Source organism: Dama dama, chromosome 20 (genome assembly GCF_033118175.1).
Source record: "Dama dama isolate Ldn47 chromosome 20, ASM3311817v1, whole genome shotgun sequence".
NCBI lineage: Eukaryota > Metazoa > Chordata > Mammalia > Artiodactyla > Cervidae > Dama > Dama dama.
Genome location: NC_083700.1, coordinates 34203086 through 34274100, shown reverse-complemented (window position 1 = coordinate 34274100; position 71015 = coordinate 34203086). Strand labels below are relative to the sequence as shown.

The window sequence follows — 71015 nt, the reverse complement described above, 5'->3', positions numbered from 1 at the left end:
AAACATGGTCTTTCTGCAGGATATTTCAAACTAGTCCTAGGGAGAGAAATCCTTTTACCTCTTGGGTCAGAAGTGAAAGATGGAAGTCTGCCAGTGTCTATTTCATGGTGAAAAGAACAGAGTTGAACTTCAGGGTAAACTGAGATGAGAGACAGAAAGGGACAGAAGGAGACAGAGAGAGAAAAAGAGCAACAGGCAGGGAAAAACCAGAGAGAGTGAAACAGATCTACAACATCTGCAGGAAACCACAATAGCCAAAACATGAAAAATAGTTGATGCCAGCATCTCTCAAAGACAGTTGGCCTTTTTTCTGATAGTCAGAAAGGGGATGTCAATTTTCTGGGAGGCACGAAGAAAACAAAAAATGAACAGCTGTCTCCTGAAACATAAGTCTATGTTTTAGCTGGCATTACCTTGAAGAATTTGCTGAAGACCAAGGCAGGTACGGGCCTTGGCTAGGCATTGTCTGATGATATGGTTCTTAACCAAGAGTGCATATCTGGTTTTTGGAGGAGTGCCTTAAAATTGCTGATAGCAGATTTATAGAGTCTTGTGGGGTGGGGTTGATTCTAGGCATCTTCATTTTTTAAAAGCTTCTCAGGTGATGCTGATAAAAGTGTCCTTGGTTAAGACCTACTGGTCTGAAGATGGACAGCTGTTGCTCACATGAATATCTCTTGATGAGATATTCAGCAGGTGCTTGATTAAAAATGATATCCCTGAAATCAGAAGTCAACCTGGGGGCCCTGGGATTAATAAGACCCTGAGGAAGCTTGGTCCAGAGGACTTCAATTTATTCACCTGGACTCCAGGTGGGTCAACTGTGTCCCATTAGGCAGAAATGGCCCAGAAACATCCTGAGACAGACCAGAGAATGAGACCAAGGAAAGTGGATCTTCCTCCAAAGGAAGCCTGGGTCCCAGTGAAGCTCAAAGGCACCTCAACACCTCCCTTCAAGAGGAGTGTGGGATTTGAACACCATACATTTAGGTGTTGAACTGCAACTTCTGAACCATGTATGGGTATTATTGGAATGACCACAGAGGTTTGAAGAAAAAAATAGTTAAAATGGCATTTCATCAGTTACTCTTGTGTCAACACTCCCTGCCTTAGTATAGAATAATTTCTTTTGTCTAGGAATAAAAACACGTTGTCCCTTGCAAGACTCTCAGGAAATAATGAGAGGAAGACATTGCAAGGGAGTGGTGATCCCACAATAGACACAATAAAACTACATACAAATGAAAGCAAGAAAAGATAAACAAGAGATTGAGCATCGTGGTTATCTTGAACAGGGAGAGTCACAAGGAGGGTGTGTGGGGGAGGTTATGGTTAGAGAGGCTTTTGTTTTGAGTGTTAAGTTTGTGGGTACTTAATCCATTATGGAAATAGCTAGGAAACCAACCAAATAAACAAATAGAAGTGACCTTGCCTGGAATAATGATAAGAGTGTGTCAGGAAACAAGGATTACAGTTAATACAATTATATGTACCTGAAGGCCAATTTAAAAATAACATGTTTATTTAGTATATGTGCTGCCGAAGAGAGCACAAAAAATAACATGTTTATTTAGAGGGGAAAAAGTCACCTGCAAATAATCCCACCACCCATAGCATAACCATTGTTAACATTTTCTTTCCCAAGCCTTTTCAGATATCTATTTTATTACACTATATTATAATAATAATTTATTGTATCCTCCTCTTTTATAAAACTTAATAGACAATGTTTTTAGAGCAGTTTTAAGTTCACAATAAAAGTGAGTAGAATGTATAGATATCTTTCTCTTTTTTCCTTTATGTTAGGGTATATACATATTTTCATTTCATTAAAAGCTTCTTAGGAACAAAAGTCTTTACTGTCAACATAATATTTCCTTATACAGATATAATATGGCTTACTTAGCCTTACCATCACCAGTCATTAGGGTTATTTCCCATGCTTTGGTGGTATAAATAAAGTAGTGATGAACATTTTAGTGCATAAGCTTCACACTGTCACATATACATATTTAGCATTATTTTTAAAAATATTTATTTATTTGGCTGCACTGGGTCTTAGTTGCAGCATGTGGAATCTTTAGTTGCAGCACACAGGATCTAGTCCCCCCAACAAGAATTGAATCCAGGCCCCCTGCATTGGGAGCTCAGAGTCTTAGACACTGGACCACCAAGGAAGTCCCTGGCATTATTTTTAAGGACAGATTATTAGAGCTACTTAATGAACAAATATGAATATCTGAAGGCCAGTTTACCAAATTATTTTCCAGAAATTTTTTGCAAATTCACACCTTGACCAGAAGAATTTGAGAGGATCTATTTACTGCCCTTTTTCAAGCCATGGTGGATAGACTAACAGCCTCTACCCCCACAAGAGATGAGGAACTTATGTAGAGTTTACCTTACATGGCAAAGGGGTATTAAGGCTGCTAATTGGCTGATCTTGGATTATCTGGATGGGTCCAAATATAATCACAAGGGTCTTTAAAAGTGGAAGAGGAAGACAGAAAAGAGAACCAGAAAGACATCTGCGTGAGAATGACCCAGCCCCAAGTTGTTGGATTTGAAGAAGGAGGAAGGGGCCATGAGCCAAGGAATGTGGGAGATGTCTAGAAGCTGGAAAAGGCAAGGAAAGAGATTCTCCCCTGGAACTTCTAGAAGAATTCTGCCAACAACTTGATCTTAGCCCAGTGTGAGACTTCTGACTACAGAACTGTAATAGAATACATTTGGGTTGTTTTAGGCCACTAAATTTACAGTCATTTGTTGCCACAGCAATAGAAAACTGCATTGGGTATCCTCATTTTGTTTCATTCTGATGGCATGTCATGGCTGTTTTAACTTGTATTTCTTTGATTTGGGGAATAGAGCACATCTTTGGTTCTGTCTACCCGGAAAAGACTCTTCTGGGAAGTGCTCTTACTCCTCCTTCTAAACATGTGGTCCAATGTTGGGTTGGATTCCTGAGCCAAGCTAAGTCGTTCAGAGCCTTTCTTTGTAATTAAAGAAATTCCATGATTTGAGAAAGTAAAGCCATCCTCTGCACTGGTGCTGAGCAGAGGTGAGTCACAGCTGCTCCCAGAGGCATGGCTCTGCCATCCACACAAAACCTGTCCAAGAGAACAATGCTGCCATGCAGAGGACAGCAAGAAAGCAGGGCAGGGAAAACGTCTCAGCAGTTTTGGTTGTTGAAGTCAACCTTTCTGGCACCTGGAACCAGCTTCATGGAAGACGATATTCGACAGTGGTGGAGAGGGGGAGATGGTTTCAGGATGATTCAAGTGCATTACATTTATTATGTACTTATTTTTATCATTATTATATCAGCTCCACCTCAGATCAACAGGTATTAGATTCCGGAGGTTGGGGACCCCTGATACATTCCTGCTTTTTTCCACCATGTGACGATTTCAATAGATGTCTCTTTTGCAGAAATCAGTTTGAATTGAGTTTCTGCTGTGTGCCAGCATGCTAAGTCGTTTCAGTCACGTCCAACTCTGTGCAACTCTGTGGACTGTGGCCCTCCAGGCTTCTCTGTCCATGGGGATTCTCCAGGCAAGAATACTGGAGCATAAAAGAATATGTAAAATGAAAAGAAAAGGAAAGAATACTGGAATGGGTTGCTATGTCCTCCTCCAGTGGATCTTCCCAACCCAGGGCTCAAAACTGCATCTCTTATATCTCCTGAATTGGCAGGGGGTTCTTTACCACTGTCCTAAAAAGACTTCCCTGGTGGTTCAGACGGTAAAGTGTCTGCCTACAATGTGGGAGACCCTGGTTCAATCCCTGGGTCGGGAAGATCTCCTGGAGAAGGAAATGGCAACCCACTCCAGTATTCTTGCTTGGAAAATCCCATGGACAGAGGAGCGTGGTGGGCTACAGTCCATGGGGTCGCAAAGAGTCGGACACGACTGAGCAACTTCACCTTCTTTACCACTAGCGCCACCTGGGAAGCCTGAGTTTCTGTTACTTACCACAAAAAGAATCTTGATACAGAAACTGGAACTTGAACGGGGATGTGGAAATTGAGGAGCCCCCAAATGGCTGAATCAAGATTGGTTGGGAGTTGGAGGGGGTGTGCTGTGAGCCTCCAAGATCCTAGGCTGGGAAAATGGCCTTCCCTATTTTTATGCTATCAAGGAAGTTGGTTAAACTCTTTTCCAGGGGCTTCTGGGACTCAGATGATGAGCCATTCAGACTTATACTTTGGGAGACTTGGTATGAGATAATAGAATATATTATCTCATATATTATATCAGTATAAGAGAATGTGTCATAATTTCTTGCAGCCTTAGATAGGGTGCTGGGAGAGAAAGAGAAGACCCAGAAGCAATCAGGGAGCCACTGGACAGACTGATACTGTTTTTCTTTCTTTCTTTTTTTTTTTTTATTGGAGTATAATTGCTTTACAATGTTGTATGAGTTTCTGCTGTATAACAAAGCTATATGTAGACACATATCCCCTCCCTCTTGAGCTCAGATACAACTTTAAGAGAGGTCTTTCCATTGGTAGACAGCAGTCCCAAGTAGCCAAGGTCACAGAGTCATACGCTTTGCTCAACTGCAAAAGCTGAATGCTCTGCCCCACACCAAAGTTTCTTCATGGATTAAGAAGCCATAGAATCCTGGAAATTGGAATAGTGATACCTGGGAAGGACTGCAACCAGCCAAGCACCTCATGCTGTGCACTCCCTGCCTCATGAGGAATTGCACCCTCTGCCTACCCCAGCCCAGTGTGACATGACAGAGCACGGACCACACTGAGGACAGGGTAGGCATGAACTTCCTCTGCACATTTCCCATTGAGCCCCGGGAGAGGGGCAGAGCCTCCTCTGCAGTAAGAGACTGAAATCATGTGAGCAGAGGCCAAAGCACCCTCCATGCCTGCCTTACAACTCTCTGGAATTGGAAATTGGCCAACAGAGATCTCCCTGAATGAACGTCATGGTCAAATGATTACAGTTTTCGATGTTGAAATGCTAAAAAAAGTCCACGTCTGCCAAACTGAGGTGTGTGATTGCTCAAGCACTAAGGCAGTAATTTTTTTAACTTTCCTGATGATAAGCATCACCTGAGATGATTGTTATTATTAAAAGGACAGATTCCAAGCCTCTCCCTCTGGAGAGTCAGTGGATCAGGGGTGTGACTGACAATTCTCATTAAATTCTCCAGGAGATTTCTATCATACAAAGGATTTGGGAAACTCTATCATGAAGTAATTCCCAGGTAGTGAGACCAATAGGACGTGTTTCGTAAGACAGTACAACCCAGAGTGGAGGAAACCTCTCCGCCATCCTGCTCACGAAGCGTATGGTGGATGTGGGCAAGGGCAATGCTCCCAACAGGCAAAACCTGGAGTCAGACTGGTGACCAGAGAACTCAGTCGTGGCCAAGATGCAGTGATACTCACTAGCCACAGCCCTGACCTCACCATCGCTGTCCGGCTGGATGTGGTTCAAATGCTGGGCCAGAGACCACGGTGTGTTGCCTTGTTATTGCCCATTTTCAACAGTAGCATTTATAACAGTTAGCCTGTTTCCCACCAGCATTGTACATGAGGTGTGTGGGAGGTGGTTGGTAGTAATCACGAAGCCAGTGAGGGCAAGACCATGGGGAGCAATGAGAAGTCTTGACCAAGAGGAATAGATACACTCAGGAATCCTGGGCTTGAACTTGCTGTCAAGTGACCCTCTAAGTTGATACTTCGAGCACCAATCCTATCCACATCTGGATACACTGCTTTTCTCTAAGTGTGTAGAAAAATATCTCAGTTCAGTTCAGTTCAGTCACTCAGTCATGTCTGACTCTTTGCGACCGCATGGATGCAAAGGCTTCCCTGTCCATCACCAACTCCCGGAGCTTGCTCAAACATGTGTTAAATACTCGATGTGTTCTAGGGACTGTCAAATCGCCTTATGAGCATCATCTCCCTCAAGCCTCCCCAAAACCCTGTTAGGTGGGTGTTATGATCTTTATCCTTTAGTTTACAGATAAGGTGAAGAAACCTGCCCCAAACTGTACTCAATGTATTAAGTCATGGGCCAAGGTCTGAACACAGGCAGTCTCTAGATCCTGAGCTCTTAACATCGCTCTACGCCACCTCTTCGGTGAAAGAGAAACATGTGAGAGAGAAGAAATAAAAGGACACAGTCACATTTCAAAAGAAGATAAACATGTCCACGGATCGGAAATAGAAAAGAAATAAAAAGACTAATGTGAAGAAAGGCTGCCAACAAAAACAATCAGCAGGAGATAAACTCCCTTCAGATGAGAAGAAAATTGTAGAACAAGAGGAAAGTTATTGTAAAATAAGCAAGCTGAGAATCCTCAAAAGATGAGGGGAAAAACGAATATGAGTAAGTGGATATGGAAAATGAACAGTTAGAAACCCTGGAAAAGGAAAATATCTAATTCTTAAAAACTGAATAGCTAGGGGGAAGTTCTGAACCGAATATACTTCAATAAATAATTAGTGCTTTGGAAGATGGAACTGAAGAATTTACCCAGAACTCAGCACAGAGGAGTTTTTAAAAACTGAAAATGATGAAAGGATAATTACGAGATAGGGCAAAGAATTTGAGAGGATCCATCAAAGAGAAGATTCAAAAGAAAGGATTAGAGAAAATGGTAGAGAAGACTGAGGTGATAACAGTGCAAACTTCCCCAGAATCCTCAGATAGAAGGTATCCTCTGATTGAATAGGATAAATAATGCTCAGGTGGCTGAGTGGTAAAGAATCTGCCTGCCAATGCAGGAGATGAGGGAGACATGAGTTCAATCCCTGAGTCAGGAAGATCCCCTGGAGGAGGAAATGGCTACCCACTTCAGTACTCTTGCTTGGAGAATCCCAGGGACAGAGGAGCCTGGTGGGCTACGGTCCATGGGATCGCAGAGTCAGACATGAATGAGCAACTGAGCATGCAGAATAAATACTAAATCCACACTTACACATGCTGATCTAAAGCTGTAAAACAATAAGAGTGAACAAGAAAATAAAAATTACCAGAGGAAAGAGGTCTTCCATTGTAGATTCTATCCTTGAAGTGAGAAGTAGTAGCTGAATGACTTTGAGTTATGTCTCACTGAGAAGAGGATGGTTGTATTAAGGTAAGAGAGGACACGCAGGGGCATTATTTGTATGGAAAGAGAATTATGTGGGTATGCTAGGAAGAAGACTCATTGTTTCACACTCCTGGAAGAGCATTCTTCTGAATAGCAGTCTGTCCTGTCTAGCCCTTTGGTTCACATGTGTATACTCCATCCTCTTCCAAATCCTGCTCCCAGAAACTTTGTTAGCCCAAGGAAGGGTACTTGAGCTAAGACAACTGCTCATAATAGCTCACCTCAAACCTCAGTTGAGGACCATGCTGGGTGAATAAGAGCCTTTCCTTGAGATTTTTGACCTTGAGACCAGATTCCAGTAGCAAAGATATGAGAGGTAAGTCATAGGCACCCTCAAAAGCCTGCTTCTTGCTGTGTGGGTAATGCCAGTCTGAGAGAGAATAAGGTTGATCTGCAGAGAAAAACAAAGATGAAAGGGAGAGAATCCTGTCAGTGTGTGCGAAAGATTGGGTCCTAGTTGTATCTCTGTTCTTCTGGGTTTTTAAAATGAACATTCCCTAGATTCTCCCCTTTAACTAAACTTACAAAACTTAAATGTCTACTATTTTTCAACCAAATGGATCTTAGTTAACAGAATGATAAGATGGGTACTTTGTTATTCTTTAACTATTTGCATGTTTTCTTTGGGGGAAAGGTCTTTATCTTCTGAGTCTCATGTGATTTTTTTGTTTCCTTTAAATATACAGTAAAGTGAAAGTTGCTTGGTCATGTCCAACTCTTTGCAACCCCATGGACTATACAGCCCATGGAATTCTCCAAGCCAGAATACTGGAGTGGGTAGCTGTTCCCTTCTACAGGGGATCTTCCCAACCCAGGGGTTGAACCCAGGCCTCCTACCTTGCAGGTGGATTCTTACCAGCTGAGCCACCAGAGAAGCCCAAGAAAACTGGAATGGGTAGCCTATCCCTTCTCCAGTGGATCTCCCTCACCCAAGAATCAAACTGAGGTCTCCTGCATTGCCAGCAGAGTCTATTCCCAACCCAAATTTCTATTTTGATCCCAATCCTCTTCCTTTCCTCCCTTTCTCCACCAAAGGCTTCCCCATCTCTATATACACTCAAGCCAAGGACTTCAGTATTATCATCATTCAGAATCAAGAGCTTCTGCTCTTGATTTCATCACCCCCAGTACCCAAGTAGCTATCAGAGTCCATCAATTCTACCTGTGGAAGTAGCTCTCAATTCCATCTCCTCACTTTAACAATGATTAACCCACTCATTGACAGGGCTCCAGAAAACACTCTCATTCACTGCTAAGTGTAATTTGGAACAACATTTCTGGAGGAAATTTGGAAACATCTTTCAATAATCTTTCAAATATTTCTGCTTTTGACCCAGCAATTGCACCTGATGTATAAGGGACAAAAACATGTTTTTAATATTTAATTTTATTGATTTATTTGGCTGTGCTGGGTCTTAGTTGCAGCATGTGGGATCTAGTTCCCCAACCAGGGGTTGAACCGAGGTCCCCCACATCGGGAGTGTGGTGTCTTAGCCACTGGGCCACCAAGGGAGTCCCAAGAACACTTTCAAAAAGCAAGAACATGTACATAACAATATGTTTTAAAATAATATTTAATAAGATGGAGTGCTGCTTAAGATACAACATTAAATAAGAGATGATATGAAACATTTGTACACAGTATGATTCTAATGTGTTAAAATAAATGTGAAATTCAGTGACCGTGCAAAATTTGATATGATCAAATGGACTTTCATTCTTTCCATTCTCAAATCACTCCCCACCATGGTCTTTTTTGAGTATGAGGTGGGTGCGGTTAGCAAGTGACAGCCTCAAGGTCATTTGTGGCTTTTCTAATTCGTGTATAGAATGCTGAGTGCAGGATAATTTTCAACATCCTCATACTCTACATTCTGTGACAATATAGACTCCCCTCCAATTGCTGTTTCCCATTACTTTCACCAGAATGCAAATTTTCACAAGCATGCAATCCACACTTAACACAATTTAACTTTTATCCCCACATATAATCCCATTTCGGTAGGATTTTAATACATTTTCGTATCTACATAGAAAAAAAATATGTAAAGGAAACACACCAAAATCTTAATAGTGCTTCGCTCTGCAGGATAGGAGTTTATTGATTTTAACATACTCCTGTATCTTTAAATATTTTTTAAAATGTAATTGTCAGTGGCTGCTTAGCATTCCAATGTGGATACACTCCAGCTTATTTAATCAAACCCCACTGCTGAACACTTAGAGAACTTGCTGTTCTCCACTATTGTAAACAGTGCTGCAGTGACTACCTTGGTACCTACATTTCTATGCCACCTGAGTCCTGTGAGAATTATACTAGCCTGAGCCAAAACAGCCCCTGTCTTCCAGGGCATTTCCCCTTTGCAGAGGAGAGCAGACACTTAGAGAAACAACTACAAAGTGAGACACAGTGTAGTTAGCACCTTTTCAGAGGAGAGGATTTAAATCTAGGTAGGGAGCAAGCTGCCTGGAGCAGGGGGCGTTTGAGCCAAGCCAACATCCTCAGACACAAAGCTGGAAAGAGGGAGCTGACCTTCCTAGTGGTCACAGGGAGTTGATCTCGGTGAGCTATTCCAGGAGACTTTGCCCCAGAGCCCAAGAATCTGGTCCCCCAACATCAGGGCCTTTCAGGAACATGGCAGCTCTCACTGGAAGACCAGGAATGTCCGCTCCCCGTTCTGAAGGCTGCTGGTTTCCCCATCCTCTTTTCAGACCTACAAAACCCACTCCACCATCAGTGCCCCTAGGTCCAGACAAGAGGAGGTGTCTCCACAGCCCTCCCCAGCCCCTCTCCCGCTGCCCCCCAGGGAGCAGGACAGAGGAGCTCTTCCCTGACAGCCCCGAGCCACGCCTGCAGGCTCCGGATCCTCCGCTCTCAGCACCTCCTGCCAAAAGCCAGCTCCTGGGGTCAAAGGAATGTTGAGCAATCTTCGGAATTTTTCAGTGAGAAACAAGTACTTTCGAATTCCGTTCTGGCCTCCTGAGCTGGGCACGCAGCCCATAGCCTGGAGCCCTGAGTCTTCCTGAGCAGGCATCTGGGAGCGCTGGGGGACTTTTCAGTGTTTGTTTTCTCCTCCTGCGGGCGGGGCTACAGGACACCATTACAGTGAGGTCATGGGGCCCTGCCCCGCCGCCTCCATGGATCGGTGGCCGAGCAACTGGGATCTTGCAGACGGTGCTAGCTGGACGTGCCAGGGGATGGGTGGGTCTGCAAGGACTGAGGGGCAAAGAGCCCAGGCTTCACCCCTCGACACCTCCCTGCCCCTTCACTGCCAGGTCGTGTGCCCTGCCCCTGAGGTCTGACTTCTGCCAAGGGCCTCAGGGTGACACTCTGTCCAGCTTCCAGGGGCCTGCAGGGACACATGGAGAGCCGTTTTGACTTGCCTAAAATATCCCACTGATGTCTTGCGACAAGTTCTTAGCTCAAGTAGAACTTTCAGGGAAACCCTCCTGATACCTCCACCACCACCATCAAGTGCACACAATCAGGTTTCCCATCATACACTTTCATGGCACCCTATTCTTCTCCTCCTGAGTTCTTTCATCTGTGGCTAATAATAATTATTTGTGTGTTTGCTCCACGTCTCTCTCACTGAGAGACAGCATGTCCTTTGGAGGGCGAGAGCCCTGTCTATCATATCACTGCTATATCCCCAGTACCTAGCATGGTGCTTAATACATAGTAGGTACTTTATGCATGTCATTACGCCAAGCAAAGTTTCCCGAGGAAGTATAAGAATTCTGCCCCCAAAGTTGGCCCTCCCAGAACATGAGCTCCCCTGGGATTCCCTTCAGATTTGATGGAACCTCAACTTGGCCCCACTTGGAACCTCAGTTTCCCTGGGTCCTGCCTCTTCCCCCCGGCCCACCCAAGACTGTCAGCCTCATCTACAGCCAGGGAGTCAGGAGACCAAAGGATCATTGTTTTATTGAAATTAAAGCTCCTTCGCCTGTGATCAGAATGCAAGTCTCCTGGCAAGAGTGACCTGACCTGTAAGGATGGCTTTTGCAGACACCAGCTGCGTCAACAGCCCCCACTGCCTCCTATTTCAGATTCATTAGTCTTCTTGCCTTTGGGAAAGCGCTGACACCTCCTAGTTACCCTAGGCTTTTGTAAGTTTCAAAAGTTCTCCAAGTCCATCATATTGCTATTTCATCTGTGCCTGCCAACACAACTTGAGGGCCAGAGCATGAGCCGTCCAGTTTTACAGAAGAGGAAACTGCCCCAGAGAAGTGACCTTCTCAAGACCATGACTGGGAAACAGTGGATTAGGTTTCTAGCTCCAGGGTCAGGAGGGAGAAGGAGAGAGGTGAGCGGAGTGTGGGCGATTAGGCCCCGGGAAGGAGGGAACCCAGACCAGGCACCTGAGGCAAGAATGCAGACATCTCAGAAGGAACCGGAAACATGAGCACACCTATACCCACTTCCTAAACCAGACCATTTTTATGATTCTTGTGTTTTCTGTGTTAATTTTCTCCCACGGTAGGAAATAGTAAAAACTCAAGTTCCAGTTGACCTCCACTGTGCAGAGAGTGTTAGTCACTTAGTTGTGTCTGACTCTCTGTGACCCCATGGACTGTAGCCCACCAAGCGCTCCTGTCCATGGGATTCTCCAGGCAAGAATACTGAAGTGGGTTGCTACTCCCTTCTCCAGGGGATCTTCCCAACCCAGGGATCAAACCTGGGTCTCCTGCATCGCAGGCAGATTCTTTACTGTGAGCCACCAGGGAAGCTTCCACTGTGCAGAGGGAAGCCAAGGGAATGAGTTTGTATCTCTGCTAGCATGTTGAAGGGGGACGCACCCCAGGGCAGTAGAATTAAAAAAGGGAGGAGGCCAAGGGCATAGGGGAGCCAGTTTTTCAGTCCTCCCTACCCTCACCCCAAGCACCTTCAGAAGATCAGAACTTAGCTGTAGAAAACCTGAATTTTTCTTGTGGTTAGAAGAAGTTGGTTGCTTCAACCATCTCATAATAATGAGATTCCATCATTCACATGACAAATATTCATTGAGTTCTAGGTGCCTGGGATACACCAGGGCACAAAACAAAGATTTTTGTCCTTCTGCAGTTTTTACTGTAATGAGAGAAGACAGAATACAGACATTAAAGAATAAATCAGTAAATTACATGGTACGCTAGAAGGTGTTGAGTACTGTAGGAGCAGGGTAAGAGGTGATTGGGTGCTGGGTGGGGTGGGTGGCGATGTCAAGGCAGGCCTCATAGGGCAGGGGAGATTGAGGAGCAGGGGTGTCAGGGCATGTGAACCCCAGGCAGGGGGAAACCATGCCTGAGTGCCGAGCAACAGGGGTGATTCAGGGAAAGTGAGGGACAGTGTGGTGGGAACAGAGGCCAGAGAGTTGAGGAGGTGAGTAGATCATGAGTTGCCTTTCTGGCCATGGCACGGACTTGGGTGAGTGAAACAGGGAGACAAGGATAGCTTTATCCCACTAACTACTGTGTTGAGAAAAGACTGGAGGGCCCAATGAGAGACAAGATGGGAAGCCAATGCAATAAGACAAGGGAGAGGCCATGGCAGTTTGGACCTGGGTACAGTGGTAGGAGGTAATGAGAAGAAGTGGGGTGCCAGATAAAGCAAGAGATGACAAGATTTGCTAAGAGTTTTGGTGGAAGATGTGAGAGAAAGAGGCATCAAGGATGATGCCACCGTTTTTGGCCTGAGCTCCTAGAAAGGTGGAGTTGCTGTTAACTGAGATCATGTGTGTTATTATAGCTAATGACCACCTTCTCTGGGCCGAGTCCGGGATCATCCACTTTGTACTCTGCTCCAAATAAATCCTTCAAACCCCATGAGGTAGGAATTAGTCCCCCTCAGCCCAGAGAGGGTACCTAACTGATCACGTCACTCAGTAGGTGGCAGACGCTGGATGCTTCAGGCTGGTCTGACCCTATGGGGTGAGTGTGCATATCCTGTCCCTGGGACATTAGTCCGCTTGGCTCGCCTGACCCTAGCTGGGCTTGCACTTTACCCACTCTTGCCCCGACATCAAGCTGCCTCAAAGCGACAGAGCTCCCAAGGCCCGATGCTTTCTGGGGACTTCTCTTGGACACACTTTAAAACTCCATATTTGGATATCTGAAATTAAATGGGGGGGGGGGGGGCAAAACTAGGATGTTTGGGAGCTTCCTCAGAGGCCTTGGGCTGACAGGTGGGCCATGAGTCAGGGAGGCAACAGGTGGGAGAGGGTACAAGGGACTCACTGGTTGTCTCAACAAAAATGTGGGATTCTTGTAAATACAGTCATCTCTGAAACAGCCCTCCCCACCATCACAGCGCCCACATGGGAGGGGCTGCTACCCCATCCTTCTAGATCACGGGGCTCACAGTTTACAGGAAGAGAGCTGACCCAGATTGCCCTCAGACACAGGGACCGTGTATGCATGCGTGCTTCTCTGTGTGTGTCCAGAGAAGGGGGACTGACTTGGGGGATGGAAGTCTACCAGCACGGGGTGATATCAGGAGTCTGAACACCACCGTCCTACCCCAGGCACATCCTGGACTCCCTTTCAAGGGTGACTTCAGGAAAGTCACAGAGCAGCTCCTCCTACATATCGGCTCCTCCTACATAACGAGTTCTGCTCCTTCGGGGCCTGGTTCTGGGTCAAAGCTTCAGCATGAGGCAGCTAAGAGCCAGCTTTGCCAGCAGCCCAGGCTAGTGGTTCCTGGATGCACTCAGGGATCCTTGCTAAAGTTGTGCTAGAAAGTTGATTATAAAACTCTGCCATCTGCCTGAGATATGAGGGAGGCTTTAAAAATGTATAAGCACTTATTCTATGCCAGGCACCTCCACACATGCACATGTGCACACATACACACACATGCACGCACCTGCTTTAATTTTCCTGACTATGGAATGGGGATCATTCCCACTTGAATGAAAGTGAAGCTCAGAGAGGTCGAGAGAGGTTCAGAGGTCACAAAACTGGAGTCCCTGATGGTACTCTCAGCTGTCTGACTTCAAAGTTGCTGAGGCTCAAGGTTTTGACATCTCCAGCACCCATTGCTAGGCCCTCCCTCAAATCCCCTTCCTTTCTGGGCCCACAAGTCTGCTGAGAAGTTCTGGGTCAACCTGGCTTTCTTACCAGAGGCCTTGCCCTCTCTGGAGACTCCCAGCCGGTCTGGGGATGATGGGGGTAAGACTGCAGGGATGGCCTAAGCCTTGGAAACGGGGAAGGAGAGGGTTGTGTCGACCCGTCTTTGGAGTTTTATGACTTGCTGTCCTTTGGGGCAGAGAGCAGATAAGGACTAAGCTTGTGGGCAAGGAAGAGACATCCTTCTCCTTAGGTGGAGGTCTCGGGCTCAATGGAGCAACTCTGTCCCCTCCTATATCCCATCTCACCTCCAACCCTCTGCTGCAAAGCAAGGCACCTGTCTCTCAGGGCTCTCTTTCAGCAAAGGAGAAACTGGATGTTTCTACTGGCCCCAGTGCTGAGACTCCTTCCCACTGCTCCTGAGCATCTCCCCTCTGGCCAGGCCCTTGGACCTACCCAGCATCTTAGGGTAGTTTCTCTTTTCATAGAAGATAGCACATTTTTCTTTGGTTATTGGGCCACCCTTCCCAAAGGTAGCTGCCTGCTTGATGAGGCATGAGATAGAAGGTGTTTATCCCAAAGGACGGAAGGGCTAGGATGAGGCTGTCTGACCTCACACAGGGATCCTCTGAACAGACCCTGACCCTTACCTTTGCCAAAACTCTGGGCAGATCTGATCTCCTGGACTAAGGGCTTTAGGACCTCAGAAGGTCAATTCAGAGGTAGTTGGGCCCCTAGATTCCCAGCACTGGTGGTGATAACCAGAGCCATCTCTGCACTTTGGCCCTGAGATTTGGGATGGGTGTGGTCAGAGTCAGGCCTCTGGGATGTGGCCAAACACCTCCCCTGCTTAACAAGTGGCGGACTCTCCCCAAGGCTGGGTGTACCCGCTTTCTATGCTTCCTCCTAAACTGCCACTGACCATTCCACGGGTCTGGACACTGCATCTGTGGAGAGCCGCTGTGAAGATCTAGGGAATTTGCACCAACTGGGCCCTGGTGGAGGCCAGAGATGGAGCCTGGGAGGGGGGCGGGGCAGGCACACAGACAGCCTCTGTTGGCCTGGGAGGCAGAGAACAGTGGCCAGCGCAAACACTGTTGTTTGCAAACAAACAACCTCAGGCTGGGGGGAACAGCTTGTCTTTGTCCTGGTTAGTGCTGGTGTGGGTCCTGCAGCTCTCACCCCTCGGTTCTCCTCTTCTTGCCTACTGCAGCCTTGAAATTGAGGTTGGGAGAGCAGGGGAGAAGTGAAGCCCCGGCCTGAGGCACCTGGTCTCCAGAAGAGGATGTGGTTCCGAAGTGTGACCCCTCTTACATAGTGGTCGTGGGAAGTCGTCTTTAGGGTCACAGGCTCCACTTTCATCCCTACTGGCCTTGGCCTCTGCCTCCACCTCTGCAAGTTCTCCAGGCCCTTCTCTTTGTCTAGCAACTGGGCTGCAGCTCTGCGCCACACACTCTCAGAATCCCAGAGTATCCGGTAGGTTTGGCGTGGGGATAAAGAACCCAAATCCAGAGAGGTTAAGTAACTAGCCCAGAAAAGTTAAGTGACTTGGCCAAAGTCACACAGATGGTGAACCGCCGAACTGGTTGGCTCTTGGAAGAATCCTCTTCCCATTTTTTTGTATGGGTCCCTCCCAGACCCCGGGCCACCCAGGGGAGCCCAGGCTGGGCCGGGGTGATCACTCTTCTGCACACATGTGGTGCTTATCAAGCAAGCATTGCCTCGCAGGGTTTCGCAATGAGCCTTGTGCTCTGGCCACCCCATTGGACATGGAGCTGCTGGAGGGCAGGAGTCTTCCCTGTTTCCAGACTGCTGCCTAGGTCACTCCCCGACCCAGGCCCAGAGTCAGGGCCCAGCAAGTCCTTGCTCAATGAGGGAGGGGATGTGCGGGGGCCTGGAGAAGAAACGGGCTCAGGATGTCAGGCTTATTCCCCACTCGGAAGGAAAAGAGCAACAATTTGTGCAGGAAGGCAGAGGAGATGATTGGAGGAACAGGGACTTGTAAAACAGGGAGGTGGCTGAATTCATTCAGATTGGCCTCGGAGCAGGCCCTGATCACAGAAACCAGCTGAAATATTCAGAACTCAAAGCCAGCGACGTCTCCCCAGAGAGGCCAAAGGGGACAGGACAGGCGGAACCGGCAGCGGCAGGCGGCAAGACGAGGTACACGAATCATGGAGCTGCAGAAGGTGCCAGGAGAGGTTTGTGGGCCCTCGGGGAACAGGCGGCAGGACTCTTCCTTCGAGGTAGGAGGTCTTCCTTCGAGGATTAATTAACCCTTACTGTTCTCCACTCAGCCAGTCAGTCAGCTTTCCCATGAGCCCCCTGTGGTGCTAGGAGCCTGGGAGGGGTGGGGAGGTAGAAGCCAGAAAGAGGAGCCAGTGTCTGCCTTCGAGGGGTCTGTGAAATAGTCGGGAAGAGCAAACAAGCACATACAAATCAGATCATGATTAGAATAGTTAAATAGCAAACCATGGGTGACCAAATACAATAGGAGACAGAGGGGGGAGGCTCCTCTCCGCTGTGCCTAAACATCAGGCATCTGGTCTTTTATTTCCTTTCTTTCCTTCTACCAGCCCCCCTATACACACACACACACACACACACACACACACACTCTCTCTCTCTCTCTCTACCAGCCACCCTACACACACACACACACACACACACACTCTACCATCCCCCCTACACATATATATACCACACATACAGACACACACTCTGCCATCCTCCTACACACACACACACACACACACACACACACACTCTCTCTCTCTCTCTCTACCAGCCACCCTACACACACACACACACACACACACACTCTACCATCCCCCCTACACATATATATACCACACATACAGACACACACTCTGCCATCCTCCTACACACACACACACACACACTCTCTCTCTCTCTCTCTACCAGCCACCCTACACACACACACACACACACACACACACACACTCTACCAGCCCCCCTACAAACACACACAAACACATACATACACGCTCTACCACCCTCCTACACACACACACAGCACATACACACCACACCATACCACACACACAGAGTCTAACATCTCCCCTACACACACACTCTACCATCCCCCCTACACACACACACACACACACACACACACACTCTACCATCCCCTCTAAACATATACACACACACATACAGCATCCCTATATAGGAAGGCCAACAGTGAAGACTAGAAAATAACTTCCCATAAATCATGACTCTATGAGGCCTTGGCCACATCCCAGCTCCAGTTCTGAATTTATAGCTCTCAGCGCGCTCACACTGCTGGCCACCAACCCCAGGGCACCACCAACATCTTAAATTTATTGACTGATGGACTGATTATCAGTGTGGGAGCAGCCAGCACACACAGCTAGGGGAGAGATGGCACACAGGCAGGAAAAAACAGACAGCAGCTTGGCAAAGCACAGACAGTTTCGTGTACATAGAAGGGAAAGGATGAGAACCTCTCTTCAGTGAGATTTCCCAGAGTGTATTGTTTGGTTCCCACTTTTGAACCTTCACACTTTCCTCACAGTTGGAACTTCCCCACCTCCTCTCCCCCAAAAAGGCCCTCCCCTATTTTGAAACTGATTTCTAGGGAAACAGTACCCAGATCCCTCATCTGACTCAGCCTGTCGTCTCTGCCTCTTCTTTGTATTCAGCTCAGGCACCGGACTGTCAGTCTGGAGGTGCCATGGTCCGACTGCCAGGTCTGTCCTACGTACAAGCAGTTTTCCTGCTCATTAAACTCTCCTGAGCATCTGTTCCAGGCTGGGCTCTGGGCTACACCAGCCAGAGACAAAGCAGGACCAGCTAGGCCTTGCTGCCCAGAAGCCCACACGTCTCATTACACACAAACCCACCAGGACAATCTTAACCTTGCAAAGCGGCCTGGGTTCAATATCAAATGAGCAGAAGAGTCATCATCTTTTTTGGCTTTGGTTTATTTATATATTAATTTTGTTTATAGCAGCACCATGGACCACCTTTAAAAACAAACCAAATGTTCCCCCAAAATCACTTTAAAAGGCCCAGAGGAGGAAAAGGTTTCTGAGGCCTGTAAGATCCCTCAGTTTCTTGAAGAATCTGGGTCTTGAAAGAATTTGGAGAGGTAGCAAAGAAGGGAAGGAACTCAGGAAGGGGGGATTGCTGGAGTCAAAGGGTGGAAGGGTGTAGATCAAATTTGGCGAACAGATGGCACCCGTGAGGACCACTCTGCTATGCTTGTCTGTGGACGACTTTGTTGATTGTAGCCCTGCCTCCCACCAACTCTGAATGCAGACTCCTTCTCAATGCTGCTCTCACCAACTGGTTAACGAGGAAATAAGTGTGTGGGCCTTTCTGGCCTGGAGTGTCCAGAGGCCTGAGGCTGAACCAGGATGCTGTGTGTGGACTGGAGAGGAAGGGCAGAATTGGAGTTGTAGAATGGCAGAGCTAGAACAGACTGGAGGAGCCAATTCCGGCACTCTCACTTACAGAATCTAAGGCTAGAGAAAAGAGTACTTGTTCAAGGTCTGGGAGTAACTGGTGAAGGCGTTGGTGCTCAAGCCTCCTGACCTCTGGGCCATAGGTTGGGTCCAGATGCTCAAAAGGGCCTTGGCTGCCCAGCTGCTGAACTTGTACTTGATAATAGTAATCCTGTACTATCTGGAGCTGGCTTCGCAGGAGCCCAAGGTCAAGGTCTTCTGAGCTCATTCTTACCCCAACCCACCTTCTCTCCTCCTGTCCAAACTCCCTTTCCTCAGAAGGCCCACAGCGGGGCTGTACAGGGGAGGGGTGCATGCCCAGGTTCAACGAGGCCTCAGGAGCAGAGAAACAGGTGGACGTCCTCCCACCTCTGTCCCCAAAAAAGAAGGCACTTCTCCCACTGGAGCCGGCCTTGGGCTCTCTGCGCGCCAGTGAAGGGTTTCCCCCTCAGCTCCCAGGCCTCAAGGGAGCCACTGAAAGTTTTTGAGCATGTGAGTGTTATAATGAAAATGTTATTTATAACATGCTATCATGGAAAATTAATCTGTCCTGTGTTTTCTGGAAGAGAATGCCTCACATTGGAACACTCCTGCATGAGTTGGAAGCTCTGTGGACAAAACCAAGGGCTCCACAGAGTACCCTCTGTGGACAGAGGACAGATGGAAGTGGGGGGCACTGAGAGGGGAGTGGGCTGGAAAGGAGAAAGAGGCTGTACCCTCAGGATCAAATCCTTGAGGTCAACGCCCATGAAGGCTCCCAGGAGGGGTCAGGACCCACATGCAGCTGGAAGAGCTTTGGAGAGCTGTTAGACCTCATAACCCCCAAGCTGAGGTGGACGGGTTACTTGTTTTGCTGTTTGTTTCCTCAAAATGGATGTAAGTAAACAAGTATGTTGAGTCTTGTCTTAGGCGGTTGAATGAAGTGGAGAACTGGGGAGACTGTGGCTCTTTCTGTAAATAGCTTCTGGGGGTCCAAGAAGGGGGACATGGGAAGCAAAAGCATGAGTGGTGGCAAGAAAGGGAGCAGAGATAAAGGGGGCCAGCCAGGAGGCCCCTGAGCCTGAGAAGGTGTGGAGCTGAGCAGCAGCGCCTGGACACCCTCATTAGATCCTCAGCCTCCAGAGGCTGGGGATCACACTTCCACCTTCCTCAGCCCACAGTCCCAGGCTCAAGACACTGGACACATAGCCATGACCTTGCTCAACCAGGGTTGACTTTCTCCTTTTCCCCAACCATTTCCCAAATCTTAAATAATTCTCCCACTTGTCGAAATGGGCAGAGAGAATAGCATTCTCCCTGCCCATTGAGGGGCCGACAGAGTGAAGACAGAACCAGAGAGATAAGCTAATTTCCCCTTCATGGGTCACCACTGACGTCCCATTTTCCAACCCCAGTTTCCACTTCTCAGAGCTCATGCTCTCAGGACGCTGACTCTTGTGCAACCTTTGTTTCTCTAGACCTTATACCTTGGGCTTCCGGCCTTTGCATCTTTGTGGTTCTCCCTCTACAGCTCTAGTTCCTCTTTCTCTACTTTTTGTGTAGTTTACTCTTCTTCCTGAATCCCTCAAGCCAGGTGTTCCCCAAATTTGCTGTTTTCATTTGTGTAACCCTGGCCATGGTCAAGTTTGTTCCATGGGAAGTTTGGTTGTGGACCCATGAAGTGGAGATGCCTCTGAAGCCTCAAAGAAAGACGTCAAGTCATGCAGGTTTTGCCAGATACAATAAACATGCCCAGTTTAATTTGGATTTCAGATAAACAAAAAATATTTTTTAGTATAAATCTGTCCTAAATGTTACATGGGACATACTAAAAATTTTTTCCTTGTTTATTTGAAATTTGTATTGAACTGAACATCCTGTATTTTTATTTGCTAAATCTGACAATGACTTAGTGACTAAATAACATCAATATAGGTAGAAAGGGAATGAAGTTCTGATCTGTGCACATACTTCCCTTGGGGCTTCTCAGGTGGCACAGTGGTAAAAAACCCCCGTCCAGTACAGGAGACTTGGGAGTTGTGAGTTCAATCCCGAGGTCAGGAAGTAAGAAATGGCAACCCACTCCAGCATTCTTGCCTGGAGAATCCCATGGACAGAGGAGCCTACTGGGCTACAGTCCACAGGGTCACAAAGAGTCAGACACAACTGAGTAAGATTAAGCTTGGCACAGCCCAGGGGAATCATAGCGGGCGGAGCTGAGGACCCAGTCAGGCTTGGTGAGCACCAGGGATGGTAGATCCGGTCAGCTTGCTTGTGTGGCAAATCTCCAACAGAAATCACCCACCACACAGGGACAGTTCAGAGGGCAAGGTAATTTGATTCATCCACAGCTCGGGTTTTGCTGGGTGGTGTGACCAAGGGGAGTTTATGTGAAAGGCAAGAGAGAATAAAATTCACTGGTTAATTGGAAGAGAGGGGAGGGATCAGGCGCTCCTGAGAGGGTCAGAGGACAGGTGTAGGCTGGGTGATTGAGTGAATAAGCTGAGAAGCTAGAAAGATGTCAGAATTAGTCATTTCAGAGATGAGTGAGTTCTGTGGAGTCAACTGAGATGACTGTGTCTGAAGAGTGGGTGGCCAAGACAGTGGGATGGGAGGTTATCAGAGATGGAGAAACCGAGTGACCAGGAGGCTAGGGTGTGGGCGGGGTCACTCTCATGGACACTGAGAGTCACCCGTGGTCATGGCAAGGCCTCCCCGTGTCCTCCACATGTCTTACCTCTCCTGGCAACGCTTCCCTGTTTGTTAGGTCACATGGGTTGCTATGGTGGTAGGCGGGCAGAGACCACCTGGTAGTGGCTCAAGCTGGGAGGGCACTGTGAAATGTCTCCACAGCAGAGAGAGATTCTGCAGAAGCTTGGAACGAAATGGGTTCCTTTGAGTCTTCCCAGCCTGAAGGCACCCACAGCCTGCTATCAGTATGCATCAAGACTGAGAAAATCTAAGATTCCTCCTCTTCTCGGTGGTGTTCTGGAAGCCCAAGGAACTAGTATACTGGTCATAACCCATACTGGTTTTTCCCCCCAAATCCCCAGAGCCTGCCCCTTCTCTTGTTTTCTTTCTGCCACTCTAGCTAGAAAATTCAGCCTCACATCCCTAGCCAACTGGCCATTGACTTTGCCTCTTTCTATTCCCACTGCCCCTGCTCTGATTCATACTATTGTCATCTGCCTCCTACCATTGCAATTGGTTCTTAAATGATTTCTCCGCTTCCCTCCTACCACACCTCCCCCCCAGTTTTCCCCAGCTACGCCCCCTTCCCAAGAGGCCAAGGCCAATGAGAGGACACTCCTAGCAAGGCGTTCTCCTTTTAGTCAGCCATCGTATAATCTTCCTAAAATGCTGCTTAGTTTACATGATTCCCATCCTCAAAATTTCTCAGGGATCTCTGCGCCTGCAGAACAAAGATCAAACTCCTTAGCATGGTATTCAAGACTCCTCTTGACCTGGCCCCATGTTCCTTGCCGCCCAGATCCTCCCTCCATGCACTGTGTGCTAGTGTTTTATGTTGGTCGAAATAAACAATATTCTTTCTTGACTGTAGAGATTTGGCTCTGCTTTCCCCTCAGCCTGAGAAGTCCCTCTTGCCATTCTCCATCTGCATCCTGTAGGGCTTAGCTGAAATCACACCTTCTTTCTGGTGCCTTATCTGAGCCTCATCATTCAGAAATAACCAGCTCTTCCTCTGCAACAAAGCCAGGAGGCTGTGCCTGAATTTCTATTTAGCATGTATTTTCACTTTTTAGAAGCCGTTCATGTAGCACTTACACTGCAAGGATGCATAGCTGTATGAGGCCCTGAGAATTCAGAGAGAAGACTGGCCCTGCCTTCAAGGTGCTCATGTGCTGGCAGGGGTGCTGGGGTGCTGGGCGAGCGGATGGGCCATGACAGAGGTTCATGGTGTGCGCTGAGATAATTTCACCATGGAGTGGAGTTACTGGCTTGTGTCTGTCTCTCTACCTAAAGTATACGTTCCTTGAGTTCAGAAAAATGCTTTGTTTATCTCCAAGTCCCCACGCCCCTGCCCAGAGGCTGGCAGATCATCAGAGATCCACATGTGTTTTGTTAGGGTGAACTTCAGGCTCCTGGAAGACAGGAGCTGTCTCCCTCATGCTGTTATTCTCCACTCTTCCAGTGCCCTGTACTAGGCGTGGCAGAGCCAGCGTCTGCTGAAATGAGTGAAGAGGATAAGATGCTCAGAAGCAGCAGGTGCTCTGGGGACCTCTGAGTAAACTGTTGGCTTGTCTCGTCTCAGGCCAGACAAGCGCTCACCATCCATGGGACTGCTGTCTAGACCCAGGCACCGGAGGATCAGTGCTCATCCCGGTGGGGCTCCCTGCGTCTGGCTGACTGATCAGGCCTCCCAGCACCCGCCCATCCCCTAGCCACTCTCTCCGCACGTGGCCAGGAGCAGGCCAGGCCAATCTAGCAAGCAGGGCAGGATCAGGAACTACAGGGATCGGCTGGAGTGACTCACTGAGAGAGCAGAGAAGCAGCCTGAGGGGCCCCAAGCAGAACCTCACCCGCTCCCCTCCCCCACCACTGTGAATGGGGGGGGCCCATCTTGAAGTGGGGGGGCGGGCTCTGTGTGCAGCAGCTGTGGTGCCAGCCATCGAGTCACCCACCTTATGAAGAGGACAGAGGGGGTCCATTTTCTCAGTGTGACTTCCACGTGGCCTGATAAAGGGCTCTGGGGAGATGTGAGGTGAAAGTGCCTGCGTGGGGGCAAGTGCAGAGATTTCTAGGAGACCCTCCGCTCCTCCTGTAACCCCCCCCCCCACCTCCATTACATGTTGGTGCGGGTGGTGTGGTATGCAGAGGATGAAGAAGTTATGATCAAAGTTGGGCAATGTCCTGAATTCCTGGGCTGAAGAAAATCTCCCCAGTTCCTACCAGGAAGTGGGGAATTCCCCACAGTGTGTGCGGAGGGAGGAGAGGAGTGCTGAACTGGGGGTCCAGGGCTGCATTAGCAAGGGCATCCCCTCCTGAGGGAAGTCCCTGCTTATCCCTGGGAGGTAGACGTGGGCTGTTGGGAGACCCAAGGTGCCCCTTCAGGGCTGGGATGCAAGGTGCTCAGATCTCATGGGAGGCAGGCTGCCCAAGCCTTCCTCTCCCTCCCCATCCCTCCTAAATCCTCAAGGTTCCTTTCCCTCCCCTCCCAATGCTCTTTCTGGTACTTCTTCATTCCCCTCAGTCTTCCTCTCATCTACCCCCACCCCCAGACTGGGAAAAAGCCAAGACAGTGCCTAGCTCTGTGGGGGACCCATAGGAACTGTAAGAAGAGCTTGGGGTCTGGTCTGTGCTCCCCTGCCTGCAGCAGGCATGCACTGGGCCTCTATCTGGGCAAGTCACTCTGCTGCTCTGAGCCTAAGCTTGCTCCTCTCTACGGTACTTATCGATGCTAAGTGCCAGGCAAACTTCTGTTGCTAAGGATACAGCAAGAAACAAAACAGACAAACATCCCTGTCCTCCTGGAGCTTACATTCAGTGAGGAAGATGAACAAGAAGCTAACCAGCAAATAAATAAACATTTACTATATAATAAATATAATTTTCTCTTGTGCAAGGAAAAGCTGACAGAAGGTGGGACATTTCCACTTCAGGGTGCTCAGGAAATGTCTCCTGGAGGAAGTAACATTTGTCCAGAAACCTGAGTATGATAAGAGGTCTGAGCCACACTCTGGGAAACTTCCAGGGAGAGGAAACAGCAGTGCCGATGCTCTGGGGCCGGAAGATGCTCGGCTCAAGGACCAGCCTGGAGCCCGAGTGGCTGGAGTGGAGGGAACGGGGCCGTGTGGAGGGAGGAGGTCAGAGGAGAAGGCAGGGCAGGATCGGAGGGCCTTGTTTATCATGTTAGGGAGTTTGGTTTTATTCTAAGCAATAAGCAGGGGAGTGAACTGATCTGATGTATGCCTTCAAGACGATTCTGAATGGGGTGTTCACTGCCCAAGTGGGGCCAGAAGGGCAGTTAGGAGGCTGTGATCACCATTCATCACAAGTGACCCCCCCTCCCCTGCCTCTATGCCCCTCCCCAGTTACCATTTCAGGGCCTGGCACACTGCCCAGCTCCTTGCCCCTGCCACTCTCCTGGTTTATTCTTCATTGTATTTGGAGTCTGTCCCTCACGACCCAGAAGCTACCACCAGACGGCCTCCCAGGGGCTTTCTCAGAGGAGACCTCTCTGAGGCACTCCATAATCTCAGCCCCTCCTCCTGCCAGGACTCTCCACTCCCTGGGCCTCTTGGCCCTGCATGTGCTACCTGGGGCCCTCTCTCCAGGTGTCAGGAGGTTGCCCTGAGGTCCCTCTGGGCTCTGAACCCCTGCCCAGAGGGAAGTTTTGTTCCAGTGGTAGAGACAGAACACCTAAACAACTTTACAATGGATTATTGGTGGGTGATGAATGCTATGATGAAAATTAGAACTGGGTAAGCAGATGGAGAGTGATGGGATAAAGGGCTACTCCAGATTGCAACCTGAATTAAGTGCATAAACCACGTGTCTGGGAAGAGAGTGTTTCAGAAAAAGGAAAGAGCATGTGCAAAGGCCCTGAGGTGAGAAATGAGCTTATAAAGAAAGTTAATGTGGCTGGAGAATGGAGAGAAGTGGTGGATGAGGCCACCTCACATGTAACTCCAGACCCAAACCTCACATTCCAATTCCTGGGTCTTCCTGGCTTTTCCAGCTAGAGGTTCTATAAGGCATCACCACAAACTCAGTGGATCCAAAACTTAATCCATTTTCTTCCTCCCATTCTTCTTCCTGCCCTCTGGATTAAATAGTCCCCTGTGTTGGTAAGCTGGGGTAGCTGTGACTCCGGGCTTCCCTGATGGCTCAGATGATAAAGAATCTGCCTGCAATGCAGGAGATCCCAGTTCGATCCCTGGGTCAGGAAGATCCCCTGGAGAAAGGAGTAGCAACCCACTCCAGTATTCTTGCCTGAAGAATTTCATGGACAGAGGAGCCTGGTGTGCTGCAGTCCATGGGGTCTCAAAGAGCCAGACTTGACTGAGCAACTAACACACACACACAGCTGGGACTCCTCTTGTCCCCTCACTCCACATACCCAGTCCATTAAACCCTGTTTTAAAATATTTCTTGCATCCGTTTCTGGGTCGGGGTCTCACCCCTATCATGAGAATATTTTTAAAGCTAACCTCTGATAATTATCTGAACAGAAAAATGATCCACACTTAGAGAAAAGCTCAGTAACACAAATCAGCGTGTCCTATGTGGAGGGAGGGCTAGGACTGGGTGTGGGCAACTGGAGGAAGCAGAGAAGGCTTCATGGAAGAGGGAAAGCACATCTTATCCGAGTTCAATGACCAAGTACAGCTGGACCCCAAGACTATCCCTCCAACACAGACCTCTCTCCAGAAACCTAGCCTTGTCCACACTCTCTGGCACTTGCCTGCCCTCAACAGCCCCTCCAGGAGCTCAAACTGAACAAGCCCAAGTTTGCACTCATTGTCCCCTGCCAGTAGGCCTACTCCTCTTAGTAGAATAGCCCCACTGCCCATCTGCTTAATCACAAGCCTGGGAGGCATGCTTGACTATTTTCCCCTCCACCTCTATGCCTAAGCAACCTTCGAGTCCTCTTAGCTGGAAAGGGCCTTGGACCCTTCCTCTTGGCCTCAGCTCCCCGGCCATCCCTTGGTTCAAGCCACCACTACCTCTCACTCAGACCACGTAAATCACCTCCTAAGAGATCACTGAGCCCATCTCTTGCCCTCCTCCAATCCATAATCTACGCTTTGGTCACTCTGGACCAGCTAAAGTGCAAATCTGCTCATTGTGAACCTCCACTGTAAACTTCTTAGTGGCTTCTTGTGGCTCTTAGGATAAATTTTAAACTCTCCAGGGCCCCTGGGTAACTTTCAGCCTCTCCTCTTTCCACACTCCCTCTCACACTCTCTACTCCAAACATTATGATCAACTTTCAGTTCCTAGAATGCACTCTCTTGCCCCAGGCCTTCCTACTTTTTGCTTCCTCTGGTCCCAACATCCTTGCTGCCCCATTCCCTCCCTGGTTCTCTTGCCTACCTAACTCCTACTCACACTCAAGAAATCAGCAGCATCTCCTCTTCCAGCAAAACCACTATGCTTGGGACTTCCCTGGCTGTCCAGTGGTTGAGACTTTGCTTTCCAGTGCAGGGAGTGTGGGTTGAATTCCTGGTCAGGGAGCTAAGATCCCATGTGGCAAAAAACCTAAAACATGAAACAGAAGCAATATTGTAACAAATTCAATCAAGACTTCAAAAAGGTTCACACATACAAAGAAAGACCACCATCATCTTCTCAAGGCTGGATAAGGTGCCCCTCCCGGGTGTTCCCCTAGCACCCCTGAGCTCACCTGGCTATGCTGCCATTGCCCTGTTATGTCTGTCTCATCCACAAGCCTGGGAGGTCTTTCAGCACTTACCTGTCTAGCTTGCAGGTGGTTGAAACCTCAGCTCTTGGCATAGAGCTTGGCACTCTAGTAGAAGGTGCTCCAGATATATTTTTTGAATGGATGGATGGGTGATGTGAGAATGGAAATGGGGTTTAGAGTCTGGGTGCATCTAGAAAAGAAAAGTCATCACAGGGAGTGGTGCAGAATGGGCATGGCAAAGACAAAGGTGTGGGATGGCTGTGGGTATGCTACAATTAGGAGCGGAGGAGGCCGGCTGATGGGAGTGGAGGGCAGGAGTGGGATAAAGGAAGATGAGGTCAAAAGGCAGGTGGGGCCAAGTTAAGGCACTCAGATTTCATCCCAGAGGCAATAAGGAGCCTCCAAAGATTACAAGCAAAAGCTGTGACATGGTCAAAGTCATGTTTAGTCTGGTGTGGCTTGCAGGGGTTTGGGGGAGACAGGAGTCTGGAGACCACTCCCAGTAGAGGGTCTCGGGGAGCCTGTTTCAAGCCCCTCTTTCAACTGGGAGACCCCTATCCAGCCTCAGACCTCCAGCAGCCTTGGGCTGTGGAAGGAACACTTGCACCCTGGGGCTTCCTCCTCCACTGCAGGGCTTGCCTCCCCTTCCCGGTGACTCACCCCGGAGGGTCAGCTCCAAGCAGAGAGTCATCGCTGACAGGAAGAGGGGCCGGACTCTCTTTCCCCCACAGGCTTCCTGGGCACCAAGACAACAGCACAGGACAGCAAAGAGTGGGGAGGGAGGCCCCCGAGCGTGCTACGAGCAAGCCCGCCCGACCCGCTGCCCGCCCACCCGCTGGGGTCCCACAGCGCCACATGACGGCCAGGCTGACAACGCCAGTTGCTGGTGAGTCACGCAGCCCTGGAGACCCTGTCACCGCCAGATGAGAGGTGCGAGATCCAAGAAGGAGCAAGGAGACACCATTCCAACCGTGGCAGCCTGGTTGGGGTGAAGGCGGGGTGGACTCTGGAGCCAGTGAGAGCATCAGCGTGGGGACAAAATCTGGTAAGGCTTTTTAAGGAAGTGAGAACTGAAGGAGGTGGGCAGAGGGCCACTAGCTCCCAGAAGGGTGTATCCTGGGACTGGGATCAGGTCAAGTAACCCATCCCTCTGACATAGAAGCTGGCAAGAGTGAACTCACTGTGACGGTCCACGAGGCAGACTGGCTCCAACCCCTGAAGTCGCGGGAGTTTAGAATTTAGGAGATGGACATCACTTGTGGTTGCCTAGTTCCTCAGCTAGGTCATCCCACAAGATTCTGGTGGGAGTCAGAATGTTTAGTAAGAGAAGGCTGAGGTGCCTATAGCTAACGATGCCATTTCATACACTTACAATTTGGTTAAGAGGGTAGACCTCCTGTAAACGTTCTGACCACAGAAGCAAAGCAAAGCAAAACAAAACACCAAGGGACACAGGAACTGTTGGAGGTGATGGATATGTTGGTTGTGGTGATGGTTTCATGGGTATATGCATCTGTTCACGCTCATCAGATTGTGTACATTAAATTTGTACAGTTCTGTGTATATCAGTTACACTTCAGTATAGATGTTGAAAGAGAGAGCAGGGCAGCAAAAGAGACACAGATGTAAAGTACAGACTTTTGGACTCTGTGGGAGAAGGCGAGGGTGGGACGATTTGAGAGAATAGCACGAACATGTATATTACCATATGGAAACTAGATGACCAGTGCAAGTTCGATGCATCAGTCAGGGCACCCAGGGACAACCTAGAGGGATGGGGTGGGAAGGGGGTGGGGAGTGGGGGTTCAGGATGGAGGGACACATGTATACCCATGGCTGATTCATGTAGACGTATGGGGGAAAAAATCACGATATTGTAAAGTAATTATCCTCCAATTAGAATAATTAATTAAAAAATGAAAAGAAAGAGAGAGAGCAAGCCACAAGTTTGGGTGTGGAGATGGGGAAAAGAGGGAACTTGGAGTCCGGAATCCATACACACACAGGTGTTTTCTCAACCCAAGGTTGAGGGAACCATGACCAGAAGGCAGGAATTCTGAGTTCCCTTTGGGTTCCAGGCTCTGTGTCTAGGAGCGGCTCCAGTGAAACCCACTTCATCTCCTGTCTTGAGTTCCCATCTCCCCTGTGCAGGAGGAAGCAGAACCCAGACCCTGCTGCTCACTGGCTGGACGGCGCGAAGGGATCCCTCCAGCTGCAGTAGTGAGCAGCTGGAGGGAGCAAGCCTGGGAGCCAGAGGTAGGTGTGAGGAGCGGATGTGGGTGCCAGGCCTGGGCTGAGGGCCTTGAGGCGGGCAGTGAGGGGAGAAAAGGTGAGAGTGGAGCTGGGTTGAGGAATAGAGTATTGAGGGAAGGGACATACCCCAGGAGAGGGGCTGTAGGTTCTTCCCCACAGCCCCTGCAGCACCCTGAGTGGCAAGTCAGAAGGGAGCCCTGTTTCCCTTCCTGTCTTTTCCTTCTCCTTTCCTTTCTCCCAGTCCTCCCAGCACTGCAGACCCTGCAGCTGGTTCGTAAGAGGGAGCCAGAGCTGGTGGGGCCCTCTGCCCGGAACTCTTTTCTCAGAGTGGCATCGTGCTGGGTCCTCGTCACAGTCTTGACTGAAACATCATGGCTTCTAAGAGATCTTCCCTGACTGTCACTATCTCAGCCCCTAGTTCTTCTCACAACTGCTCTTACACCATCTGCTATCTCCTGTCATTTGTCTCCTCATCTACTCCCACCCCGCAATAAGAACACAGGCTCCGCCAGCTCAGGGGCCTTGTCTATGTTGCTCTCAGCTGTGAGGACAGCGCCTGCACAGAATAACTGCTCAAATTTAGTTTATTCATAAATGAATAATAATTGCTAACATTTTCTGAGTGCTTACGACAAGCCAAGCACTTTCTTTGTGTATTAACTTGGTAAAAACTGTGAGCCTCAGGGTAAATCCAGCTCCCGGCCTACTTTTATAAACAAAGCTTTATCACCCTGCACACCACTGATGTAAGTACTGTCTATGGCTGCCTTTGAGATAAACATGATGGCAGAGTTGAACAGTGATGACAGAGACAGTATGGACAGTAAACCAAAAATATTTACCACCTAGCCCTTCACAGAACAGTTTGCTGACCCCTGTGTTAACTCATTGACCCCTCACCAATGCCTGTGAGACCAGCTTATTATCATCCTCACCATTTTACAAGTAAGGCAGTGGAGGCACAGAAGGCTTGTCCCAGGTCACAAGAAAGTAACTACAAAGGTACTGAACCCAAACAGTATTGCTCTGAAGTCCATGCTCCTAGCTGGCTGCCATGTTCCATGACCTTTCTAGGAAGGTACAGGAAGAGAAAGGGAAAGTCAAGAAGTCATAAGCATTTTGGTGTAGACTCCTAAAAAGGAAAGGAAAATGGAAAATAGGGAATGTTAGCGTAGCTGGGAGGCCAGCAGCCGTTATGATACTGGGCCTTTGCTCTTGAGGCTCAATTCTGAGATCCAGAGCTCTCAGATTCTGTTCCCTAGAGCAAGAGTCCCATCCCTAAACATAAATGATGACCCCCTTCCTTCAATCACCATTTAGGACATGAGATCCTGACATTCTTCTTAAATCTTAAACCTTGGCTTCAGCTACTGTTTATCTCCATGAGAATCAAGGACTCAGGGATCTCTGATTTAGCTCAGCTTCCCTAGTGGCTTAGACAGTAAAGAATCTGCCTGTAATGAATGAGACCTGGGTTTGATCCTCTGGGTCAGGAAGATCCCCTGGAGAAGAGAATGGCTATCCACTCCAGTATTCTTGCCTGGAGAATTCCATGGACAGAGGAGCCTGGGTGCTACAGTCCAACAAAGAGTTGGACACAACTGAACATCTGACACTCTCACTTTTCACTTTCAAGAATGACTGGAAGTTGTACATACTAATTTTTTTTTCAGTTCCACAAACGTGCCAGCTTCTAGGGGCTCTGGCATATGAGCATGCTTGAAAACCTATCATTCTTCTGATGTTGAAATTTGGATGAAATACAACACAGAGGTTAAAGGAACCAAGAAGCAGAATCAGAGGATAAACTGCAGTCTTGGAAACTGCGTTTGGAAATTACACCCTCACATGTGAGGTCGTCTAGTAGGGTGAGGAGCTTTTCCTTATTGAGTGGAAAAAAAAAAAAGAATCAAGGCAAGCTGGAGAGGAGACTTACTTGAGGTGAGCCGAGCTGAGCCTGTGGGCCATGTCCGGGTAGGGAGTCCAGATCGAGAGTGAGCAACTCTTGGAAGGTGCACTCTGCTGGCAGTGGAAGAGCAGCCACCCCCAAACCTCTGGCCTCTGGAGCCTGCTGCAAAGTTTACCTGGCACCTCCTCATTTCTAACTGCATTTTATCATGACCACGACCTGAGAGAGGTGTTTCTTTCATCCCTGACAGAGAGGTTACGAGATTTGCTAAACGTCACATAGCAAGTGGCACCAGACGACTCTCGTCCATTCGGATGAATTCTTTACTCATGAAATGACCTCCTGATGACTCATCAGAGGGCCTGATGAAGGGACAGAGGCAGTCTGGTGGACACTTTGGTGTTTGAATTCAATGTGTCCATCTAAGTCTCTGCTGCGTTCTCAGTACCCAACACCCGGCTCAGTATTTGTGGAGAGTATAGAAACAACAGGTCCCAACTCTGGGGGAGCCCCCAGTATGGTGGAGAGGGCAGAGCAGCTACACACATAGGCCTAAAATAAGCTGGAACATGGAAAAGGAAGCCCAGATGGAGACAAAAATGCCATGGGCTTCTGACAAGGACGAAACCACGCAAGTCGGAGAAACAGAAATTTCTAGAGAAGGTGGCAGCTGGGAGGTTTACTTCCGTGGGTGGGGATGGGGGCCTAGTGACAGGTCTCTGGCCTAACCAGTCCTCACCCCATCAAACCCCTGTCACTCACACGTGGCCACCCCAAACCACACTCCTCTCTGCCCTCTGCCTTTGCTGCTCGCTCTCCTCGAAATGCCCCTCCCTTCTCTTCTGCCCTTGGCGCTCCCCTCCCCTCCCCCGCAGACTGTGCCAGACTTCCCCACCCTCTCTTGCGGGTCCCAACCTGGGCTTCCTGTCCGAGTCACTAACTACAGGTTGGGGCACTGGAGTCGGCTACTTACTTGTCAAACCTCCTCTAGCCCTACTTGACCGTGAGCTCCTGGAGAGCAGACTGTCTTTTACTGTGAAAATTCCAGCAATGAACCTTGAGCCAGGCCATGGTAAGCACTCAGTAAAGATTCACTGAGCAGGTGTGTATCCACTCTTTGGGGGCCTACAGGGGGATGACAGGAGATGAGGCTGAAGCACAGGCTTGGACCAACCAGGGGAAGGCCTTGCTGCCAGGAAGAGGCACGTGTGGGGCCACTGGGGCACTAAGGGAGCCACAGTGGCCCATGGTGCCTACTGACAGGATTGCCCTGCAGACACGTAAGGGCCAGAGCAGAGAAGTGAGAGGCCGGGGGGAAGGAAGGCCTGAGGCTTGCTCTAGCATCCTGATAAGCACTCAGCTCTCTGCAGTCTGCACAGGTTCCCCAGGCTCTGCCCACACCTCATCTCACCGACACAGTGAGTTCCAACCCTGCAGATTTGACATCCTGCCTGAGCCCATGACCTCAACCAAGCACAGAGGACCTGTGACTAGCATGTGACCCAGCAGCCAGCCGGGGGACAGGCCACAGTGGGATGGGGAAAGAGGAGCTCAACTTAGGTATGGGGAGGGGAGGTTGTTTCCAGCAGGGGGGATGACCTGGGCTCTTGAAATCCATTCATTCACTCATTCATTGATGAATTCATCCATTCAACAAAACTTTTATTGAGCACTTAGTATATTTGGGTCCTGTGGGAGACCAAAATCTGTCTCTAGAAGCTCAGTTTAGTTGGTAGAAGTGTAAGAACTATACACGCAAAGGGAGACACAAGCACAGGAGAGGCAGAGAGAAAAGCACTGTGGAATCCAGAAGAGGGAAAAAGCATTCCTGCTGAGAGCAACAGGAAGGCTTCCTGAGCAGGCCCATTGCAGCAGCACCTTGAAAGGTCATTTCAACAGGAGGACCCAGGAGGAGTAGGAAGGAACAGCAGGCCAGGCAGAAGAAGGCCATGAGCTTCTGGGGGCGGGAACTTTAGCAGTTTTATTCTGTCCCTGATCCCTGCAGGGCTCAATAACCAGGTGTCATGTTTCCTGAGTGAGGCAATGAACTTCTCATGGTCCCTCCACCTTCCCTCCCCACCTAGACCCATCACTGATCACCTAAACTTCTCTCTCAACAGCATTCAGTCTCCTGAATCCCTTTTCTTCTGCCAAACGCACACCACTGACATCAAAGGCAAAACATCTCTTCTCTTGACCCTACAAATCTTTCCTTGCATCCTTGATCTTGCCTTTGCATGCCGGTAGGATCCCTGCTCCTCCAGTGGCCTCCGTCCCTCCATCTGTTTAGCCTCTTTCTCTGTAGGCAACATCCCTTCAGCTGAAGTCTCTGTCAGCCCAAACCTGCACACTGCCTGATTAGACACTGCATTTCCTGAGGACAAGAGTCCACTCAGTACCATATGCATCTCTTTATGGGCCCCTCATAACCTAAGGACAGGACCCTGGGCTCAGAAAACGTGCACCAACATGAATGGATGGAAGATCTAATCTTGTCACCTGCCCTCCCCCCCCGACCAGCTTCCTCAGCAGCTTCTCATGAAAAAGTCAAATGTTGTGGATAAGACCTCTGGGCCTCTCTCCCACTTCTATCTTTTCTCCCCAGCTCCAATCATTCCAAAATAGTTGTACTGCCCAGAGCCCACTGCACCGTCGCTTACCTCTCCTAGCCTTGGTGCATGCTGTTTCCTCTCTCTGGAATTTCTTCCCCATTTCTTTCTTTTTTTCTCCCTGGCAGGTTTACCTTTTAGTTTTCTCCCTTCTCCATTTCTGTACCTGTGCTGCTGTATTGCTATCCAGGTACAGGTATTCTGTATTGCTCTCAATGAAGCTCCAAGGTCTCCTCCTCCTAGAAGCCCTCCTGACTCCCCACCCACTTACCTGCTCCGAGCTCCATGTAACACTGCCGCTCTGTCTGGCAGCAGTGTATTCACAGTCTGAGAGTGCCTTGTAGGTAAGGATGGATCTTCTTCAGTGATTTTGGTCTTAGTGACTAGGGCTTGGCGATCAGTGGGTGCCAATATTCATTAAGTGAACAAGTTAATTAATGTCTGGAAAAGTGTCCGTGGTTCCAGAGGTACATGTCTAATTTTTCTCTAGAGGACTGTTTCCCACCTGCAAAAAGGGATGAAACTCCCTAGTGGCCCAGAGTATCCAAGATGACATGGGTTCATAGTCTAGAACCACCTCCTCAAAATTCAGCTTTAGGAAGACCCCACTGAAGTTGGTTTAAAAATTAAGCATATAGTCCATGATCTTATTTTTCAGATTCAAGGAAGAAACAGAACATGAGTTCTACTGTTGTGTTCTAAAAATATTTTTTTATGGTTTTCTGCTTTCTTCATAATAAAATAGCTTTGGCATGACAGCCTTCTTGCGTAAGTGAAATAGTGTTTTATGAGCTTTAAGGAAAGCAAATATCTGGCCTAAGGAGGGGGACAAAGGGAGGGGAGAGGGGCTCCAGGCAAGATGGTCCCCTGTCCCTTGAAAGAGGCCCCAGGCCTGGTGTGGAATATTGATGCCAGAGTCTAGGATCAATCATCCTTTATAAATCAGCAAATATTTATTGAGTGACTATAGCATGGGGAACTGCAGCTGTGTGGAAGAGAAGAGGTGTGTGAATCTGGTTCACTTCCCATGGCCAGTTCCCTCTGGCCATATCACCACTGCTACTTCTCTGAATGATTGTAATTAACATTCATTGAACATTTGCTCTGCAACAAGAGTCTGGTTATTTCTGGTATTGACTTTTTACAAACTAAGACAGGTAGCATTATGTCCACTTAATTTCCTCTTAACAGATGAGGAATCTGAGGTTCAAAAACAGATTCCTACATTGCTCTATGTTTTGCATCTAGGAAGCAGATCTGGACTTAAAATCCGATTTTAAACCCAGAGTTCTCTACTAGTGATGGCCAACATCTGCAGGAGTCTTCCAAGAGTTCAGACTACTTTCTAGGAAATTTCTAATTTGATATTATCACTACTCACAGGAGTTAACAATTGTTATAATCCTCATTTTACAGATGAACAAACTGACGTGCAGAAGTTTCCAGCAAGTTGGCCAAGGTTGCTGGCTGAGGCGAAGCCAAATCTGCAACCCCACACTGATGACTGGATCATGTAGTTTTGGTCCCTCTTGCCTTCTAGCACAGAGCTGGGCACTGCAGTTTCTTAGAAGGAATTAATTCTGGGGACATAATTCTTCTCTTTTTTCTTTTTGGCTATGCCGTGTGGCTGTGATCTTAGTTCCCTAACCAGGGATCAAACCCATGACCCCCTGCAATGGAAGCACAGAGTCCTAATTCACTCGATTGCCAGGGAATTCCCAGGAACACAGCTCTTATCTAACAGCCCCAAGGAGCCCCCAGACATCATCATGGCCCTGCCTGGATTCTATCCCAGACTCCTGTTCTTGGGAGGGGAGAGTGGAAGGGCACTCCAGGCCTGATGAGCAGGCTGCGGCAGCCCCACGCCAGGGAGATGGAATGTGAGGGAGAGGGCGGGAACTGGGCTCAGCTGGATAATCAGGAGGCTTTCTAATGAATGGACCGATTGGTAGTTGTGGTTCTGTGGGCCAATTGTGGTTAGGGGAAGGAAAGAGGCTCCCAAGAAACTGCATTCCTCTTCCCGTCAGCAACTCCAAGTGGGAGCTGGGAGCACAGGCCCTGCACCCGCTTGGCTCCAGGATGAGGCCTAGCTCCACCAACCCAGCACCCTCCTGGCCCCCAGAACAGGGCTCTCTTCACAACAGGATCCAGAGGAATGTCCACAGTAGAAGAGGGGCTTTCCTGGAGTGGAAGCAGCCTTGGCCATGTGCTGCCCCCTTCCCGCCCCCATTGTCGCCTGGCTGGAGTCCTCTTTTAATGGAGCCTGGAGTAGCCCAGACTGGACAACAGGCACAGTGCCCTCTTGGCCTCACTCTTCCTTAACAATGATAGAGCTCTCCCCCTTACATGGGACCCACTATGTTTCAGCCGATGTCCTAAGCATCTTATACATGATTACTCAAATTTACAGAGTCGGACATGACTGAAGTGACATGGCAGCAGCAGCAGCACCTTTACAGAAGCCCTTGAGGAAGATGCCATTATTATCCCCATTTTACAAATGAGGAAACTGAGGCACAGGAAGGTTAAGCAAACTACTCAGGGACTCAGAGCGAGCAGGAGGCAGAGCTAAGATTTCAACCCAAGCAGTATGGCTACAGAGTTGATGCTCTTACTCATCATACTTCACCACTCCACTCATGAGGCCTGCTCAGACTCTTCATACTCCTGGGGGAAAAGTGCACAGCACCAGAAAGTAGGAAGGAGATTTGCCATCTGGCTGAAGGACCTGGGGCTGGGCTAGAACCCTGGCCCAGGACTGAGGGCAGCCACAGAGATGAGAGAGCTGCAGACTGGAGTGTGAATCAGTCTCGCCTCTCCTCTCCTCACATAGGGCAATCTGAGTGGAAGCCTTCCCACTCTTGTCCCTGCTCTGGGCCTTCCCATCCTACGTCGCTGGGCTCTCACATCAGGAAGCCTCCTTTTGGACTTCCCAGTTGACAAAGGGCAAACCAGAGAATGAAGGTGAGGAATAATCTTAAGCCACAAGAGATGGGAGAAAGGGGGTCTGCTCCCCAGTTCCCCTGGGACTAGAACTCTTCCAACCCTCAGACTGTTCTCTGCTCCAGGTTTCTGGCTCCCTGCAGTGACATCCAGAAGCCAAGTCACTCTGGTTCGGGGACACTTCATACATTTCCCCATCATCACACTCACTGCCTCAAGAGGGCTTGTCCCGAGGATGTTTGTCTCCCTGGCAGTCTGTGAGCAGGGAGGACATGTGATTCACCTGATCAAGATGAGCACAGAGTCCAGCACACAGCAGACATTTCAAAAATGCCTACTGCATTAACAAATGATTACAGATGGCATAGACTTTCACTTCCTGTTTCCAGGTAATTGTCTGACTTATTTGCTCTGAAGTCACACAGAGCCAAAGATAGGAAGTAAGCTTGTCTGTTGCTTGGAAACCAGTAGACACATGATCCTCTTCGTGATTCTTTTTTTCCGATGAAATCTCAGATATACTTTCATTCTAGAAGGGTCCTCAGCTAAGGGGTTATAACTCTAGGGGAAAGCAGTGTACTTGGGAAGCCAAAATTCACTGCAAATAAATTGCCTCTTCAATTCTAGGATAGATTGATCAGCTCTGAGGAGTTCATGAGCACCTGAGAGAGCCTGTTCAGCTCTAGAAGATGGAGACCAGTCTCATGGTGGCAGGAAGCTCAGGGCAGACGAAAGAGCTGGGCCCCTGGTACAGACAAGCCTCCCAGAATGCCAGCCCTCCAGGGGCAAGACTCCTGGTGGCATGGCCCTGAAGCCACCACAAGTGTTTTTGTACCTGCAGGGACAAAGGGGACAGCTGGTCTCAACAACCCTATCAGTCATTTCCCAAAGTATCAAATGTTGGCACTGGGAAGTTTACCATATACCAGGTCTTCACAGCAGCCCTGGGAAGTCAGCTGGCTGGGAGTTGCCATTCTTGTTTAATTGACGAGAAACCCAGTTCAAGGGTCCCTCCATTATGGCTGTAGCTGCACCACCATTTTTCCTTCTGTCCCCTGCCTCACCCATCACTGCTCTACATAAAGGGAGAAAGCGTGACTAGGATGGCAGTCTGCAGAGTTAAAGACCTTGGTGGGTAGCATAGGAGATGGGTTAGCTGAGGGTCTTAGCACACTCAGGCCATCTCTGTAGCTCCTTGCTAGGAGCATGGGGACAGGAAAGTGGCATTTCCTCTGCAGCCCCAAGCTTCCAAGGCTACTCTATCCACCCCCAGTCCATTTCCTAAAGAGCCCTGGGCCATTTCAGTGGAAGAACGAGAGAGAGAGAGAGGAGAGAAGGAAGAGGAAAGAGTGGAGGAGAAAGGAAGGGAAAAAGAAAGGAATGAAGGGGGAAAGAAAGAAAAAGCAGGAGAGGAAAAGAGACAGAGAGGAAGAAAGAAAATGAAAGAGAAAGAAAGGAGTCTTTTGTGATAGAAGTCAACTCCGTAGAAGAGATCTCAAGGGGAAATTGCTTGTCAAATAATTTCAAGGAAATAACATTTTGACAATGAGCAAATGAGGCTTTCCTCCCACTTCCTGCCATCCGTCTCCATGTCTCTCTTTTCAATCTCTCTCCTCCCACCCTTGCTTCATTCCTCTGGCAAGCAGAATCCCTCTGGTACTCCATGTGCCCTCCTCCAGGGTCAGCTGAGTGCTGCCTTCTTGATGATGCTACACTAGGAAACCATTAAAACCCCAAATCTTGGATTGTTCCAAATTCCTCCATGCCTCCCCCGGGACCCCGCTCCGGACATGACTCCGCCGGTAGTCAGCAGGGAGCACAGCTGCTACTCTGACAGGGAGAACATAGGCAACCCAGAGTCAGGTCTCACTCCTGAGTTCTGCCCCCGCCCCCCGCACTTTGTCAATCATGTGTGACTTTGGAGGAGGTGACTTCGCCTGCCTAAGCCTCTGTTTGCACCTTTGAGACAAAATGGATAGAACAGCTTCTGGGTCAGGTCTGTGGTTCCAACACTCCATGACCACGGACGGGCACACACAGGCTTGCACGGGTGTGAACAGCTAAGGAACCCCACACAGATGGAAAGCATCCTGCTGACTTGGCCCTGAGATCCAGCCAGAACCTACCTGCCCAAGGTCTCCCAGTCAGACAGGCAGGGGCCGATCTTTCTAGCACAAGAAAGACCATGGGAGATGCTGTCTGGGGTCCCCCAGCAGACACACCATGTCTCAATTTCCAGCCTCAATTTCCCCATGTCTGGTGGTAAAGCTTGCCTGAGGCCAGGAAGATTGACTACCTCTCCTTTTATGGTAACAGAGATGAGTTAGCTGCAAGCCCTACTGTGGAATTACGGTTATCGGGGACCTTGTTCATCCTTCTGCAGCTCCACGTAGGCAGAGCCTCCCAACGTCCCACAGCCTATGATCCCAAAGCATTCTTTCATAACCAGCACTGATTCTGGGCTGCTTGATGCCCTAAAGACCCCCACATTGTCACCCCCTGGACCTCTCAAACCACTCCTTGGGTAAAGTGCTTATTGTTGTTGCCTTTGTCAAAATAAAAAAAGAGGGTGGCTCCAAAGTCATAAGGGTTTTGTCTAAAATCATGCAGCAAGTGAATGGCAGAGCTGGGGCTGAAGTCTGGTGTTGGGACTTCCAAGTTTACTGCGCTGCCATTGTGCCACTGCTTCAGCCCTGTGTGAGGGGACAGATAATACTAATACTAATGCTAATACCAATAGTATTTATTACCTTCAGGTCCTGTGCTAAACACTTTGCAGGCATCATCCCATTAAATCCTCAACACTTTGGTGAGAAAGATTAACGTCTCCATTTCCTAGATGAAGACATTGAGCCCGAGAGAGGTTTATCTCAGGTCACATAATGAATGACTGAGCAGAGTTGTAAGGTCAGATAGCATGTAAGTGATGGAGTCAGGGTTCAAATCTGGGTGTGTAAAGAATTTTAGTTAAGGGGGAGCAAGAATTTAAGGCTTATGCTGACAGAGACTGGCTACCTTCCAGAGGCAGAACTGTGTCCTAACACCAGCCTTCATGAGCCTGGGGCAGCAGCTGTTGGTGAAGGAGGGAGTAGGTAAGATTTTATTCCCAGCTCAGATGGTAAAGCATCTGCCTACAAGGTGGGAGACCCAGGTTCAATCCCTGGGTCGGGAAGATCTCCTGGAGAAGGAAATGGCAACCCATTCCAGTATTCTTGCCTGGAAAATCCCTTGGATGGAGGAACCTGGTAGGCTACAGTCCACGGGGTCACAAAGAGTCAGACACAACTGAGCGACTTCACTTTCCTTTCACTTTCTTTTTTTTTTTCATTTATTTTTATTAGTTGGAGGCTAATTACTTTACAATATTGTAGTGGTTTTTGCCATACATTGACATGAATCAGCCATGGATTTACATGTGTTCCCCATCCCGATCCTTCCTCCTGCCTCCCTCCCCCTCTCACTTTCAACAAGACAAGAGGTTTTCTTGTCACATCACTTCCTCTAACCTCTTATCAGTCCTAAGAACAAGTCATGTCAACATGTTATCTTAAATCATTTTGTACTGGGACCACTTGACAATGCCCAGGGGAAGTAAGCCCTTAGCCTCCTTCCTCTGGCTGGGCTCAGTCTCTGGCCTTCCTTCCTCAAGTCTCTGCGCATCCAGGGCTGCCCTACACCTTTTAAGCTCTGACTACTCCCAAACTCATGAAAACAGAGATATGCCGACATGTCCATCATCACATTCCCAGGTGTAGCCCAGTGCCCAGCACATAGTAGCCACATGGCTAATGAACTAATGGCTAATGACAAATGGCTAATAGCCATTTTGTCAAATGAACGAATTATTCTCTAATGGATTCATGTGATTCACTCACTATCAACTGGGTACCAAATATGTGCTGGGCACTTTCAATTTGGAGGTAAACACAAGACAAGCTATGGTTTTTCCAGTAGTCATGTATGGATGTGAGAGATGTACCATAAAGAAAGCTGAGCACCGACGAATTGATGCTTTTGAGCTGTGGTACTGGAGAAGACTCTTGAGAGTCCCTTGGACTCAAGGAGATCCAGCCAGTCAATCCTAAAGGAAATCAGTCCTGAATATTCATTGGAAGTACTGATGCTGAAGCTGAAGCTCCAATACTTTGGCCACTTGATGCCAAGAACTGACTCATGAGAAAAGACCCTGATGCTAGGAAAGACTGAAGGCAGGAGGAGAAGGGGACAACAGAGGAATGAGAAGGTTGGATGGCATCACCGACTCGATAGACATGAGTTTGAGCAAACTCTGGGAGATGGTGAAGGACAGGGAAGCCTGGCATGCTGCAGTCCATGGGGTCGCAAAGAATTGCACACGATTGAACTGAACTGAAACCCAGGACCAGCTTGGAGGAAGTCTCAATCTCAGTGGGGCTGAAGCTTCAGTCTGATGCTCCAGAATATAGCTATCAGCACCCCCTGAAAAACTTTTAGAATAATGTGGACAATGAATGAACGACAATTTATCAGAAAAACTGCAGAGAGAGGAGCCAAATTCAGTGAGACCAAGGGACAGGAATCATTGATCTGCCTGAGGAGTCCAAAAAGGCTCTGCTAGTGAAGGATGTGGTGTAACTTCAGCCTTGACAGAGGAGGTGTTTGCCTTAAGCACAAGTTGGGAAAGGAGCATTGTAAACAGAGGCATCAGTATTAATAAGAGCAAGCAGGTGTAAAATTACTAATTGGGGCTGGAATAAGTGACAAGAGATGCCCCTTCCAGACATGGCTGCATATCATGTAATTCCCAGGGGCTGGGGGTGGGTGGAGCCACGGAGAGACTGAAACATTGAATCCTAGTGAATTGAAGAAAGAAAAAGCTCTTGAATTTGACATTATGACTAACAGGCTTGTCCTATTTAGCCTCATTTAGATTCATTCTCATATAGAGGCAAAATGAGCTTAATCATTTCAGTAAATGCATTTTCAAAAGCCTCAGGGAAATGTAGGGCTTGGGTGCCAATCTCCCCAGGTCTGAGGCTCAGGAGGGAACCTGGGTTCCAGCCAGTGTTTATATCACCTGCAGATCAGGTGTGGGAAGCATCTCCTGGGACACAGCAGAGTGTCCCAGCCCCAGTCACAGGACACAATTCATCCCCCTCTGGCCGGGTAGTAGCCTCTCTGCCTGTACCCTGCCCCCAGCAGAGAAGACAGAGGCTGGGCGGGCGCTTTGGGGGCTGCATAAGGAGAGGGCTGCCCCCAAACCTGCTGACTAAGGCGCCACAAGGTGCCGCAGCAAGCGCAGTCGGGGAGGCCCCGGTCTCCAGTATTTGCCCCTGCTCTCAAGCCATTTCCTGCTCAGATTTGGGAATTTTCAGACCCAGAGGGAAAGTCCCTCGAGACAAATATTAGAAAGAGAGAGAGAGAGCGCGCGCACCGGATCCGCCTGGAGAGCGCGGAAGGAAAGACCAGGCTCTGTCCAAAATACGCGCGCTGGAGGGCGGGAGGCGGCGGAGCCCGCGTTGCTTTCTTGAAGGCTTTGGCTTTGAGCGCAGCACGCAGGGCGACTGAAGACGAACGGAGAAGACCGGCCCGCTGGGTGGGGGCGGGGAGGCGTTCAGTGGGCCTCCGCAGTGTGTGTGTCTGTGTCAGTGCGCCCGCGCCTGTGTGTGTGCGTGTGTCTGTGTGTCTGGCGCCTGGCCAAGGTGATTTCCCATAAACCACATGCCTCACAAGTCCGCTTAAAAGGCTGTGCCGAGGAGCTGGCCAGTGGAGCCCGGCTAGGGGAAAGTGAAAGTTTGTCTGGGTGCTCCGCGCGCCGCCGCGGGTCCCTCTACACTCCCGGGTCAGCAGCGCGGCCCTCGGCCAGGGCGCGGACTCTGCAGCGGCCAGCGATCAAGGCAGCGAGCAGCAGAGCGAGGGCGGCCGACGCGCCCGGCCGGGACCCAGCTGCCCGTATGACCGCGCGGGGCGCCGCCGGGCGCTGCCCTCCCACGGTAAGCGATCGCCGCGGCGCCGGGCCCGGGCCGGGCTGGGACTGGAGCTTGGCGGCGCGGCGCGGCTCCTCGGAGCCCACTGCCCCAGCGCGCGCCGACTGCGGAGGCTCTTCCGTCCCCCCGGCACCGGGCCCATATTTGCACGCCGACTGCGCGAGGCCCCTTTTGCGCTGGGGCTGGGACCAGAGGCGGCCCTGCAGCTGCTCCTGGGGCTGCGGCACCTCTTTGGGGAAGGGCAGACTGCTTAGCCCATTGCAGGGAGAAGCACGCAGAGCCACCTGCGGGCAAAGGAGAGGGGTTTGCAGTCAAGGGGCAGTAGCTCCGTCCTAGACTCTCTCCACCGCCAAGGGACAGGCGGAATGGCTGTGCGCCTGAGGGTGGCGCCTGCCCAGGGGGCATTCCACACGGGCCATACGCATGCTTCTAGGTCCTGCTGGGGAGTGGGTGCTTCTGAATGGGGAAAGTTCAGGTACCATCCAGCTTATAGAATGCAAGGCAGAAGGAAGGAGCCCGGGCAAGCCACTACTTGTTCCAGCTCACAGACAGGAGCTGTTGGGCATTTGGGTGGCTGGATCAAGTCCGTTTTGTGGGGGATGGGGGGTACCAGAGTTGCCTGGTGCCGGCTCTGGATCTTCCTGCAGATTCAGATTCAGTCAGTCGGGTAGCTCCTGGACTTGATGATGGTAGAGGAGGTGGAAGGAAGGTTTGGGGTTGCAGAACTGTGGACAGGGGCTGCGGGCTGTTCACCACTGCCCTGCCCTAACCATGGGCTTAGCTGGGGCAGCTGCTAGATGGTGCAGAGCGACTCCATTAATGAACAGTAAGTGGTCTCCCAGTGGGTTGGCCTCTGAGGAATTCTAGAGGAGAAACCTGGTGTAGGGGGTGGGCAGCGAGAGAAACAGGAAAATATTCAGAGGATGAGGGAGGTTGCAAGTAGGGTGATAGGGACCAGCCCTTCCACGAGGAGGAAGAGCCAGCTGAGAGAGATGAGATTGGGGTTAGGAGGGGAAGTCAGGAAGGGTGAGGTGACGGGCAACAAGACAAATAGGGGCTGGAAGTGAGAAATGGTGAGGAAAGAGGAGGAAGGTAAATGTGGAAGGAAAGAGGCTGATTTTAGACAGGGGCAGCCTGAGGGTCCACTCATGCTAAGGTCTCTTCAGGGACTGTTTTATCGGGGAATTTGGTACAGGGTGAGAAGCAGGTGAGGATGGGTGGCTGGGCTGAGATGTCCCAGAGTCTCTCTGAGCCTGAAGCAGAGACTCCTAGGGCTGCCCCAGAGGCCAAAGCTGGTGGGTGGGAAGAAGAAAGGAGGGGGGAGAAGAGCCAGCCCAGCCAGGCGTGAGCTAGAGTGTTAACCCTTGGGTACCTGTCCAGCTCCTCCTCTGAGGCCAAGTCAAGGCCCCAGGTGCAGGGGTGGTCCCCTTTGGCCACCTTCAAAGTCAGCCTCCCACATGGTGGCTGTACACTCCCCACACTGATGCCTGAAATAACCTCAGAAACCAGGCAGCCCTTGGGGTTAAGCATTGCCCCCTCCTGGCTGCCCTTGAACATCAATATCTTAAACTGTCAGTGGCAAGGCTGTCTTCCTGAGCATCCCCTCCCCATGGGCCCTTTCCTCCAAACCACTGACACCTGAGGCTTGAAGCCTCAGGGGCAACCAGCCTGGGGCAGAGACATACCTTCTGCATGGCCCAGTTTCCTCCCGTGGGACCTGAACTGCAGGCTCCTGAGGGCTGGCACAGCCATTCCCACCCAGAGCTCCCTCCTCAACAGAGCCCAGTGCTCCCTCCATGACTCTTCTCCCTCTTCCACAGTCTCCCTCTCCCAGGTCAGACCAGGACCCTCACCAGACCCTGGTGCTAATCAGCACTGGGCCATCCTGAGCCTCTTTCCTCCAGGCCCCCCTTTCCCCTCCTCTCTCTGCCATCAACTCCCCCTCTCCCCCTCCACCTCCCCACCAACCCATCCACCCCCCTCCCCCATGTTTGAAGGTCTTACTGTGGCCCCTCCTCCCTGCAACCTACCTGGAGCCCAGCCAGGGCTTCTCCTCCCTGGTAAGAGCTGACAAACATTTTAGGCTTTTAGTTGTATGTAAATCAGCATGTTGTGGGCTGTTTCACAGCCTCCAGTGTGCTATTTGTTTGCACTATTTGTCTGAGCATCTGAATTAAAAGGCAGAGCCCAGAACCCAGGAAGGTACCAACCCACACCCCACCTTGACAGCATTTCCCCAGACCTGCCAGGAGGTGACATCCATCTGGAGAGAGACAGCCCAAGGGTCTTTCTCTGCCTCTGGCTGGAGAAGCGGGTACCTAGAGCCAGGAAGAGGGCTAAGCGGACTTTGGCAAGGAGGAAGGAAGTGGAAAGACAGGGTGTCAGGAGCTCGTCCATCACTCTGGGGACAAGCAGCTACTGGCTCAGGGGTTGCTAAAAGAGGGGAGAGATCTCAGAAAATGTTCTTGCAACGATAAGAGCTGTCAGGCTGGATGCAGAGCCTGATGGAGCTCCGATAGGCAGGTGCCAGCCAGGGATGGTCTAGAGTTGGCACTGCTGCCTCTGATTAATCAGTTGGGCTCTTTTTGACACACAGCCCCAGGGCTCCAAAGGTCTGTGATGCGGGATAGGTTCCCAGTGAAACTGAGTTTGGGCCCCTGGTTTTTCCATTAGCAGAGCCAGACATGAGTGGAATCAGGTAGCAGGAAGGGCTGGGCCCAGAGAGATGTCTCTGGCTCCAAGTGTGGAAGCCAGCCAGTGTAGGAACATGAACTTGAGAGGAGTGGGCAGCTCCCAAGATGCCTGGCTCAGTGTTTGATGTTACAGAGTCAGAATAATGGGTAGAAGCAAGTCCTGCATTAGAGGAGTTTCCTGTGTGACTGGCATTTAGACTGGTAGGCACAACTCCCATGTCCTCATTAGAAGTTCAGTGTGTAGAATGGCTTGGCCTGGGTTAATCTGGGAAAGCTTCTTGGAGGAGATGACATTTGGGTTGTTATCAAGGGAGAGCAGGGTTGTGCGTGGTTCTTAGGAAATCTTGAGGAAGGTGGCTTTGGGAATGGTGTATTCTGGGATGAGAGGCCGAGCCTGTAGCACTGTAAGTCTGAAGTCCTTGTTTTTCCATCCTCAGCAGGGCAGGGTGGTTCCTGGGGAGTGTGAGAAAGCTGGGGGAAAATGATGCCCTCTCTATCACAGACATGGCTGGGCCCTCTGCTGCTGCTGCTGGCCTGTCTCCTGGTGAGCAGTGTTGCTACCGAGAAGGTGTCGGAGAACTGTAGCCACATGATTGGGAACGGACACCTGCTGTTCCTGCAGCAACTGGTGAGTGTGTGGTCCTGCCTACCCCAGGTTCTCCCCACTGGGGAAACGGAGGCAGGGAACAGAGCCAAAGAGAGGGGTTGTAGGCAGAGGAGGACGGCCGTGCAGGATGTGGCTTGTGGCTCCCAGTAGCTCCACGAATGTTCTTCTCATTGACCTTCTAAAGGTCAATGCCTCTGACCCCACCCCCATCCCCAATCCTGAAGCCCTTTCCAGCTCTCCTGCAGGCGGGGGACAGGGTGGGCTTCTAGCTGGTTGCCTGGGCTAACTATGGCCTAGAATGTCCATCAAGGACTCTGAAAAGGCTTGTAAAGCCTGCTCTCCCTTAATGGGATGCTTCCCTTCAGGAGCCAGCCCAGTCTGCCTTCTGTGTCCAAATGTTGCCTCTAGCTCCTGGACTCCCAGATGTGCTGCCAGCCTGGCACCAGGGCCTCAGCCAGGTTTGGAAGGGAGGCTCCCAGCTGACTCCCAGCCCTACCCCGACACTTCCCTGGCTCTTGCCCGAACCCTGGGGCTGGGATGGCCTGCTCACCCGGGCCTTGAAGGAGCCCATGCCTCACCTTCATCAGGCCAGCATAGATGTCAACAATTCCTAGTGTGGTTCAGCCAAGCAGAATCAGGTTGCTGTCATGGCTGCTGTCCCGCTCAGAACAGAATTTGCCATCCCTCTGGCCAGGAAGGCAGGGTGGAGCCCCTCTGGCTAAGGTCAGCTCCAGGGCCTTTAGTTTGGGGCCTGTGGGCTGGCCTCTTGTCTCTCTTACCCGCTATGCTTTTCCTCCTGTATGTAGCTGCTGTAGCAATACAAAGTAGACTAAGAATTGCTGCATTCTTTGAGGCTCAGAATCACAGAACCACAGCTCTGAAGGGCAGCAGGGGCTGTAAGGGCATCTAGCCCCAGTCTGTATATATCCTGAATTCCTAGAGCTTGTCTAACCTCTGCTTAAATTCCTTCCAGGACAGGGAGCTCACTACCTCCCACAGGAGATTATGTCCCCTATGTTGTATTAGACAGTTCTTCCTTATAACAAACTGGCATCTGTCAGACTTCATAAAGTAGGAGGTACAAGACCGAGGCTTCTTGTTCTTCTCCATCCCTCCCCTGGCCATATGAAAGTCACAGGTCTTCCCCTAACCTTAGCTCTGTCTTCTCACATATGGTTGGGGGAAATGGATGAGGATCAAACCCCAGAAACTCTAGTCCCCATTCTTAGGCAAGCTCAGTGGAACTGCAGACACCTGCCACCACTAGCCTGCTCTCTCTTACAGATTGACAGTCAGATGGAGACCTCGTGCCAAATTTCCTTCGAGTTTGTAGACCAGGAGCAGTTGGTGAGTTATGGCTGTTTATAAAACCCATGGGCCTATATGTATGCACTTACCAGTGTGGGTGTATGTGGGCAGGAGAAATCCTAGAGGTGCTCAGGGTATGTGTGTGAGGACCCCAGGGTGCCCAAGTCTGGGGTGCCAGGGTCCAGGGTTGGTCAGGGTCCTAGGCTCAAGTCCCCTGCTGTGCCCTTCTCCTGGCTTGGCACATGTCAAGGACTTACAATGTGTCAGGCACTTTTGATCCCGACTATGTGGTTCACTCATCTTGTTTATGAAAGGTCAGGGGAGAGGGCATAGCTCAGAAGTGGAGGCCTGATTTGAACCCAGGAAGGCAGACTGTAAGGCCTAAGGCAAACCAATACTTCTTCTGGGTCACATGGTTTGCTTAAGGACGTCATCTCCATCTATCAGCCAGACCAGCAACCAAGGGGATCAGTCCAGCCCTTTCCCTTTTCCTCCTTATCCCATGCCCAACCAGATACCGAGTGATGCTGGTTCCTCAGCATCTCTGGGTTCTGGGGCCCCACCCCATCAGTTGTTTGGACAATTTCAAGAACCTCCTAAATGGCCTCCTCTCCTCCTGTGCACTCCTCATCCCACCACTTGGGGGAGCTCTCTGAACCACAACTTATCTTCACTGCCTTTCCTGAACCTGGAGACCCCCTCACTCCAGGGGAAAGCCTTGGTTGTCTAGCCTGGGTTTACAAGTTCCAGTCCCCATCACACAGCCCAACCCACTACCCCCTTTCTGTGTTCCTTCCTGCCTCCAAGCCTCTGCACATGCTCCTTCTGATGCCTGTAATGCCTTTCCAGCTGTCCCCACCCCAGCTTTTATGCCACATCTATTCATCTTCTTGCCTTATACAAAATCACCATCATGACCAGGGTTTGCTCCCATCTCTGAGCTTCTGCACACCTGACCCACACATACTTCCATTAGCACTGGAGACAAATCTTACAGCCCAAGGAGTAACCTCAGTGTTCCACTCACTTGCTCACTCCCACCTCACCAAGCATTTACTACAAGGAACCTATCGGACCAGGGACTAGGAATACAGAGCTAAAGCAGAGTCTTCATTGAGGCATCCACCATCTTTTTAGGGAGACAAAACACTAAGATTGTTCTTTGGACCCTGGGGTAGTCTCCAGTACCCCTGTGGCTGGGAAGATTAGAAGGAGCCATATGGTAAAGTGCTTCTTGTGAAAGCAAGCCAAAAGAGGGTCAGAGACAGAAAAAGAGAAGTTCCTCAGAACCCACCCTACCTATGCACCTTCAATCTGAGCTCACCTTTCAGAAATCCAAGCACTACTCTGGTCAGAGTCCACATTTCCTTCCCTCTAGGAAAGGGAATCAGTAGGGAAGGCAATCCCCAGTAGTGTCAGATCCCAACAAGGGAGAGTGAAAGCCAGCTGAGGGCAGTGTTCTCCGTCTTCTGGAGTGGATGGTCCTCTCCTCAGGAGCAGTGGTCGGGCAGTCTGTCTGAGAGGGGGGCATCCAGCACAGAGCCTGGGCTCCTGAGTGGCATCAGCCAGGTCATAAACTCCAGGTTGTTACTTTCCAGGATGATCCCGTGTGCTACCTTAAGAAGGCATTTCTCCTGGTGCAAGACATAATGGAGGATACCATGCGCTTCAAAGACAACACCCCCAATGCCAAAGTCATTGTCCAGCTCCAGGAACTCTCTCTGAGGCTGAAGAGCTGCTTCACCATGGACTATGAGGAGCAGGACAAGGTAGGAGGGTCCTGGAGCTGGGAGCACTGAGGGAGAGAGGGCAGAGGGCAGCTGCAGTGGTACCACCCCTGCCTGTAAGCACAGAGATGCTCACTGGCCTCACCCCAGGTCCTTGCTCACTTGTGCTCTCACTCGCGTATTCCTTCCACAAACCTTTGCGGAGGACTCACTGTGCAGGCGGGACCGTACTAGGCCTTGCTGATGTTCCTCATGAGCAGGAACTGCATGGTTCCCAGCCTCTGGGAGCTTATAGTTAAGTGAGGGTGGCAGTCACTAGACAAACAATGACACAAGTAGATAGAATTTTAACCCATGAGGACTATTTGTTCATCCAACAAAGAATCAATGAGTGTCTATTGTGTACCAGATGTTGTTCTAGACTCTGGGGAACAGCTGTGATCAGACAAAATTCCCCACATTCATGGAGCTTAGATGTGAGGGTGGTGAGACAGTTAACAAAATACGTAAATAAAGTAGAAGTAAAGTGGCAATAACTGCATTGCAGAAAGCAAACCAGAAAGTGAAGACCAGAGGAGGTGAGGGAGAGAGCCAGGAAGAAGTATGTGGGGCTCCAGAAGAGAGAAATGGGACTCGGATTTAAAAGGCAGTGAGGAAGAAGAGACAGGGAAGGCTTCTGAGTAAAAAGATATTCACTTGGGGTTCAAAGATGAGTAAGAGTTAGGAAGCATGAAAAGTGGTCAGAGTGTTCCAGAATAGAGAACGCTGGGCACAGAGCCCTAAGTGAGCGGGAGCACACACATTCAGGCCCTCCCAACGTGGTTGGCATGGCCAAGGCCTGGGAGTGAAGGCAAGAGAGCCACGGAGGTGGGAGCCTGGGTCTCCCAGCTGGGTGACCCAGATCAGCTGGGTCTAAAAAATGTGGGATTTTGTTTAAAGTGTGAATGAGTGAAGTTGCTCAGTCGTGTCCGACTCTTTGCAATCCCATGGACTGTAGCCTACCAGGCTCCTCCATCCATGGGACTTTCCAGGCAATAGTACTGGAGTGGGTTGCCATTTCCTTCTCCAAGGGACCTAGTCTAACTTGCACTGTGAGACCATTCTGGCTGCTATGCTGGGAAGGGTGTGTAGGGATCAGGGATGGAGGCTGGGCAGCCAGCAGGAGGTGCAAGTCCAGGCGGCTTGGACTAGGTTTGTGCAGTGAAGGTAAGGCCAGGGGACACCTTCTGAGTTTAGAGAAAGGGCCAGGGGATTTGGTAACGCATTGGCCATGTGGCGCTGAGGGAAGAGAAGAATGACAATGGTTTTGTCTGCAGCCCATAGAGTTCTGGTGATGCTGAAGTGGGACAGAGCAGGTTTGGGGGAAGGGCAGGAGTTTCAGGCTGGGGCACACTATGCTTGAGATGTTTGTGAAATGACTGAATGGAGATGTTGAGTAGGTCGCTGGGTGTACGAGTCTGGAGTTTGGCTGGTGATTGACAGGCAGAAGCAGTGTCGGTCTGAAGGTCATCTGTGAAGCTAGGGGTCTTCATAACATTGCCAACTGTGAGAAGAGAAACAGGCCCAGCAATCTCAGCATTTATTTAGAAGTTGGGCACAGGAAGGGGGCCTGGCAAGGAGACTGAAGAGCTGCATAAGGGGTGGGAGGAAACCCAGGAGAGCGTGGGATCACCGAGCCCATGTCAAAGAGCGTTTCAGGATGGGAAGAGTAGTCACCTTTATCAACCGGGGTTTGAGACGTCAAGCAGGAGAAGCGCTGAAAAGTGTCTGGTGGATTTGGCAATGTGGATGTTGGAGGCAGGTGCCAGAGCAAGTGGACAGAGAGTGAGGAAGTGGAGACAGCACTGTGGAAGAACCTGGCTCAAAAAAAATGTAGAAAAAGAGAGCTAGCTGGAGGGAGGGTGGGATGGAGAGAGGAAATATTTTTAAATAGGAGAAGTATTAGATCTGTGGTTTTCCTGGGTTGAGGTTCATAAGAATCATCTGTGGAGCTTGTTTAAAATTCAGATTCCTGGACTTCCCTGGTGGTCCAGTGGTTAGGACTCACACTTCTACTTCAAGGGGTGTGGGTTTGATCCCTGTTCAGGGAACTAAGATCCTACATGCTGCATGGTGTGGCTAATAATAATAATAAAAGCAAAAGGAAGTCTTCATTTAAAAATTTCCAGTTCCAAAGCACCTTTCCTTTTAAACAAATAAAAACTCAAATAACTTCTAGTAAAAAAAAAAAACACAAAAACTTTTAAATGCAAATTCCCAGTATGTACCCCTAGAAAGTCTGATTCACTAGGTCTGTGGGTGGGCCTTGGAATCTTGTATTTTAGCAAGCCACCTGCCCTGCACATTGCAGGGATGCTGGGAGGTGGGGAGCAGGTGAAGCTAGAGGAGCAGGTCTCCTGAGGAGCTGGCAGGGGAGGGATTCAGAGCTCGGGAGGTGAAAAGCCACTGCCTCTGTTGAGACAGGTAGACACCAGGACATTCTGTCCTTGTTTTCACTGTGATGTATGAGGTGAGGTATGAAGAGCACAGATATTTTGTAAGAAAGACAAGAGGAAGAGAGCTCACCTCTTCCTTACAGTTGCCTTGTCAGGGAGGCAGGCAGGGATTGTCGTTTTGATTCGACAAATGAGGAGATGAGCCCAAGCTGGAAAGTTCGTTTGGCCAGTGTTGCTGAGTTGGTGAGTAATGAAGCCAAGCCCGGGGCTTCCCATTCCTGCATTCCTCTCTCCTTTATCTGATAAACATTTACTGAGGACCTACTGTGCACAGCCCCTGGGCATCCAGTGGTGCTTTCAAGAACTTCAGTGCCTAGTAAAGCCCATAGTTCTTCCCTGTGCAGCTCAGTTTAAGGAAGGACTCAGGTTCATCAGCAGGCGGGCTATAGATGCGATGAAGCCATGGGCACAGTGTCTGGGGGCGAGTGGAATGCCAGCCTGTGGAAGTCAAGTGGAGGTGGGCAGCCTAGTAAGGAGACTGAGATGGAGCAGCTCAAGGGGAGGGAGGAAAACCTGGAGTGTGATGTTCTCAGAGCCCCAGTGGGCATGGGGAGCTTAGGTCCCATGAGCAGAAGAGAAAATAGCAGCTCAGCAGACCGGACTGGGGCAGTCTGGGCTCTCCTGTCAAGATACACCAATGCCAGAGAAGGATCCACAGCCCCATGGCCTCCTCCAGGCCTTTCTCCTCACACAAAGGATGCTCTTTCTAAAGGATTAGGGTCTTAGGCTCCACCCACCTCCCCAACATGCCCCAGAAGTTTTCTTTGCTCTGTGGATAAGGTTAAGGATCTTGACAAGGCCAACAAGGCCCCACAGGACCTGGTCCTTGCTGACCTCCCTCCGCTGCATCTCTGGCCACTCTCCTCCTAGATGGCTGTGCCTACTCTAGCCTTCTTCTTCATCTTTTAACATTTCAGGTTCGTTCTTGCACAGTCTATTCCCACCACCTGGACAGCTCTCTCCAACCCCACCTCCTTTCCTTGTTAACTCTTGCTCATCTTTTAGTCAGTTCCTTGGGGATTCTCCCAAGTCCTCATTTAGTTCCCCTTGTTAAACACACTCAGATAATTCTTCTTAGGACTCACTGCACTTGTAACAATGCTGGTGACCTGATGGACTCAATGTCCAACTTCGCCAGGGACCACCTCTCTCTCATTCGTTACACGATTCCCAGGTAGTTACCATATGCCTGGCACATAACTATGTGCTAAATGGAGCCATGAATAAATGATAAATCTCACCACCTCAGGACATAGGGGTCCTACAAACAGGGGTAGAGGGCAGGGAGAAAACAAGAGAAAAAGAAGACGGATGTGAGAAAGGCCAAGGGAGTGTGACAAAGAAGCTACAGACATGGGACCAGTGCTTATTCTCATCAAGGGGGCTCTGCTCTCCTTCCAGGCTTGTGTCCGAACATTCCATGAGACGCCTCTCCAGTTGCTGGAGAAAATCAAGAATGTCTTTAATGAAACAAAAAATCTCCTTAAAAAGGATTGGAACGTTTTCAGCAAGAACTGCAACAACAGCTTTGCTAAATGCTCCAGCCATGGTAAGCATGCTGGAAGGGGCCAGCAAGTGTGGGGCTGGGGCAGGGTGAGTGGAACAGAGGTGCATCGGGTTGGGGGGGGCGGTGACACATCGGGCTGGAGGGACCCCTGGGAGGCAGCCTGGCTGCTACTCGTGCTCCTGTGTGTGTAGACGTGCTTGTTTTGTGTACGTCTGTGGCTTCGTGTACCTCTGAGTGGTCCTAGGCACATGTCTTTTCCGACATGTGTGTGCATGCACGCCTACGTATGTCTGCATGTTGAGGCATCAAGAAGGATCAAGCTGGTGGCTGTGAGACCAGGGCGTGGAAAAGGGGGCCCTCTCAGAGAGCCCTGTAGGCATGGCAGCTTTCCCACTGGCTCTGCAGGCTGGCTGAACGTATGGGGGGTTCCGTGGACACAGCAGAGGTTCCATCCGGGAGTCAGGGCTTGCTCCAGGAGCCCTGCTGTGAATCACCAGGATAGCCTGGCTCCAGAAGTCCCCAGGATGCCTTGAGTGTCCCCTCAAGGGACAAGATTGGATTTGAAGTCTGAGCATCATTCAAACCCGGGCAGCGCTGGCCCAGCTACGCACACATGTACCCTGCATTGTCCTCGTCTCTGCGTCCTGTGCCAATGTACCCGCCTACATTCAACCCTGCTCCCCGAGGCAAGGGCTGAGGCCCTGCGGCCTGCCAATGGCCAAGTCCAGTCTCGTCGCTTCAACCCCAAGGCCTCAAGCCTTGGCCACATGCCAGCCCCAGCCTGCTCCCGCCTGTGGTCGTGGCTGCGTAGCCCCCTGCTGTGCATGAACCGCCCCTCCCTGACCTTGCGGCTTTCCAACCAACAGTGTCTTGGGGGCTTGAGGGTGTCTTGTGTTGGAGGCCACTACTCAACATCTTGGCTGGCTATTGTCACCCCTGGCTTGGCATCTGGCCAGCTGGATCTCCAGAAAGGGCAGTTTTCTGGTCTTCCCTGACCCCATCCCCCAACCTGTGTGTCTAAACCCCACTCTTTGCTCTTTTCTTGCAGTTTGTTCCTTTCCTGTCTAAAGCCTGTGTCATGAGCATTGGCTCCAGTCCTGTCCTCACCTCAGCCCCAGGGCTGAGTTAGGGCCTGAGGGGACCCCCCAGACCCACACCCCCTCTCCATCCCTCTGGGAAAGCTGTGCTGGATGCTGGTGACTCTATCTCCTCCCCATCCTTCTCTCTCCTTCTCTCTGTGGTTCTTTCAGATGTGGTGACCAAGCCTGATTGCAACTGCCTGTACCCCAAAGCCACCCCTAGCAGTGACCTGGCCTCTGTCTCCCCTCAGCAGTTCCCTACCCCCTCCACAGCCCCTATGGCTGGCTTGACCTGGGCTGACTCTGAGGCAACAGACGGCAGCTCCCTCTTGCCCAAAGAGCAGGCCCTTCGCACAGTGGACCCGGGCAGTGCCAAGCAGCGACCACCCAGGAGCACCTGCCAGACCTTTGAGTCGCCAGAGACTCCACGCGTTGAGGGCCACCCCACTGGAGATTCTCCTCAGCCTGGCCCTTCGGTTGGAGCCCCTGTCACTGGGATGGAAGACATTCTTGACTCTCTGCTGGGTGCTAACATGGCCCTGGAAGAGGCCTCTGGAGAGGCTAGTGAGGGTCCTATGCCCCAAGGGGCAGAGTTTTCCTCCTACGGTCTGGGAGGACGCAGGATCCAGACAGAGCCTGCCAGCCCCAGTCACATCCTCCCAGCATCTTCAGCACTCTCTGGATCAGGAAAGGGGCTGCGGCTTGCGGATGCAACTAGCACACACCTGCCCACACTGGGCCCCATGAGACCCACGGAGGCCTGGAGTCACACATCTGAGAAGACAGACGGTCCCTCTGCCTCGCCCAGAAACCACCAGGAGCCAGGCTTGGCCAAGACCCCAGCACTGCGCACGAAAGGCCTCAGCAGTCCCTCCGCCCCCTCTTCTCAGCCAAAGCTCCCCAGAAGCCATTCCGGGGGCCACGTGCTGTCCCTTGGGGAGCTGGAAGGCAGGAGGAGCACCAGGGACCGGAGGAGTCCCGCAGAGCTGAAAGGAGGAAAAGCAAGTGAGGGGGCGGCCAGGCCCCCGGCCCGTTTTAACTCCGTTCCTTTGACTGACGCAGGCCATGAGAGGCAGCACAAGGAAGCCTCCGACCCCCAGCTCCCTGGTTTTGTCTTCCGCCTGCTGGTGCCCAGTATCATCCTGGTCTTGCTGGCCGTCGGCGGGCTCCTGTTCTACAGGCGGCGGCGGCGGGTAAGAAGAGCCCCATGGGGGAGAGGAGGGCGGCTCGTGGGGTGGGGCAGAGCCTGGGCGCAGGAGCAGGGCAGGGGACGACTTGGGTTCAGGCTGGGTTCTTCAGACTCTGAGAGACAGGAAGTTGATTGAGCACAGAGGGTGGGAGGTGCAAGTGGAGGGTTTCTTCAAGAATGGGGAAGGCTCAGGCTTCAAAATCGGCCGGAGGGACGCTGCAGAGAAGTAGGAGACATTCTTCCTGGGCTACAGCGCGGTGAGAACCCAGACAGGAGACGGAGGAGGAAAGTGATGCTTGTGCAGGGCAGGGCATCCCTGGAGACTATGCAGAGCGGGGAGGGTAAGGAGTCCCGGGATAGGAGCAGCCTCTGGAAGCCCTCTGGCCCTCTGGCTGAGGGAAGACCTGGGCAGCTCGCTCATAGAGCCCCAGGGCAGCCCTGCCTGAGGATAGGGCCCCGGCCCCCCACCCTCCCCCAGCTCCTCACTGAGCCAGCTCTTTTCTGCCCCCAGAGCCATCGAGAGCCACAGATGGTGGATTCTCCCATGGAGCAACCAGAGGGCAGGTGAGAATTTGGGGGAGGGGGCTCTGGTAGGCACGGGGTGGGGGGGGGGCTGTCTTGGCATCTATTTTCCATCTAGATTTGGAGGAGACTTTCTGCCGCTTGCTCTAAGGAAATGAAGCTCAGAACAGGATGCGGGGGGTGGGTGGCGAGAAGGAAGCATATCTCTTCTTCCCTAGATATCTGGGATTTTTCCTAATTTCTTCTTAGGGTTAGGCAGTTCTGGTCTCCCAAATCTGAGAGGGCTGGAGCATGGGGGTGAGGGTTTTGGGGTTCCCTCACTCCTTGGCCTCTGCTGAAGTCTTACACCAGCCCTGTGCTCTGCCCACAGCCTCCTGACCCAGGAAGAGGACAGACAGGAGGAGCTGCCAGTATAGACAGAATCCTAAGGTAAGACGCTGATCTGGAGCTCTCGCCACTCCTTAAAACTGGTTACACCCAAATTTTCCACTCACCCTAACTTGCTTGTGGTACCACCAACTCCCCTGAGGCTCCCACCCTAGACTCCCTTCTCTCTCTCTCCTACTCCCTTTTCTATCCAACGCCAAGTCTGGCCAACCCTCTTCTCCCCGGGTCCTCAGGTCTCTTATCATGACTTCACTCCCTCCACCTGAGGGCAGGTACTATTAATTCTGAATCAGGCTACTATTTCTGCATCCAGCTTCGACTTTTGCTGCCATCTTTCATCCCAAAGCAACCACACTGTTTGTGTAAAGTCTTCAGCCTCCAGGGGAATTTCAGCAGCTCTGCATCACCAACCACTTCAACTCAACATTCTCAGCTTGGCTCCCAAGTTCCTCCAGCAGCAGCCCCTCACACACATCTCTTGCCAGCTTCCTCTCTATGTGCACCCTGATTGGAGCCTTCCTCCCAACCAAGACCATTTCTGCCTCCCTGCTTTTAGATCCATGGAGCGATAGAAGCATGGTCCTAGAAGGGCTCCCGGGGGTCATTTGGTCTAGAATCCCACTGCAGAGAGGCCTCCCCTGTCTGCATCCCTGATGGGGAGTCAGCTTGCTTCTGGTTACACACTCTCAGCCACAGGCAAGCTCCTTGCCCTGTCCCAATAGCACCGTGGGGAAGTCCTTCCTTATTTGAATGTAATTGGCTTCCTGCCCCCTCCCCATCATGAGAGCCTTCCAATATTTAAACTCACGTGTCCATGTCCCCTTTAAGAATTCTCTAGGCTAAGGGTGGCCAAGACCTTCAAACACTCCTTATATGATGTGGTTTTCAGACCCCTCACCACCCTGGTCATCCTCCTTTGGACACACTCGTTTGTCAATGTTCCTCTGAAAATGTGACTCTCAGCTCTAGACATAGTGCTCCCCGATATTATCTGACCAGCTCAGAGTTCAGAGGGACTGTTACCTTCCTTGATATGGACAGTGTTCTTCTATTTGTACCAATTAAGACTGCATTGCTCTTTTGTTTTGTTTTTTTAACCACCATATCATTCTGTTGTCATATGTTAAACTTGTGGTCTATTGAACCCCCTAGTTCCATTTCCCCTAAACCTGTGGACTCTATCCTGTTCTTGGAGAACTTAATTTTTTTTTTAACCAGTGTGCAGGAATTTATATTCATCCTTGTTAAAAACCACCTTGTTGGTTTCAGCCCCTCACCTGAGCCAACTGAAATTGTTTTGAATCCTAATTCTGTATTCACAGTCCTCCCAGCATGTTTCCTGCACATCAGTGAGTGTCTTCTGTTGTCCTCACCCATGTATTTGATAAACATGTGACTCTTATCACTCCTCACCCCTGGCGCCCCAATTCCAGGCACTCCACAGCCCTCCTCCCTTCCTTCCCCTCAAACCACAATCAGCCTGCAGGAATCAGCTCTTCCTGATGGTCTCCATCATCCTCTGGTTGCTCCTTTAGTTCCTACTCATCTTTTTTGTATTTAACTTGCTATATTGATTTGCACTTCCTTGGATGTTGTTTATTTTCATACATTTTAAAATCTTTATGCGTATGAGTACCCTTAAGGAGTCTGTAAGCCCCTGAAGCACAGGGACTGTGTCTTCTACTTTTTTTGCATTTTTTTTTCTACCCTAAGTCCTAAACAGAGAGGGCCTCTTCATGCTTCATACTGAGAACTCAATAGATGTTGACTGATTAGCTTCAGGGCTGACTGGCTGATTGACCCTGGCTGGCTGTCTCTAACTGGCCAGCCTTCTGGTTGACCAGTTAACTAGCTAACTAGTTGATTCTGACTGGCCGACCAACTGGATGGATGACTCTGACCAACTAACTAGCTAGTCACTGCCTAACTAGCTAGTTGATTGATAAAGCTGATTGGCTAGCTGGCTGCTTGCCTAAATTGCCGATTGGCAGGCTGGCCCATTCATGTTTCTAGTCACACCCATGCCAAATGCAAGCCAGCACTTCAGGGCCTTCTAGTGGGTAGAATGACAGGTCTGGGCCACTCCTACAGAGATAGGGTATCTGCCAAATGCTTAAAACCAGGGGAGCCTATTTAGAGAACAGTATCAGACAGTAAAAGCGTCTGCCTACAATATGGGAGACCCAGGTTCGATCCCTGGGTCGGGAAGATCCCCTGGAGAAGGAAATGGCACCCCACTCCAGTACTATTGCCTGGAGAATCCCATGGCCGGAGGAGCCTGGTAGGCTACAATCCATGCGGTAGCAAAGAGTCAGACATGACTAAGCAACTTCACTTTCTTTCTTTCTTTAAGATATAACACATGTGAAAGAGATAACACTTCCCGGGGTCCACCTTGTAGGTAAGGTGGACTCAAATGGGTCAGATGGGACACTGGCGGGGCTGTAAGAATGAGGCAGACCCCTCAGAACTGGCAAGCAGAGGATGGAACAAGGTCCCTGGGGACTTCACGGCTCAATGCTGTACCACCCTCTGACTGGTCGCCCACCTCCCTCCTTGGCCTTGGCCTTCTGCCTGCCTAATCTCAGGCCCTCCCAAGCTTTCTTCTTCCTCCCCTGAAGATTTCACTTAGAGAGTGATCCAGGGCCAGGGCCACATACAGACCCCTACTTGGATCCTGCCCTAAAGTGGTCTCCAGGCCAGGCAGCAGGAGCCTTAGGGCCAACTGAGACTGCTGCCCTAATGAGAGGGGGAAACACAGAGGCAGAGGTATAAGAGAGGGACCCTCAGAAAGGAGATATGGACCCTGACCCCTCCACTCCAAGGAACCAAGAAAGAGGGGCAGTGGGCTGGAGCCTGCCCACTTGGTTATTCTTCCCTTTTGGCCCCAGCAGGGCCTGTGGCCCAGCCATACCGAGCATGGCTCATGTCCAGTTTATGGTCTTCCCCGCCTGCCTTCCAGAGCATGGGAATGGGCTGGGAGCCAGAAGCTATGGTCCCATCTTTCCTCCTTATCCATCACGGGTTTTGCTGGTAGGGCCCAGGGATAGTCAGGGAGGGAAGCTCCGCACAGGGTCCAAAGTCAAACTGTTGGATGGAAGCCAGGGGATTTCTGCTCTGGGAACAAAGCGTTCTGAAGACAAGGATGGGGGAAGGCTGGGAGACAGCAGGGCCCTGACTCCTATGCGTGATGCAGGGAGGCAAGTCCCTTGGCCCATCCGGAAGGAGGCTGGCTTGCTCAGGGCTTAGCAGGCCAAATGGCAGGGTGGGAGTTTCCTTGTCTGGAACTGCCCCTAGTTCTTTCCCTTCAGATACCTCTGCCCTGCTGCCCTGAGTATTGTGTGTGATGACCTCTGTGATGAATGGTGTGGAGTGGGAATGAGAAAATCCTCTTCTTGGCTAGAGTTACCAGGATTCGCTCTTGATTTTTTTGACCAAAGATAGTGAGATGGTATTGCCTGGGGTAGGGGGTGCATCTAAGGACACTCAAGTGCCCCCTTCCCTCCTTGGTAGACCCCTCCACTTGAGTAACGCCCATCCCAACTCTGCTCAGACCTCTGCCAGGCCCTGTTACCTCCCCTGTGGTCCCTAGTTCCCCAGGAGGAGGTAGGAGGTGAGGCCAGTCTGTCCAGCGGCTTGGGCTGCCGCCAGAGAAAGCTGCCCAGGGCCCTTGCGGTGTCTGGGGTGGCGGGGAAGGCTAAGGAAAGGATGGGAGGAAGTCCTGTCTGCAGCAGCCCACAGGAACGCTCTAGCTCGCCCACCCATGTCCTCAGCGACCCCTCCCTTGACTCCCACTCAGCTGACAGCCTTTCTTTCTCTCCACTACAGATGGGCGCACAGGACAGTCTCTCCATGGGAGGAGATACTGTGGGGACGGCCACCACCACCCCTCCCCAACCATTCTCCCGGGAATGTGGCCTGCCCACCATGAGAGCTCCTGGACTCGGGAGAGCAGGGCTAGACCAGAGCAGCCAGGCTGGGGCTCCTCTGCCCTTGACCCTCAGACTCTGGACTGACTAAGAGAGGGCTGGAGGATGCCCCCAACGCTGCTGATATTTATCAGGGGCCCTGGAGGCTCCCATCCGCTTAAGGAAGGCTGCCAAGCCCGGCTGGGGACCCTCTGTCCCTCAGGGGCTGTGTCCTCTGCCCATTCCCCTCTAGGGACCTGGAGGCCCACGGGACATGGGAGAGCAGGGTGGGCACTGAGGAATGGAAGAGCCCTCGTGTCAGAGGACCTGCCTGCCGCCAAGGGATCCCAGTACCGACAAGCAGGGACTTGTCTCCAGAGAGAGAAGCATGAGATTCACAGGGCGGGACGGCGTTGTTGGATTTCCCGTAAAGGCGTGTAGCCCAGAAGACGGGAAGAGAAGGCCTCTGGGCCTGCTGGTCTGCACTGATCGCCCGGAGCGGGTCTGTACCCTCCACTTGCCTCCGTGCCCTCTGTCGGCAGCCAGGCAGAGAGGGGATGCCAACCCGGCCCTCAGGACCTGCCTGGCCTGGCTCGCGATGCCCAGGGCAAGACCAGGCACTGGCCTCTGCCCCGCCGTCCCCCAGGGCCTGCCAGAGCTCCTCCAGGAGGCCGTGCAGAGCCTCTCCTCTGAAGGAAACCATCGCACTGTGAATACTGAACCTGCCTGCTGAACAGCCTGCCCCATCCATCCTGGAGAGCAAACACCTGTCCGTCCTCCCCCTCCTCCAGCCTCTCCCCAGCTTCCTGCACTGAGCGCCCGAGCCGGCCTCGCCTGTCGACTGAGGGAGCCCCTGAGCCCTGACCTTCTGCTGACCCGGCTCTGACTGCCTGGGATGGATCAGGGTGGGAGAGTTTCCCGGGGCCAGCAGCCAGAGCTGGTCTTTAGGCTGCGTTGTTCACCCAGGTTTCTGCATCTTGCACTTTGACATTCCCAAGAGGGACATGACTAAAGGGAGGGCGAAAAGGAGGGGAGGGACTGACACAGAGAGAGACTGCAGGGTGATCTCTGATGGCAAATAGGTCTTTGAAATTGAGGGCCTGCCCCTGAGGTGTGGCGAGGGGTCGGCACCCCTGATCCCCTCCGGCCGGCCTCTTTCCCTGTCCAGGCCCCTGCTCCTACCACAGTCCAAAGGCTGCTGTCAGCAGACACCTGGGCTGAGCGGTGTCTCTGTCAGGAGCCCGGGAGGCAGTGACCCCCTCCAGCTCTCGTCCCACCCCTCACTAGCATCATCTCTCTAACCAGGTGAGCCAGGGTGGGAGAGGGACTCGGAGAGCCCAGGCAGCTGCTTCCGGTCTGCCTTGAGGGCCTCAGCTCCCTGGACTGGCCAGTGGCTGCGATTCTGAGTTCTGGGCGTCAGGTGACAGGCCAGTAGACTGCCCTCAGCCTTTGTGCTACTGTGTCCCTCCTCTCCTGCTGCTCCGGGCCGGCCACCAAGAGATCCTATTGGACTTGGCCGCTGGACCGGGGCCTATGAGCTTCCCTTCCTGCCCTTGAAAGTGAGGGTCCTTTGGTCCCTGCCTGCCCTGTTGCTATCAGTTGAGGAATGGGCAGTGTAGAACTTTCCCCAGGAGGCCCGTTTTCCTAGTCACAGACTCTATATTTGTTACTAAAAACTCTGTATTTAAAAGTGGAAGGGAGAAAAAAAAAACCACAGAAAAAACATTCCTCCCTCACTCCCCACCCCTTGAACGTATAGTATTTTAAAGATCAAGAAAGCGAATCCAACCCATCACAGAAACTGTGCGCTCTTGGTGACCCAGGAGTGGGAGGGGCCCCTGCACCCCCTCTGGGTGGCTACCCGGCTGCCTGCACAGGAACCCTTCTTTTCTCTGAGAAAGTCGAGAGGGAACATTGGCTCACACACTGTGAGATTTTGTTTTTATACTTGGAAGTGGTTGATTTATTTTATATGAAGTCATTTAAATATCTATTTAAAAAATAGGAAGCTGCTTTTATATTTAATAATAAAAGAAGTGCACAAGCTGCCATGTGTGAGTCATGGAAAAAGTTGCTTTTGGGGTGTGGATGGCAAAAATGGGGGGGTGGGGGGTGGGGGTGGCCGGGAGCTACTGGGGGAGCTCCAGCTCAGAAAGCATTTTTCAAAATACTTGGGGAAGGAAGGTTGTCTCCAAGTTCCATTCTTGTTACTAAAACCTCCTGCATTATCGCTGTCCCAAACACATTCATCTGCATATCCGTTTAGGAGGAAAAACGGACAAAAACCAGCCAAACCTCATGCCTGGCCACCAGCCTCTGCCCCAGCACAGCCTAGCCCAGCCCAGGAAAACGGCTGGTTGGGCTCTGTCCAAGGGCCCGAGGGCCCTGTAAAGATGAGGCTCCTTGACCACTGAGCTCTACTGTCCAGGTCCTAGCAGGCTATGACGTGAATGAGCCCTGTCTGTGGACGGGGAACAAGGTGAAGTTGGCAGGAGGAAAGAGAGCCAGCAAGTTTCGTGAGTGGCCCTAAGTCCTGAGCTTCCTTCTGGAGAGGAGACCAAGGATGCAGCCTTTCAGGGACAGCAGGGTGCTGGGAAGGTCCAGAGTGACTGAAGGCCCAGCAGAGCCCAAATACACACCCCTGGCAAGGCTGGGGCAAGGCGGCGGGGGCGGGGGGGAGCCTCCCCACTGCTAAGAGTATTGAATCAATGGTTCTCAACCCTGGCTCTCCTGAAACTCACTTGGGTTGTTTCCAAAAAGACTGGTACCAAAGTCCCATCCTAGATCAACGAAATTGGAATCTCAGGCACCAGGCTTCTAAAGCTTTCCAAGACATTTCAAGGGATTCACATGTGATTTAGAATCAGAAGCATGTAGAGCTGCATTATGTGATGTGATGGTTATTTGGGTTTAAATTAATTAAACTGAAATAAAAGCAAACATTCAGTTTTTTTGTAGTACTAGCCACACTTCAAATTTGAATAGCCACATGTGTCTACCATGTTGGATAACACAGAAACAGAGCATTCGTATCATCTCCAAAATCACATTGGACAGCACTGCGTGAAAGCTTGGGTCCCCGGACTTAGGAAACCAAGGTTTTAGGGTAAGAATGGGCACCAAGCGAACATACCAGAGACCAAGTATCCAGGCAACTCAGTTACATCTCTCTGTGTCCCAAGTCCCCACTACCACACTGTCTCTCATCATTTCTCTTAAGCTAACTCTTCCCTTTCTATCCAAAGCTCCTCAGAAAAGATTTTTGAAGAAACTTATTCATGCTTTTTTCCTTCAAGTCCCAACTTAGAAGTCACCTCCTCGGAGAAGCCTTCCCAGCCTGACCCATATCCCGGAGGCCCACCCTGGCTCAATTCCCTTCTCCCCTGTGCTCCCACAGACTGAGGGCCTGTCTATTTGTCCCACCAGGCCACTGGCCATGACAGGAACTGTGCTGCATCCTTCCTTGCATCCTAGTGCCTGAGAGTATCTGGCACACAGTGGGTGCTCAATAGATGTGCGTCAAACAGCTAATACTGAATGCATGAACAAAAGTATAGTAAGGTAAATTCTGGCCAGATTTAATGGTGACCTTTTCTAGGGGCTTTCCTGGTATTAGCCAAATGGAATGTATTTCTAATGACTACAACTCACTAGCAGAAGAGATATTTTCAGCAGGTGTCCCCAGCTTCTGCTGGAGATGAGGCAGTTAAAACCCTAACTGATCCCTGTGCAGCAGATAGAATGCATATTTCAAGGTCTTTAAGCCAGAGTTGGCAAATAAACAAACAAATGCCCCTGTCCTTCACTTTCCTTTCTGGAGGCCCCGGGAGATATCCAGAAATCTCAGTAGGCCTTCCCTGGGCTTCATGTGCTGCAGGCACTGCTTCAGTTGTATCTGTGGAACACTATCAACTTCAGATTCAGAGCCAAAGAACTCAGGCCATTGGCTTGGATCTCTTCCTACCTAACTGTGTGAACTTGGGGCAGTATTTAATCTCTTTGACCTCAGGTTTCTCCTCATCTTTAGAACTGGTTTAAGAATACAAGCCAGATAAACCGGATCTGGGGCTTCCCGGGTGGCTCAGTGGTAAAGAATCTGCCTGCCAACGCGGGAGACGTGGATGTGAGCCCTGGATCAGGAAGATCCCCTGGAGAAGGAAATGGCAATCCACTGCAGTATTCTTGCCTGGAGAATCCCATGGACAGAGCAGTCTGGTAAGCTACAGTCCATGGAGTCGCGGAGTCAGACATGATTTTGCAAAGGAAAAACAAAATACCTGATCTGAGGTTCAAATGCAGAGACGAACCGCAAAGCACCTTGTGGACTCCAAAGGCTGCCCTCAGATAAAGCATGTTCCGATGCTGTGCTGCCAGCTGGTCCCATGGTGCCCAGGCCAAACACAGCCCCTCTCTGGGCAGGCACTGGGGACCCAGGATGCTGCCAGAGCCTGGCTGTACTCAGCAGAAGGCAGCAGAGCCAGGCACTTCCTGCCAGGGTGAAGATTCAGATACCTTGTAGCTCAGGGATTTTTGGCTAAAAGGCAGGACAGGTGGGAAACAGAGAGGGGAATGGCCCAGGGATGCAGCGGGTGTCTGTTAGCAGCAGGGTCAGGAACTCTGGCTTTGAGTACACAAGCAGAAGGGCCCAGCCAAACCCCAAACCATTATCCGGCCAGAGCCAGGAAAGTGAATCAGAGGCAACCAGGAAGAAGCTGAGGTTAACCTCATGCAGACTGCAAGCCATGACAAGGAAGGGGTTGGTGGGGGTGGGACTGGGGTCTGGGCAGGGCCTGGGTGGGTGTCTGATGACCCCCTGAATGAGGAGCTAAAGTTCTTAGGGGGTGAGCAGTGGCTGGGCAGCCTGAGGCCCAGGTCAGCTGCGGGGCAGCCCTGGAGAAAGAGCCCACATTTCCTGGCAAGTCCCCCCAGCCCCCGGTGAAGGTACCCTTTACCAGAGCAACACTCTTGTTCCATGGTTTCCTGGTCCAGTTTCTGGGAAGGGGGCTGACCAGGAACTTCCCCCCTGGATGCTAGAATGCTGAGGGAGCAAGGTGGACTGTCCTAGCCTGGAAAGCGTCCTGGCAGGCCTGCAGGATGATTAAGGCAGAGGAAGTCATAGAAGGGTTTCAGGAAACATGGCATGGTCTATTTCTCTCCTTTATTCAGTGCTGCAAAAAAGGTTGAACAGTTTTCACTGATCAACTACCTAGTACGCATGAAGCACTCTATAAAAATGCAACTCATTCAACCCTACGACAACCTCATGAGCTAGGTGTAAATATCTTCTTTTTTTTCTTAGAGAAACTTAAAACTTGGCCAAGGTGACAACAGCTGGTAAGTGGCAGAGTCTGGATTTGGATCCAGGTCTGAGTGTTTTACAAGTCCACTCTCTTGTCAAATTACACCCTAGTAGCCATTTAACAGATGCTTATTGCACAAACAGATAGCTTGTGTCAGACTGGGGTTGAAGGTCCCCAGGGCCTTAGCATCCTCGCCTTCTTCCCCTCAGGACTGTTTAGTCTGGCACTGAGTAGGGGGTGGGCCTATGATAGACTTCTGCTCTCTCAGCTCTTTTCTTAACCCTGAATCTACTAGAAAGGAGGAAGGCCCCTCCTGGGCAAAGTGCCCACCATCTGTGCCTCTGGGAAAGGCCCTTCTAGACTGTCAGCCCTCCCACTGTCTTCCTTTGGCTTGGACCCTTTGTAACCCATATGTTTTCTCCCTGCCCACCTTTTGGGTATCTTCCAGGCCCCTGGTTAATTATTGGCCCAGGTGACATCTGGGCACTGATCATGACATCTGGGCACTGATCATTCCAACTGGTAACAGGCTTTAGCGTCATTCTTATTTTGCCTAATATGACCTTCTTGGATGAAGAGACTAGAAATTTGTTCTTCACATACCCAGCCAGACATCCAGGGGAGGTCATCCAGGCCTGGCTTGGATTGTGTGGGCCAGGCTGGATAAGGACCACTGAATGTAACATCTGCAGATTGAACACACTCTAGTGATTCTGGGGAGACAGGCCAAAGACTGAAGAGTGGAGAGGGAAGATCCCTGCTGCTGCATCTGGTGTTTGGGAGAGCCTCAAAGAGGCATCATGATCAGAGTGCATTGAGGGTGTTCAGTCCATGTTGATCTTCCTAAAATGAGATCCATGCCCATAGGCAAAAAAACCCCACTGTGACAGTCTACTTACCCAAAGAAGAGCTTCAGGCTTGGAGGGAATTTGACCCAAGGCCTGTGTCATGTTCAGAGTATTTTTCTGCAGCAGCAACAACATCCTGGGGAGGGGGTAGAAAGCCGATTTCCAGAGTTGTTGCATTATGTCATTTTAAATGTCTAGTTTTAACAGCAGCAAAATTATAAGGTATGTGAAAATACAAGAAAGATTGGTCCATATACAGGGAGAAGAAGCAATCAATTGAAACAATCGCTGAGAAAGCTCAGACATTTGACTTAAGAGGTAAAGACTTTGAGAAGTGACCCATATGGTACCAGGTATTTTAAATGTGTTCGGAGACTAAAAGAAACCATGTCCAAAGAACTAAAGGAAAATATAAGAATGATGTCTCACCAAACAGAGAATATCAACAAAGATGTAGAAATTATAAAAAAGGAATCAGAAATTCTAGAATTGAAAACTACAATAACTGAAATCAGAATTTCCCCACAAGGGCTCAGCAGTAGATTTAAATATCCAGAAGAAAGAATCAGTGAATTTGCAGATAAATTCATTGAGATTATCAAGACTGAGTAACAGAAAGAATGAAGAAAAAAAGAATAGAGACCAAGGGGACATCAACAAGCATACCAACATATGCATAGTAGGAGTCCAAAAAAGGAGAAGAGAAGCAAAGGAGTATAAAGAATATTTGAAGAAATAATGCTTGAAACTCTCTGAATTTGCTGAAAAACATTCATCTTCTCATCCAAGAAAGTTCAACAAAGTTTCGAAAGGCAGAAACTCTTAAAAGCAGGAAGAAAAAGGTGACTCATATGGTACCAGGAATCCACAATAAGATTAGCTGCTGACTTTTCATCAGAAATCATGTTAGGCCCCAAAATGAGTCTCATTAAATTTAAGAGGACAGAAATTATCTGAAGAATTTTTTTCTGACCACAATGATATAAAACTAGAAATCAATTACAGGAAGAAAAAAAATTGGAAAAGCACAAACATGTTACTAAAAAAACCAATGGGTCTGTGAATACATCAAAGAGGAAATCAGAAAATACCTTGAGACAAATTAAAATGGAAATACAACTTTGCAAAATCTATGGGATTCAGCAAAAGCAGTTCTAAAAGGGAAGTTAATAGCTGACAGCAATATAGGCCTACCTCAAGAAACAATAAAATCTCAAATAAAGAACTTAACCTATCACCTAAAAGAATCTAAAAAAGAAAAAGAAATCATGAAGTCTAGAAGACAGTGAGATGACATATTCAAAGTGCTGAAGGAAAAGCTGTCAACCAAAAATTTTATATACAGTAAAACTATTCTTCAAATCTGAAGGTGAAGGAGGCATTGTACACATACCTGTGGCTCTGATCCATGTTAATGTATGGCAGAAACCAAAACAATATTGTAATTATCCTTCAATTAAAAGGAAACAATCTTTTTTTAAAAAGAAAAAAGATATCCCCAGATAAACAAAAATTGAAAGAGTTTGTCATGAGGCAGATCTGACCTACAAGAAATACCAAGAGATTTCTTCAGGCTGAAATAAAAATATAATAGATAGTAATTGGAATCCACATGAAGAAATTAAAAGTATCAGTAAAAGAAACAGCATGGGTAAATATAAAAGTCCAAATATATTTTTTTCCTATTTGATTTAAAAGTGAACAAAGCAATAGTTGTAAATCTATGACGGTGGGTAAAAATTGTAGAAAGATGTAATTTGTGATAATTATAGCACAAATGCAGGAAAAGAATAGAGCTATATAGGAGGAAACTTTTTGGTACCATCAAAATTAAGTTGGTGTTAATCTTAACTGATTGCTGTAATTTAAGATGCTAACTCTACTCCCCAGGACAACCATTAAGAAAACAACCAAAAATACATAATAAAAGAAACTACAAGGGAATTAAAACGGTATACCCAAGTACGTGTCTATAACAGCCTCACCCTCCAGCTGCCAGTAAAAAATTGGGGAACCTTAACGCCCTGAGAAGGAAAGAGGTACATATTGTCCTTGCCCTTTGACCTCATGCTCTGCTGCCGCTGCTAAGTCGCTTCAGTCGTGTCCGACTCTGCGACCCCATAGACGGCAGCCCACCAGGCTTCCCCCTCCCTGGGATTCTCCAGGCAAGAACACTGGAGTGGGTTGCCATTTCCTTCTCCAATGCATGAAAGTGAAAAGTGAAAGTGAAGTCTCTCAGTCTTGCCTGACTCCTAGCGACCCCACGGACTGCAGCCCACCAGGCTCCTCCGTCCACGGGATTTTCCAGGCAAGAGTACTGGAGTGGGTGCCATTGTCTTCTCAGGACCTCCTGCTCCACTCAGCCCCTAAGATAAAAGACCCAATGTTCCTTAATTTTCTAAGCACCTCCCAGCTAAGACCATGTTTTTCCTCACAAAAACCCTGTGAGGCAGGCTTTATAGTATCAGTTTTGTGAGTGAGGGCTCTGAGGCTCAAAGAGATTAGGGAAGCAGCCCAAGGATGCATAACCAGTAAGTGTGAAGGGTGGGACTAAAATGAAGTCTGTCCTGTTCAAGTACAGGGCCTCTTCCTTCACAGCAAAGTTCAGAACTTGGCATCAGAGATGCCAGCTCCCTTTTCCTTTCTTCTCCTGTATTTTAATTACATAAAATATCAAGCACATACCAAAGTCAAGAGATAGTAAAATGAATCTCTTGATACCCATTACCCAGTTTAAACAACTGTGACCAATCTTGACCTATCTGTATCTCCATACACTCCCCTGTCCTCCCTCCCAGTGTTTTGAAGCAAATCCCAAATATATCTTTTAAAATGTGAAATTTTCAGTTGTGTCTTTAAAAGGCAAGAATTTGTTTTTAGAAGCATAACTACAATGCTCTTATCACTTCTGAAAAACATAATAATTTCTTAATATCATCAAGGGTTTCCCTGATGGCTCAGTGGTAAAGAATCCGTCTGCCTGTATAGGAGAAACCAGTTCAGTTCTTGGGTTGGGAAGATTCCCCTGGAGAAGGAAATGGCAACCCACTCCAGTATTCTTGCCTGGGAAATCCCATGGACAGAGCAGCCTGGCAGGCCACAGTCCATGAGGTCACAAAAGAGTCAGACACAACTTAGCAACTAAAACAACAACAAATATCATCAAATATGTATTAGTGTTTCAATTTCTCTCTCTCTTAATTTTTTTTAGAGTTTGAATATGGATCCAAATATCATTTATACATTGCAATTAGTTGATATGTCTCTTAAACCTCTTTTCATCCATAAGACCCTACAGGATCCCTTCCCCTGATCTCTTGGCCCAGTAGTTTATTTACTGAAAAAATAAAAATAAAAAACTGATTCATTTGTTCTACAGAGTTTCCTGGAATCTGGGTTTTGCTGATTTTAGTGCTAAAGTGCCACTAATGTGTTCCTCTGACTTTCATATTTTCTATAATTTGAACATAAATGATATTATATATTTTTATCTTTTAAAACTTAGAAATAGCTTAAACATATTATTCTATACAAGGAGAATAGTTGCATAATGCTAATTGTTACCATGGAATTTTATGCAGTCATTAACAATCATATTTTTCAAAGAATTTTGAGGGATATGGAGAATGCTTATCATATAATATTAACGGGAAAAAGCAGGAATAAAAAATATAGGGACTTCCCTAGTGGTCCAGTGGTTAAGACTTTGAGCTTTGATGCAGGAGGTATGGGTTCAATCCCTGGTCAAGGAACTAAGATCCACAGGCCATGCAGCATGACAACACACACACACACACACACACACATACACAAACATATATATATATATATATATATATATGTCTCTCTATATGTAGACATATATAATATATACTTATATGTAGATATAGATATTCACACAGAGAAATAAGTTTAGAAGGAACCACTAATTGCAAGGAACAACTATTGTTTTGCTTTGCTTTTTTATTTTTTTTATTTTTTGCTTTTTTTTTAATATGGTAATATTTGTTAGCTGGATACTTCTTTTAAGGAAATATTTTTCAAATGTGATTGTACTTATAGAGATGAAGAATGTATTATATTATTTGTGGAGATTATCTTCCAAATATAGACATATGTCAAAATGTCAAAATCCTTCAAGATAGGCTTCAGCAGTTCATGAACTGAGAACTTCCAGATGTACAAGCTGGGTTTAGAAAAGGCAGAGGAACCAGAGATCAAATAGCCAATATTCGTTGGATCATGGAGAAACCAAGGGAATTCCAGAAAAGCATCTACTTCCGCTTCACTGACTATGCTAAAGACTTTGACTGTGTGGATCACAAAAAAAAAAAACAGTGGAAAATTCTTAAAGAAATGGAAGTAGCAGACCACCTTACCTATCTCCTGAGAAACGTGCTTGCAGATCAAGAAGCAACAGTTAGAACAGGACATGGAACAACTGACTGGTTTATAATTGGGAAAGGAGTACAACAAGGCTGTATATTGTCACCCTGCTTATTTAACTTACAAGCATAGTACATCATGCGAAATGCCGGGCTGGATGAAGCACAGGCTGGAATCAAGATTGCTGGGAGAAACATCAATAACCTCAGATATGCAGATGACACTACCCTAAAGGCAGAAAGTGAAGAGGAACTAAAGAGCCTCTTGAGAGTGAAAGAGGAGAGTGAAAAAGCTAGCTTAAAACTCAGCGTTCAAAAAATGAAGATCATGGCATCCCGTCCCATCACTTCAT

General features: G+C 49.7%; 1 protein-coding gene across 2 annotated transcripts; it reads left to right on the top strand.

The window, feature by feature from the left end:
- Positions 1–42308: 42308 nt before the first annotated feature.
- Positions 42309–62178, top strand: CSF1 (colony stimulating factor 1). 2 transcript variants are annotated; one of them, XM_061121204.1, is made up of 9 exons: positions 42309–42713; positions 45903–46028; positions 47292–47354; positions 48914–49084; positions 52939–53086; positions 54295–55316; positions 55824–55876; positions 56205–56263; positions 60050–62178. In XM_061121204.1, exons 1-8 carry the CDS (start codon positions 42675–42677, stop codon positions 56248–56250), a joined length of 1668 nt encoding a protein of 555 aa, XP_060977187.1. In that variant the 5' UTR covers positions 42309–42674; the 3' UTR covers positions 56251–56263; positions 60050–62178. The 2 variants fall into 2 exon arrangements, with proteins under 2 accessions (XP_060977187.1, XP_060977188.1); XM_061121205.1 differs by having other exon boundaries at positions 42354–42713; positions 55186–55316.
- The last annotated feature ends 8837 nt before the right edge of the window (positions 62179–71015 follow it).

Bases quoted from the DNA above. Each gene is read 5' to 3' on its own strand.
- CSF1 (XM_061121204.1), top strand. From the start codon at position 42,675: ATGACCGCGCGGGGCGCCGCCGGGCGCTGCCCTCCCACG. The intron at 42,714-45,902 runs GTAAGCGATCGC...TCTCTATCACAG, and splicing joins CCGGGCGCTGCCCTCCCACG to ACATGGCTGGGCCCTCTGCT. The intron at 55,317-55,823 runs GTAAGAAGAGCC...TTCTGCCCCCAG, and splicing joins TCTACAGGCGGCGGCGGCGG to AGCCATCGAGAGCCACAGAT.